At 41.3% G+C, this 72,089-nt stretch overlaps 1 protein-coding gene across 13 annotated transcripts; it reads right to left on the bottom strand.

Moving 5' to 3' along the window:
- Nucleotides 1–14,692: 14,692 nt before the first annotated feature.
- Nucleotides 14,693–61,430, bottom strand: Nkx2-1 (NK2 homeobox 1). 13 transcript variants are annotated; one of them, XR_012446184.1, is made up of 4 exons: nt 53,702–54,444; nt 18,936–21,498; nt 18,760–18,840; nt 14,693–18,462 (listed from the first exon to the last, which is right to left on the bottom strand). XR_012446184.1 is itself a non-coding variant. In XM_020154173.2 (4 exons), exons 2-4 carry the CDS (start codon nt 60,091–60,093, stop codon nt 57,777–57,779), a joined length of 1,275 nt encoding a protein of 424 aa, XP_020009762.1. In that variant the 5' UTR covers nt 60,094–60,098; nt 60,610–61,430; the 3' UTR covers nt 56,909–57,776. The 13 variants fall into 13 exon arrangements, 3 of the variants coding, with proteins under 3 accessions (XP_020009762.1, XP_020009763.1, XP_073924241.1); XR_012446187.1 differs by having other exon boundaries at nt 14,693–14,889; XM_020154173.2 differs by lacking the exons at nt 14,693–18,462; nt 18,760–18,840; nt 18,936–21,498; nt 53,702–54,444 and adding exons at nt 56,909–58,525; nt 59,469–59,854; nt 59,954–60,098; nt 60,610–61,430.
- Between the last annotated feature and the right edge of the window lie 10,659 nt (nt 61,431–72,089).

Here is a 72,089-nt window from a genome sequence, read left to right as displayed (position 1 = left end):
AATGTATTTTCTTTTAACTCTTTATAAAAGGAGCATAGAAATCAAATCTAAACTGAGTATAATATATTTAATGATATGTACAAACACAACATTGATTAATTACCTCAAATGCTTTCAATGGTATACCATTTATTTTGTTTCAGTCATGTGTTAAATTTTAGTATTTCATATTTAAATTCTTATTTCTTGGTCCGAGAGTCTTGGTGAAGCTGGCCTACGTCACAACCTCATTTCTTGAAGAACTCTCTTTTTATTGGTATATATGACACTTGCAAAAAAAGGAAGAAAAGAAAAGAAAATCCAGCCTTTGCTGCTTCCAGATCTGGGCACGACAGTGTCTCTCTGAAGAGAAAAGCATGAATTAGGTTATCAACACCCAACTGTCAGCTACAGGGTGTACATTGTACATTGTAAATAAGGTGCTCTGAGGACAAGACCAGAACTCTTGCAGGCCTGGAAATGATAGTCTTTTCCCTTTCGTGACAATATTAATAGATCATTGCTGTAGGAACCTATCAAAGAATAAAAGTGATGTCGTCTAGCTTCATCTTTCCAAATATAAAAATGATCATATATGGGTGTAACTCTTGCAGGCCTGGAAATGATAGTCTTTTCCCTTTCATGACAATATTAATAGATCATTGCTGTAGGAACCTATCAAAGAGTAAAAGTGATGTCATCTAGCTTCATCTTTCCAAATATAAAAACGATCATATATGGGTGTAACTCTTGCAGGCCTGGAAATGATAGTCTTTTCCCTTTCATGACAATATTAATAGATCATTGCTGTAGGAACCTATCAAAGAATAAAAGTGATGTCGTCTAGCTTCATCTTTCCAAATATAAAAATGATCATATATGGGTGTGTGTGTGTGTGTGTGTGAATTTACCTAACTGGAAGATAGTACTCTAATTGGCAAAGATGCAACACAGGAAATAGGGTCTTTCCTTTCAACCCTGTCCCTGACCAGGTTCTAAAACCTGCCTTTGCCTCCATTTTTCTCCTTCTTATTTTGTATTTTCATAATTGAAAAATAGTTCTAAATATGGTGCTATGGATCTTAAATCTAAAGTCCTCAGGAGCTTTAATTTTAAAAAAAATTGAGAATGAATTCATGAAGAAATAATACAAGCACAATCAACAGATCCCCGTTGTTTTGATCAAGCTCAGAAGGGAAAAAAAAAAAAACTGGTTTGAAGAAGAGTGTTCAATTCTACCCATATTTATACCTTATTTGTAACTGAACACTTTGTGCTGCATTCCTCTGAAACCAGGGGACAAGAAAACGTGCCTCTTGTTCTCACCAGGAAACATGAAAGGGCTGTGCTTGAGACATGTGTTTGCTGGACTTTCATCCCTCCCTTCTACTCTGGAGTCGGTTATGAAAGTTATGTATTTTCACAGGTCAATAAAGGCAGCCACCTCTGTTTTCTGAGCTAGAGAACTTGCTCCCAATTGCCAGGGTTATTGTTTTATTCTCACTGTTTACAAACAGGGAGAAGCTCCCTTCAAAAGGCATTTCCCCTTCTTACCACAGGCTTCCCCACTATTTTAAGATGTAGATAAGTTCAGTATTCAGGTTCACTGTTTGACCCATTAAACTGGTATTGAGGTATAATTTGTGTGTTTTCCCAGTACTGTTGCACATAGAATGGGGTTCATTTCCACACGTTTGAATAAATTTATCCAGTTCAGTGAACCTGTTGTGAAGCTCAGCAAAACTCAGTAGGTGGCTTTAAAGTCCTGTAATTAGCCCATTACAGAAAATCTGTACTTTAGATTTTTGCACATTGGTTAATAAGCATAACATGCTTCATATATAAATAACATTACATTAAAGGATGCAATAGAAAGGAATTAAAGGCCAGTGGAGTTAAACAAAATACTTGAAAGAGACCTCAAATTAGCATGTTTAATTCCAACTCACTGCACAGGAAAAGCCTCTTGCTCTTACTGTACCAGTTCCACACCAGCTCAGGACAATATGTACTGTGCCCAAGGTGACCAGCTCATTCCTTACACACCTTTTCTGTTTTCTGTCCACTGTGGCTTGGGCTGGGCTTATCTTCACTTCGCTTCCTTTCATTTTTGGTCATGAATAAGGGAGTGAGTTGATGAGGTAAGGGAAAAAAGCAAAGAAAAGAAAAGAAAGCAGACTTCAGCCTGCTGTGACTTCCAGGGATGATATTTGCTTGAGCATTTCCTTCATGATTCACTGGGTCGAGTAGGCTGCCAGACTCTTCCTCTCTGCTTACTTTTCTCACTCCAGTCTGCTCAGCAGTCACTTCAGAATGGAGTGTCACGTGAATGCCACATATGCAAGAACTTACCTTCAGAGCTTTAAACATTTTATTAGAACTTCAACTGTCAAACAACCCTGCGTAATACTGCCTCACTCTAGCCTATTTGGAAAAGTGTTTTTATCTGTCTGTGAAATCAAGTTACATTTCCATTTAAACGGCCCCCAAAATGGTGTATCAATAAAGTTAACCTGTTCCTGTGACTACAAATATGTACAACATGTAGAAGTTACATTATAGTTACATAACTAATAACAGAAAATAGTCAGGATATAACTCACTCTATGCTAGAATGTAAGCTTCATGAAGCCAGTAGCTGTGGCAATTCCTTCACCTAGAGCAATTCATTCACTCATCCATTAACTGTTTACTAAGCACCCATTACACAGTCAGTGCAGTAAACTTAGGGCCTATGTTGATAAATTTAACCGCCTTCCCAAATAAAAGAAATTGTTCAGTTGGTCAAATATCCACCTCAAAAATTTAACTTATCAAATGATCAATTTTCTGAATCACTAATTGTCATATTTATCAAATGTAATGACTTACAAAAATGTTTCTTTTAACTAATAATATTTGTGGCAATTTCTATGAAAGTTTTTTAGTTGAGCAGATTTCATTTGCTCTTTATAGCAGCATTTTGAAGAAAAGCTAAGGATAGTTTACTGTTCTCATAAGTAAACTTTCTTTTATTTTTAATTGACAAATAATACTTATATATATTTATGGGGTTGATACATGTTTTGATACATGTTCACATTTTGGAATGATTAACATCTTCATCACCTCACATACTTTTCTTTTTGCGGTTGAAACACTTAAAATCTAAACTTCAAGAAATTTTGAAATATACGATGCATATTATTTATTATAATCACTAAACTGCAATAGATCGCTAATGCTTAGTCCTCCTATCCAACTGAAACGTCACACATTTTGATTGATAGCCCCCCTTTTCTCATTTCTTCCACTGACCCTTCTGATAACCACCATTCTACTCTTTGCTGTTCCTGTGAGCTGGTTACATTTTATACTCATAAAATGTTTCAATGTATTTTTATTCAAACATTATAATTATTTTTCTTAGCAATATTCAGCCTTATACAGGTTTCTTCTTAAAGTCATTTTCAGTTTTGTCAGCTACTTAGCAATTACAGGATTGTTTTACCAATTTTAATTACAATTAGAAATTAAAATTTTAATTTCTAAGAGGACTTTTAAAAATGTTGCTTCATTAATTTCCTAGTTCATTTCTTATTCTGCCTGACTTTTAGCATTTTTAGGATTTTTAATCGTTACTTTAAGTGTTTTTTTTGTGCAAGTTTAGAGTTACTGGAATATATAAATCAATTTGAAGTTTTATTATTTACTTTATTCTGCCAATTCTTGTGAGCCTCCTCACTTGTGTTATGCATCTTTGACTATGTTTGCCCTTTCATTTAAAATCTTTTGGTATGTTACAACCAGAGAAAACGATCACAATTTCTCCTTACTGGAAATGTTTTATCTTCAGCTGCTAGTAATTTCTGTCACTTTCTGTTTTTTTCAAATTATATCCTATGATTAATATTCTTTTTATAGTTGCTTGATGGCTATGGTGAACTTAATTTTTGTGTCTAGCAATTAAAATTTTAAATTTCAGCATTACACAAGGGATGAGATTGCTCCAGTTGACCTAGAGATTCTCCCCATCTTTCTGAATGTCATTTAAAATGTCTCTCATCTTTGAACATTTTTATGTTCTTTCACCAATGCCTCAAATGGCCTATCAGCCCTCATTTCACATGATTAGTTCTTAGTATCCCAAATCTTTGCAGTTCATGTTAATTTAGTTGCTATGAATCTTTCTTTAGCAATTTCATACTTAAGGGAATGAATGTCAGAATTAGGGTTCTAGTCTTAAATAAAGCTTTGGTTACTGATTGTTAAACCCTTCCCTAAATATTAGATATATATTCTTAAAGGCAAAGCCATCCTATGACCCTTAGCTGTTAACAATTGAACATGCTTAAAATGGCATTCTGAAGACAAAATTAAAACCAATCAACTAAACTTCCCCAAATCACCAAAACCTAGAGAGATTTTAGTTGATATGATTTGTTGTATAATTTGTAAATAGAAAAATTATCCACTCAAGTAAATGGTAGCTTGCTAAATGTGGAAAAGTGTCACTTAGAAATCAAAATTATTCAGGAAGGTAATTTTTAATAACTTAGAACTAAAACAAAACAAAACAAAAACTCCACCAAAACAAAAAGCCCTCATGATGCTTATGAGTGGCAGACAGTTATTAATCCAGAAATCATATTTGATAGGTGAGAGGGAGCATCCTTGGGGAAGTGGCCTCATTAAGGAGACCAGGTCTGGAAGAGTACAGTTAACTAGGCATACCTGGTGGGCAGGAGCCTTCTAAGAAGAGGGTAAAACTTGAACAAAGCCCAGGCCGAATAATGCTTACATAGGAAACCATCTGCAGCTGTAGAATGAATGACTGATTAGTTGTTAGAGACCATGGACACTCTGTGCACTCCTTCACAAGATATTCCTCCTGGAAGCTATGGGGTGACCTCTACTTGTCCCAGGATAGTGTGCCCAGAAAGGCCTGCCCAGCTAATACCAACAAGGATACATTTGAGTGCCATCTCATCCACCCACAGTCCTGCTTCAAAATTTTCCTGCAAGTAGGTGTTGAATGAGTGAGTGCGAGAATCTCTCTGGCAGTGGCCACAGACACTGTCAACTATTACCAGTTCTCTAAACACAAGCATTCCTGGAGATTAATATTATTAATAGGTTTTTCTGTGAATAACCTTACAGAATGTCAGCCCTCCAAATGTTTCCCTAACTCTTGGGTTATTTTTTCAGAGTTTTCTTCTCTGATGAGGGACATGAGACTGTTTTTGGGTGCTGTCTACAATACAGAATCCAGGAACTCATCCAAACTCCACAACACTGTAGGGAATAGAATCTGGACACTTGCATTTTAACAACCCCTCCAGGTTATTTTGCACTCTAAAACTTGAGGATGGATGGTATAAATGCTAAATAAATAAAATTTGGAGGGTTTATCATCTGAGATTTGTCTGATTTGAGTGAATTGTTTACTTTTACTCTCTCATATTAGCAATTTCATCACTGTGAGGGATATGGCTGTTCTCCCCGCCCCCCTTTGTCATTTAAGCCTGTCAAGGAGAGGACCACTCCAGGAGTCAAGTATAGGGCTTCATGGGTCAGCAAGAATTCATGATGCGAACACCAGGGTTTCAAGAATTGGAGGCCTTGAGTGCAGAGTCACAGCTCCCAAGTAGGCTAGGGTATCATCTCTTTCATACCTGGCCCATCTCTCAGATGTACACCCATCTCCTGCTATACTGTGAGTGTGTGTGCAACCAGACATAAAGGGAAATGTCTGTGCCCCTGTTCTTTGTGGGCTATAAAACCCTTACCGCCCTGTCTCCCCCAGTTCTCTAACTGCCCCTCCCACACAGCCCACACCACACAGAATTAAGTAAAGGTAAGATTTTCTGGAAATTCGTTTTGGTTAAGAATGATATGTTTTGCTGGTTACCTTATAGCTCCTGGAATTTGATTTCTCTCTACCAGCAGTTCTATAAAGGTACACAATTCAATTATTGTATGGAAACCGCCTTGAGGACAGGAGGTGAGAAGAGGTGTAAGCTGGAGAGAAGGAAGAGTAAGAATTTAGAACTCCAATTCTGGATTTAAACAGATCTAAGTGCTCATTCTGCGCTTTCCTAGAATCATAATGTAATTTGGGAAAGCCATTCAACCTCTGAGCTCAGTTCTATCACTTATATGTGGTAAAATAATTGTTACCTATTATAGGATATTCTATCACATAGTTATGATATATGTGATAGAATAATGCTCTCTCCTCCAAGAGATTGTTGTGAGGATCAATAGAGACAACATAAAGTCCTCCATGCTACAAAACCCTCAAAAATATTAATTATCTTACTATTACTTGACTTTTTCTGCCAGATGATCATCCACAAAAGAGGCTAGATAGGGTCTGTTAGGGTTTATGTACCTACAAGAAGTCATAGAGACCCCAAGAGAAACCCCATGATGTTACCTGATACTGGACACTAACTTTTTTGCCTTAGGAGAAGGAGCACTGTTAGAACCTGGCTGTTTCTCAAGAAAACAGGGGCAACAGAGGAGAGTACAAGGGACTTCGAGGGCACCTTGAAACTTTCAGACTCCATAAACAACATGGAAAGCAAGTCTCATAAGCATTGGGAATGAGTTAACCAAATGCCCAAATTTATATTGTGGTTATTCAATGAAAAGGAAGTTTTTGGATGTTTAAAATATCAAGGGAAGGAGAAATCAAGTATAGAAAACTGTTCAGAAACAAGTTCAAAGCCATAAACACTGGTCCAAGTTGGAAGATCATTTGATGAGTCTTTTCTGCATACCTCCACAGCCTTCATTCTTAAATTGATCTGTTCTGATACCTTTCTAGAAATCCCACCTCCAGGGAAGTGGCCAGAAAGTCAAAAGTAAGAGAATTATCATTGTCCCCTTAGGACAAGGAGCTAGCAAGTCAGCCATTCAGGACATATGCAGGATTTTTTTCTTTATTTTTCACAGTCCTTCATAGTAACTTGTGGTTATTTGATAAACATTTTTGGAGAATTTCTTTTTTTGTGGTACTGGGGTTTAAACTCAGGGTCTCACACTTGTTAGATAGATGCTCTACCAGTTGAGCAGCTCTACCAACCCTGATAAACATTTTTAAAAATACTTTAATCACATGAATGCCTACACTGTACAAGGGAAGACAGTTCTTTCAGTGGCAGCATCTCTCAATAATACATGATTAAAATAATAGGCTGTGTTTTGTGATTGTGATGGGCTCTGACTTTGGTGTATACATGTGTGGGCATGATTTTTTTTCTTATATGACATTTCAACTTGCCACCTCATGGATGTGTTGAGAAGAAACAAATCGCTGAAGTGTGGTGAAGACATATACTCAGCTCTTCATTTACTCAGTCAGCTGTCATTGAGCACTCACTATATGATGTCCACTGCCATGTGGGGATCTTGGTCCTCATATTGCATAAAGACTAGTGATGGAAGTAGAAGTGTTTTCAGACCATTAGAATACAATGAAACATGTGTTTACAAAAGTGGGCCAATTCCTCAGAATCTAGAATAGTGCCTGAACATTCTGATAGCTACAGTTAAGAAGGGTCAAGTTGGGTGTGGTGGCACTTGCCTTTAATCCCAGCACTTGGGAGACTGAGGCAGGAGATCAAAGATAGCCTGGGCTGCATGTTAAACTGTGTCACAAAAGAAAGAGAAAAAAGTTTCTACCATCATCACAATTATCATCATCATCAAAATACTGGGCTGTCATGTACACACGGTTGTGTGCAGCAAAAGAATACCACATGCTAAAGGGCATCACACTCTTTATAGACATATAAACTTGCACATTCATTAGGATACTTTCCTGACAGGTGTGAAAGAAGCTACTCTTTATAATAAATGTCAGGGTACCATGTAGTTCTTGACAGCTCTGACACATTGTTCCATTTTTCTACCCCTTTAGCTACTTTTATCCCATGTACTCCTTAAAACAACCAAGTGAGGCAGGCATTATTATCCTCAATTTATAGAAGGGCAAACAGGTTTTTGTTTAAGGTCACAAAAGTCCATCCATATGATGTGTCATGATTGAGGGATGGTTAAAAAAGAGTTATTAAGTTATATTTTGAATACCTTTGCACAGTAAGTAGCTCTGCTGGTCACAAAAGATCCCAGCTGAGTTGCCAATAAATTTCTCTTTGATCCAGACAAATCCAAAACACCAGAAACTGCCTGCTATATGGAAACTTATGAGAATATTAGAAAAGCACAACACTGTGCTATACAGCATGGAATATTTACATTTCCTTGGTTGTTGGGAACATTTCAATAGGTCATTGGCCAACATAAAATTTGGTACAATTGTTTTTTTACAAAAAGAAAGGATTTTTAATGAATGCATATTTACCAATTTCCTCACCCAGTAAATGAGGTAAATTAATTTATTCAAGAAGTATTAATTGTTTGCTCACAATATGTAAGGCACTGGAATTTGTTCAGACATGGATCATACTCCCAGAAAACATATAGTCAAGCAGGGATGGTGAAATATACATAAACACAAGAGGTAGGAAGATGAATTACTCTTCTAGTTTTGAAGGGATTCCTTTCAACTGGGATAGTAGAGAAAGTTTTGTGGAGGGACGGAAATTTGACGTAGACCTTGAAAGAGAAGGAGTTGGATAGGCAGAAGTGGGAATGAGAAGACTCCCCAAGGGGCCAATCCCAGGTGAAGGCAGGAGGGAGGAGAGCAAGGACAGATGGGGAAAATGGGAAGGCATCCAGTTTGAATGAACTACAGTGAAGCCCTCTGTACTTTTTTGGGACAGGAAATGAAAGGTTCATTTCTGAAACGCACACAGAAAACAGAAGATCCCCAACATGTGTTTTCTACTCATTTTTTTGAACTGAGTAAAAAATATTCTACATAAGAATGTTGTCATAACATTTTATGGCAATGATATAAAACTTCCAATGGGCCTGAGAATAACAGGCAACATACAACAGATTTTCACTATTAGTGTCATCTCCTTTTTAAAAAATGAACTATTCTTAAATCCAAATGCTTACCTTTCAGGATGTGATGACAGTTTGTTTGATGATTACAAGGACCTGAACACCTTATGGACATTATCCAAGTGATCACTATGACTGGGGTATTATTTCTTAGTAATAGCAATATGAAAACAGTTGACATTTCTCTTTGTGTATTTTCATTTGTCAATATTTTTACCTATGCATTATTTATAAAGTATCTACATGTACCCTACAAAGATATGAATGAAAATTTGCCCTTAGCCTACATTCTTCCCTGTTAGAAAATTTGAAGAAGGAACACTTCAAAAAGGAAAAATTAGAAAACAAAATTCTTTCACTTCATGTATATCATTTTAAAAATTAAACTTACCCTTATACTCAACTTTCGGAGTCAACTCTAAGCCATTTCAAATATTGAAACTATGATTGTGACTTGTTACTTGCCCCTTTGGAAAAAAGCAATGAGGAATTAAAATGGAGTAGAAAACCTGCATGATTCTTCCTGGCTAGTGGTTATGCAATTTGCAAAAAATTGAGCAGAATCATCAGGCAAAGAACATAATGTATTGATTCAGCCCTTACCTTGGGCTTGTTCTGAGGGAGTACAGCTTACAAGCTTTGTTTAGGGAGCAATGAAGGATTGGCATTTTCTTGCTATGTGAGAACATCACTTTGTTCAGATTTGATTAACAATAACTAATTGGGGTATTTCCAATTTTATAGTAGCACAGGGCTTAGCAGAAGAGATACATCATTTGAGAATGGTATCTTCTGTATAGCATTTGGCAGAGGAAATTTTGGTATCAATGGTAAAAAGAAAATTATTTTAATAAAAAGTTTTGTGTACTTAGGTGTTAGGTTAAATGAAAACAGAGGTGGGCTGCTCTTTGTGTGAAAAAAATGGTCCAAAAAATATAAGTTTAAAGACCTAAAAATATTCTTGAGCTACAACAATTCCATAAGGAATTTTCTTAATTCTTGAAATTTAAGACATTATGTGGAGTATGTATAATTAGAATATGTAAGTGAAATGTGTGAAGGCCTAGAATAAAAAGAACGGACTTTAACGTGGAGAGAAGCATGTAAGGAACTGTCTAACATGGTTACATCTGCTAAGAGCACTGGGTACTGGTGGTTAGTGGGGGAAAGAAATTTCTTTTCAACTTGATTGTGCAGTTAATCTTTAAATTACCATATATTATCTTGAAATTATTTTAAATTTAAAAAATAATATTTTAAGACATTAAAATGTCCTAGTATTTATAGTTTTTGATTTTAAGATTATTTACTCTGTGCTTGCCTTGAATAAAATTTGGGAAGTTGTTGGATTACAAAGAAGTGAATAAATAAATACATGAATCTTGTTAGTGAACAATTGGGATGAGGTGGGCTAGGGGATTAAAACAAAGTCTTTCTTTGCTCTGACTTTTTTTACTCATGCCTTTTTTAAAATTTCACATTCTAAACCTCATAGTATCTCTCTGCAGCTTCCATAATTTCAGTTTTACCCAATTCATCCACCTTATAATTATGAATACATGGACATAATTAACTGAATCACTTCAAGAGAGAGAAAAAAATACCCTACTTAAGGCTAATTAGATGAAACATGAAGGCCTGAAAGGACGCATTTCAATAAGGTGAAAAACTTTGGGTAAAAATTTAATGAAGTTTCCAATTGCATTTGACCACAGCAAATACTGATAAGCATTTCACTCCACACAGATTATTAAATTGTATTGATTTAGGATCCCAAACTCTAAACACTGCCATTGCCTCCAAAGCAGACCCGATTGCACTTACATGTCACATTCATAAAAAAACATGGTGCACTAATTGGGAGTCTCCCGCCATCTGCACACTTACTTCCAGGCGCACATGAAATGATCAATGGGAAAGCAGGGTCACTCCAGGCAGACTGTGAGTGAAATTAAAATAATAAAATGTCTAAACATTTAACTGCAAATAGGAAATCTTTATACCCACCCACACCCTATTCTGTAGCATAAAGCTAAGGCACAATTATTCATATACCTCAAGTAATTTGCAGGCTCAATACAAAATCTCATTTAAAATAAGAAATTGCTATTTCTGCACATTTATTCTACCAAATGCCAGCTAATTGCTGCAATGGCCATTATAAAGAATAATTTTCGCTTAGTGAAAAAAAAAAAGGAATGAAGAGAACATTTTCTGGTTTTGTTCCACTGCGAAGGCTCTATTCAGTGGATACTGAATGCACAGCGTTTCACTGCTACATTTATTATGCTGAGAGGTCAAGTATTACACAGCATCTTGTATTACGCTTTGCATGCTAAGTATTTCACTTCACAAATTGACCCTCCGGTGTACTTACTACATAATGCTTTAAAAACCCAGCTAAAACGCAGGACAATTAGCAATACTTTCACTCCCAGTTAACAATGGGAACACCAATGTAGGTGATTGCATTTACAGTGTAGCTTTCTTCACAAAACATTTTTGACACATTAAGGTACTTCGGAATTGTGCAGTACCAGTCCTCTCTTGTGAATGGCTTTCCAGCATTTGCAGAGAGAAACAGTTACTGTATGTTAGAGCTTAATTGAAAAGAATTCAGCCACGGCCTATGAAGCACCAATTAGGGTGATATTATATCATAAAAAGCTGTAATATCCATTTTCAGACTTGTGTATCAGCCAATACAAAGTCGGACACAATTAAAAAGGTATACAGCTTAAAGTCTTGAAACTGTTAAATTTAATTAGGAGTTCAGTATGAGAAAAAAAGTGGGTGAGTGGAGGGTGGTGGCAGAGAAAAGCAAGTTCTCTGTAGGGCTGGAAGACCAGCAGGCACGAGCAGTCTAGGACCACATAAGTTAGTCCTTCCTCAAACTACATGCAGTTAATGTAAGTGTGAGGTGTTTGCTTTGCCCATGACTGCTGTCTGAGGTCAGATGAATATTTATGCTAGTCAGAAAGTGCTGCTTTCCAGTAATTCTGGTGTCTTCTGACAGCTAGGAGAGAGAGAGACAGGGCAGAGTCTGCTCCAGATGGGGGAAGAGAGAGCATGGTACTGATGTTCTCTTGCCCACACAGTTCAAACACAATTAAAAGGGAGTTAATCACATGGCTTCTTATGAGGAAAGACACAGATAATTGTGAAATAAAATGGACGTGGCCAGATTGGCATAAGTGTCTTTGCAGGCTTGGCTCCGAACGATGTATTTAAATACTGGAACCTACATGAAATCCCACTTTGAGGTGACAGCCGGCAGGTAATTATCAGTAAAACAACATTATCAAAGTTCCTGTACATAGCATGTTTGACTGACTGGAGTGCTTCTCCTTACAAATCCCGCTAATATCCATTTCAATCTGCTTTAATATGTTCACAAGTTGGGGCTTATTTTGAATTCCACTGGGTAAATGAGGACAGCACACTTTGAATTTGCATACTATACACATTCCTTTCATTTATGGAGGGTTTCTAGTGTATTCTTTAAAAGAAAACTAACCCAGAATCCAGAAAAAAATTGCCTTCACTCTAATTGGAATGAAAATAGAAATAAGCTCATTTATCTATTTTATTTATTCCATTTGAAGTTGTACAACAGATCTATAAAAATGATCTTTATTATATTTGAGGAAGAAAAAAGTTATTTTAATATTTTATCAGTGATAATGCAATTTTCTAAGGGGATTTTTTAGAAAGCCTGTGTTTGAAAAATACAGGCAGAAAAGTCCTCTGATTTAAGAAGGTCTCTTCTTCATGATCTCTTCTTTTTCAACCAACTCTTCATGGTCTTTAAAACATCAACAAACAGAAAAAAGATTCTAGGATGCTCCATTTTCAAATACACCATCAGCACCTGATAATTCAGAAGACACTCTTGTCACTTTAGAGCAGTATCCAATAGGGTTCCCAAGTCTTTAATTAAATTAGGACTTTAATAAAATAGTGATAAAGGCCAGGGATGGTGACGAATGCCTGTAATCCTACCACCGAGGAGGCTGAGGCAAGAGGATCTTGAGTTGGAGGTGGGGGGGGCGGGGGGGGAAGGGGAGGTGATACCCATAAGGTACCTTGGAAATCTGCAGTAAGTTTGCAATAAATTGCAAAGGCTATTTTTGTTTTATTGGTTGAACATGTAACAAGAGGAGTATTTGCACTAGGAGAGTCTGCCTTTGAAAACTGGGTCAGTTAGTGGACCCTAAGGTAGTAGTGGCATGAAGATGTTTTCTCTTTTAACGAAAATGGAGCCAAAATGATGAATGTGATTAACATAAGAGGGATTTCAAGGGATATGAATGTGAAGAGTTTTAGATAATGCTCAAGCAATTGCATATGAATTATATACAGAGCAATCTAGATTCTAGTCCTTTCCATCCAATCCCTTTCTATTATGATCCCTCTTCCTAAATGAACGAGATGGAAGAGGATATGTTTGCAGGTTTTAATGAGAATTCAGTAGCTTCTTGCATTAAGATTCTTCCTAGGCGACAAGAGATTTTCAAATGTTTTCCTAAGTTCTTGTTCTGACTAATGGTATTTCTGGAATTTCTTACCCTACGAGGGGGCCCGAGAGAATTAATTAACCTGTGTGGTTTGTAACTGATTTGATGATGTAAATTGCTGCTGAGGTATCAAAGATCTATTTTTATTCTTTTCTGCAGGAGAAATGTCTCTTCCTCTATTAACTGGTTCTATCAAAAGATACCACATGGCTTCGAGATCAGTATCCCTCTTTTGCCTCCATTGTAGTGTTTTATATTTTTTGTGCCTAGAGCTCACTTATACCCTACAGATGAAGAATAATAAAATTTTAATTCACTATAAATACCCAGAAGTCATATATTTCTATGCAGCCTTGGACCAGTAGGAAGTGTAAATGGGCAAGTAGACCAGGTGCAAAAAAGGGCTAGGAGATACTGCGGTAAACCAGCCTATGCAGTCACTCAGCTCCAGAAATGTTGGTAATGTCGAAATGTGATTTTAGACTTGTAAGATCTAATTTTTTTTTCAAGAGAAATCAGAAGTGTGTGTGTGTGTGTGTGTGAAAGAGAGAGAGAGAAGAGAGACAGAGAGAGAGAGAGAGAGAGAGAGAGAGAGAGAGAGATTCCTGATTTTTAAAACACTGTGATCAAAATAAAACACATCTGTTGCCTAGGTTTGGACCATGGCATGCTAGTTTACAATCCCTGATCGCTGATAAAAATCATCATCTGAGCTAAGCGTGATGGTACACACCTGTAAGCCTGGCATTCAGGAGATAAAGGCAGGAGGATGGTGAGTTTAAGGTCAATTTGGGCTACATAGCAAGACCCTGTTTCAAAAAAGAAAGAAAGATAGGAAGGAAGGAAGAAATCTTCAAATGTGTTGTAAGTTTCTTTCCTTATGTTAATAGGCTTACCTATGTGAAGTGATTTGCATGTTTCTAGGTGTTAACACTAGCTTTTAAACTACAGCACTGGGCCTTGGTGAGCAGGCCGAGCAGATATTTCTTCTTGTACACACATCTTCTTAACCTGAAATTCAACCATATAACCAGACAAAATACACACGAGGTAGCTTCACTGTTGCGAGAATTTGCAGATAGTGTTAGTGATCTTGGTTAATATTTACTGATCTGTAACTTGGCTCCTGACTTTGGATGCATGTTTTCATTCATATTATCTTACTTTACTCTCACAACAGTCTTCTCAGTGGGAATAAGGTAGGTGATACTTCTTAACAAATCACTCTACAAACTCCGTGACTTAACACAACCAAAGTTTATTTCTTGTAAATTCTCTATGTCCATTGTGGGTTATCAGGGTGGCTCTGGCTCTGCTCATCATTGTCACTCACAAATCGAGGCTGAGAGATGTTTCATCTCATCAAGTGCTTCTGCGATTACCCAGGCAGGAAAAGAGGATGGGGTGATCACATAGTGACCCTTAAAGTTTCTGTCTGGGAAAAAACAGACAACTTCAGTTTGCACTCAAAAAAGTTTACTTTTTAAAGAAATGCCTGAAACTATTATTTTAAGTAGAAGGAGAAGAGTTAGGAGGGAAATGCTTTAGCAAACATCAGAAGATATCATTGAGACTCAAAAACCCAGTCAGGTATTTGCAGAGGAATGGACAAGCAAATCAGTGGAAGAGGACACAGAACCTAAAATGGAGCTCGATATATATACATAAGAATTTAATGTATCATAATGACAATTCAATTCAGTAGGAAAGGTGGATTTTTTTTTTCCTTTTTGTAGCCCTGGGGATTGAACCCATGGCTTTGCGCATGTTAGATAAGCATTCTACCACTGAGCTACAGGCCCAGTCCTGTGGATTGTTTATAATGTTATAGAAAAATCAAGTTGAACTCACATACAAAAATAATTTAAGGAGGATTAAAAGCATATAAAAATTTTAAAAGTGGGATGACAAGTAGCTCAGTGGCAGAGCATGTGCAAGGTCCCAGGGTCAATTCCCAGCACAAGAAGAAAAAGAATAACATTCTTCAAGAATGTACATGTGTGAGCTAGGCACGGTGGCTCAGGCCTGTAATCCTTGCTACTCAGAAGGCACAGATCAGGAGGGTTGTGATTCGTGGCTAGCCTGGACAAAAAGTCCTTGGGACCCTATCTCAATAAAAAGCTGGATGTAGTGGTGCACGCATATCATCCCAGCTATGCAAGAAGCATAAATAAGAGGATTGGTGTCCAGGATGGCCTGAGCATAAAACCTTTCCTTAAAAACAAGGAAGGCAATGGTGCACAGTTCAAGTGATAGAGCACCTACCTGGCAAGCTCAAGGTCCTGACTTCAAACCTCAGTACCATCAGGAAAGAAAAAGAATGTGCACATATGGGGAAATTGCCAGAATTAAGACAATAAACCTATAAGCTATAAAAGAGAAGATATATATATACATTTTTGTTATATTGAGATATTTATATTTCAAATAATAAAAAAATAGACATGAGAAATTAGGAAAAACTATTGTAACACAGAATACTATATGAATCCTTCTAATATATTACTCAAAGTAAGAGAAAAACATAGTCAACTTGAAGAAGAGTAAGCAATGGCCTACAAATTTACAAAAAGACATTTAAACTCACTAGTAGTTTAGGAAAAAGAAAACATGGTATCAATGAAGTTTAGGCCCCTCAGTCTGGCAAAAATAAAAGATTAATAGCATCCATTTTGGTATGGATCAGGGGACTCCTTATTGCTGGTAGAAATAAGAATTGTTACAATAATTTTTGGAAAAAGTCTGCCAACATGTATTAAAATTAAATATTCACATCCTTTGATTTAGAATTCATACCGTGCATGTGTGTGTGTGTGTGTGTGTGTGTGTATTACTGGGATTTTTCAATTCAAGACCTCTTGCTTTCTAGGCAAGTTTTCTATCACTTGAGCCATACCCTCAGGTCTTTTGCTTTAACTGTTTTTTTTAGTTAGGGTCTTGCTTTTGCCTGGGGCCTATCTTGGACTGCAATCCTCCTACCTCTGCTGGGAGTACAGGCTTATGCCACCATGCCAGGCTAGAATGCATATTTTTGGAAATCCATGTGTAAAAATGAAAGTCCTAATACACAGAGACACATATCCAAGGCCAATCATAGCATTGTTCAATACATCAGAAAACTGAAAACAAAGTTAATCATGATACATCCACACCATAAAAGAGTAGAAAACAAAGTAGAACTATAGCAATTGCCTTGGAGGATTCTCCCGAGGTATTTTCTAGTGAAAACAAAAGATGTAGGGACTAGTTCCTCTAAAGGGACAAAAACAGTGTTTAACAGCAAGGTAGACTCAAGGAAACCACTGAACTTGGTTATAGCCTGGAAGTTTTAATAAGTAGTAGCTTTCCTGAGGCTATTGAGAGATTAATTTTTCTTTAATTATGGGCTTTGTTACCCCTGCAAACCATTTTCAGTCACAGTAAGGACCATCACTTAGTCCTTACTGTTGACTAGCTACAACCTAGCTGTTGAGATGGAGAGATTATTGATTGAATCTAGTGCCAGCCCTGCAGTGTATACTCAGTTACTTGAGCCAAGTCACTCTATAGCTCAGTGTTCTTATGTAGTCTTTGATATATGACAGAACCCTATTCTTTTGCTTACTAGCACTTATTTAAAAAAAAGTCTGGAACCATCTGCTTATCTGTATAATTATTTGTCTAGTTGCCTGTCTTTACTACAAAAGCATAGCTTCTATATGATTAGGGATAATATTCTGTAGATCCAACACCTACTATAATGGCTGGCACATACTCAAATTCAACAAAAATTCATTGATTTAATGAGTGACTAACTCATTAGAGAAAAATGAACTCAAGTATTCCGTCAATTCTAACAGTATATGATTCTCCAAATTCATGAGGCTTTGACTTTTTAAATTAGACCATAATTCTATCTCTTTGCCCAAATATCATCTAGTAGACTAAGTATCTAAGTAAGAGTAGCTCTATTCTGCACACTCTGAAAAAAAAAAAACTGTACTTATTCATCATAGCCCCGAATACCTGAGGGGGTCTGCAAGACACCATTTCACCTATAGCTCTGCTTCTTAGCAGAACTGCAATTCATTCAAGATAGATTTTTGTTGACTAGTCCAAATGATTTGTAATTTCCCTTTCTATTTTTACCTGGATCTTGAAATCCTAACAGTAATCAAAACATGGAAGGAGAAAGACTTAGAATTGTCCAGTCTGGTGATTTTCAAATTGTATTTTGGCAGTAGAATCCTACTTTTCAAAAAGAAATCTTATATAGAAGCTCAATGTTTCTATACTTACATAAATAGAGACATGTAGAAGAAAAGAGAAGTGATAAAAGGAAGAAAGAAGAGAGGGAGGGAGGGAGGAAAGAAGGATAATCTGTATAATCTTCAACAAATAATCTTATATACATCAGATTATCAGTATTCTTTTTAGAATGAAATTAACATTCATGCAGTTTTATTTCATGCAGTTTTATTTCAACAAATGACTTTTGAAAATATAAAATTTCATAAATACCACTTTCTAGTTACAAGAAACAGGAATAAAAATAATATTAACATTTATAATTACATATCAAGATTTTATTCATGTTTATTATGAACACACAAGTAAAACAAAAGAGGACATCATTGCACACTGTGAAATGAAACAAAGATCTCCTTGTCCAAATGCAGAGGGTGTAGATGTGTTTACTTACTGTAAAGCAAAAGTTATGTCTACCAAAAAGCAGCCACGCAATTATTGACCTGTAATTGGCACAATGATAAACTGCTCTGCAATTCTTGTTCTTCCCAATTAAGGTGTCTCTCTTGAACTGATTGAAAGCTGTTTGATAAGTATACTTTTTTCATGATGGTATGCTCAGTTGGGGGTCTGTTTATTAAACTGAAATTCTGTCATTAGCTTTGACTAGTGCCAGCTGCTGTATAAATTCTGTGTTGATGTAGACCTCCACTGGTATTCCAAATATTGCAGTTGAACCTCTGACTCCAAATTCTCAATCATTCATATGAATAATTTACATCTGATAAATGCAGAATAGAATGGACTCTCATTAGAAAATGCAGTACTGGGGCCACAACCCCACCTTGTGCTCCTCAGAACACTGAACCAAACAGGACTTTAGGCATAAAATTTTTTTTTCTAAGTCTCTTCACTTCTAATTTTTCCCTCAAACTGATCAGAAAAGGGGCAGTTAGGACACAGATGAAATGTTTTAGTTTTCCAATAAAGTTAAAGAGAATCCAAGCTCCTGCACATTTTAATGTTTATTTGAAGGTTCTAAATTCCAGATAAATTCCCAAGCATGAGGGGCTCATACCTGCCATATTGTTCTCCTTTCTAAACGGTTCAACTCTATCACAGAAGAGAAACTTTCTTGTTCATGTATCTTGTGTTATTTCTATGAAATACATAATTAAAAAATACAGTATAAAACAGCTAAAGGAAAGTTCCTTATAATGTTGAATTTGTAAAAAACAAACAAAAGATACCTACCTTGTGTTCAAGGTATGCCAAGTAGAACTTTTCCTAAATGTATTTGTTATGTTTCAGGAGCTATATCTTAAGCTATGATAAACTCAAAATCATGAAAAAAACCCAAAATACATTAAAATAAAGCATGCCATGATAATATAGTAAAGAGCCAAATGCTTTGGAGTTCAATTTAATGTTTCGTAGTTTCTTCATCTGTAAAATGAGGATAATAGTAGTATGAGATTCAGGGACTACTTCAAGCAGAATGTGAGACATACATGCATGTATGGAATTTAGTGTATATAGCACAGTGTCTTTGTTTTCTATTTTTGCATAACAAATGACCACATTCTTAGTGGCTTAAAGCATGAACCATTATCTCCATAGGCCAGGACATGGCTTAGACAGGTCTCCTGCTTCAGGTATTACAGGGCTACAGTTAAGGTATCTCCTAGGCTATGTTCTCATCAGGAGCTTGTCTGGGGAAGAAATCCCTTCCATGCTCACTCAAGTTCTTGTTAGAATTAATTTCCTTCTGGCTCTAAGACCAAGGCTCCAGGCTTCTTACTGGCTATTGGCTAGTTTGCTGGCTCACTTTATCTCTAGAGTGAATCTGCTAACAAGACATTCCTACATTATGTAACATGATCACAGAAGACATCCCATCACATTTTACCATATTCTATTAGTTAGAAGCAAGCCACTGGTCCTGCCCACAGTGCAGGGTAAGGACCAGCAGCAGAGATCAGTGGGGTCACCCTAGAACCTGTGTGACACATATAGGAAATGAACAACAGGTGAATGTGTGAGTGAATGAATAAATGAATGAGTGAAATTGGGTGTGACTGGTATAAGCCATAGGCAGAAAACATAGAAAAGTCTAAATACAGGATAAATAGAGACAGTAAGGTGCCCAGCTGATATCATCACACAAGTATCTAACCTTTTTGAAACAGTGTGTTGAAGAATTATGAGGTGAGGGCTTTGGGACCCAGGGAATGTCAGAGTAAGTACTCAGGGATGGTGGGGAATGGAATCCTAAAGGAAGAATAGGGCTTTTAGTCCCACTTTAAAATGATACTTTAAGCTCCAGTTGAAGCAAAAGGAGAAATTAGAAATGAAATAGAATGGTCAGATATAGTTGCATAAAGTTTTACATTTTAAGCAGTAGAAATAATAATAAAAACACAAAAAATTCCCCACAGAGTAATCATCTTCAAGCATATGAAAATGTATTCAAACATACATATGAACACCACCAAAACCCCAGTGAATAAAAGGGCAAAGAACATGAGGTGATTCACACACAGGAAATATAGACAGTAAAATATATTTTAAGATAGCTTAAACCTAATATAAAATGAGACAGAAGCCTTATAAACAAAAAAATTTAAGGATCAATCCATAATTTTTATTTTACTAGCTGATTACCCTAAGATGAGAGAGTAAACAGCAAAATAAACTATATTAGTATTATTCACCAAACAGCTGGCATAACTTGTAACTCACCCTGGGCAGATGGATGTTTGATGATAATTAACTCTCAGTTAGTCAGTGGTAAGAGAGCTACTATGAATGAATGTATCACCAGATAATCAAAAAAATTTCTTTTCAGATCACAGGTTCAAATTAACATGAAGCTAACACTAGAGAAAAAAAATCTATTTAGACTTCTTTCAAATTTACTTCTATTCCTGTGATGAGTAGAAACCAATAAGACAGATCAGATTCAGGAAGGAGAAGAAATCTAGGCAAATGGATTGGATACAGCACAGGAAGAGATTCTGCCCAAGAATGAAGCCATTGCTTCTATTTTCATGAATAGTCTTGAGATAACACCATGGCTTCTGCAACCTCCTTTGGGACTGTGTTGCCTGATGTGGTTCCTGGATCTGGCACAGGAGTGTTGGCACAGGTAGATGTTCTGCCTTTGCCTCACTCTTATGCCTGTACTGGGTAAACTGGATATTAGTTTTCATACCAATGATAATATGCCCAATATATTTATCCACACGTGTCATTACATACCTTCAAGGAGTAAGTATAACACGTTACGTGTCATGGACAGAAACGGAAAGGCCAAAAATCAAATGACTAATAGTAGTAATTATCATTAATGATTTTTTTTTATCTTCAGTGAGAATGAGGCAGATAAGAATGGGTTTGTTCCTAGAATCTAGACGGGCGCTTTTGTGGTATTGTGGAGGGTAGGCATTTGTGGACCAGCTGCAGCATACGGTGACAAGAGGAGGCTCAGTCAGAGGGGCACAGTACCTGCAGATGCTGATGACAGACGCACAGCAGATGGTGTCTAGGAGATCTAACAGCCACGGGCAGGACCTGTGGTTTCCAAACACAGCTCCAGGCTGACTAGCTATAAGAGATCTACTAAGCTCTTCAAACAAGTTCTACCCATCACCCTCCATGATTAAGGGAAGGATTGGTCTAGGGCCTGAACCATGGCTGGGGAAAAGGAAGGTGATATAGCAAAGGTGAGTCAAGACAGAAATGGGGAGAGAAGTTAGATAGCCAAGTAAGTTGTGGTTACAGTACCTTTCTGAGAGCTGCCACTTGTTGTCATGCTCTGGAAGAGAGGAGGAAATGAATTACAAAAGAGACCTTCAATGGAATGAGCAGATTACACATTTGTTCTTTACACTGGATCCAGGTGAAGGCTGGGTGTTCCAGCTGGTCTCCACTGGTCACTTCCCCTTCTCAGTCTGAGTAAACATGTACTTTGGTTCTACTCCTTTAAATGTGATTACCCTAGACTCTCTGGAGGGTCATCATGAGATCATTTTAATAATTCTTGTCTGTGCTTTGTCCTACATGCTTGCATCAGTATGTTTTCCTTAGACTGTGAAGTTTTAGAACATAAGGATCACATCAATGCAGTTCTCTTTGAACAGCGTACAACACTATAAACAGCTCAGCATCTAAAGGGTTAATGTTTTTAAGATGAAGAAGACAATACTACTCATAAAATGTAAAAAAGGAATAAGATTCATAAAGCCATTCTTTTTTTGTCATAATATTAATGGTACTTGAAAAGCTAAGTACTCTGTTGGTGAGAAACCAATACCACTTTCGATTCTTAATGTGAAACTAGCTTTCTTAATCCTCTTAAAATGTTTACCATTGCAATTCCATTTCTACAAGCCTAGTGTAGGGAAATAATCAACAATGTGAATAAAGATCTATGTGTAAACACATGAGTACCTATGTGCTTAACCATGGGAAAATGACCAAGTAAAACTTGAAACACATGTAAGATGGAATATTTAACAGTTACCAAAAAAAAAAAAATCATAGTTAAAAGCTTTAAGAGAAGAAGGAAAGGAAGGAAGGAAGGAAAGGAGGGAGGGAGGGAGGCAGATGAAAAAGAAAATTAGTGAGGGGAGTCCTAAATGATGGCAGAGAAGTAGCTTAGAAGAGATCAATGAGGAAACAGGATGTGTCAGATGGAACTAAGAAAAGGAAAAGTATTACTTTTTGAATACTCTGTGCAAGTGCAAGACATAGTATCTAGCCCCATTAATAATTGTTTTTAATAATTAATTATTGGAACAAGACTGTGAAGAGAAGAGAGCCTCTTTCTGCAATAAACAGGAACCTGACCATGCGGCTTAGTGAAGGAAACAGAAAGGGAGGGTATTTAGAGTAAAGTCAAATGAGTACATGAGATAACTCAGGTGTAGTTAGGAGCTTATGGCCTCTGCTGAGCAGTTGATATGACTGAAGATGAGAGGGAAGAATTTGTGAAACGGGGCTCGTTCTAGGCATTGTGGACACATTTGTGAAGAGGAGACAGACAAGACGTTATTCCATCTCCCCTAGTTTCTAAGCCTAAAAGTCATCTGGAATTACATGGGTAACTTTCTAAAACTATGGGTATGCAGCCCAAAGGGTACAAGCTGATGCACACATATCAGGTTGTAGATAAGAACAAGATGAGACAAAAGAGAGCGGAATTCCTTCCAACCATCTGTCAAGAACAGAAGGAATTAACAGGCCACATGCTTGTCTTGATCTTTTATATGGCCTTATTCATTTATCTCCTTGCACAGTGCTCCATAACAAGTGGGTTTTTTCTTCTAATGCCCACCTTGTTCCTTCTCTTGCTTGCATTTGCAACTTTATCTTTCTGCTTTCTATCTGCATCCCTTACTCTCATTCCGGCTGCTGCCCTCTTCTAGTCTGTCCTCCCCTTCAAAGCTCAAGCTCTCTCAGTTCATGCCCATGCACTCCTCAACCCCTACCATCTGCCATCTGTGCCTCCCTTCTACAATGGCTTTCACCAGTGTTGCCAGGGCTCTCCTTGTGAATAAAATTGGTTGCTGTTCTTCATTCTTTACCTTGGTCAACTTTTTGGCTACTTGAACCTCTGGGATTCAGTTTTAGATTTATATGTCTCGCTACTCAATGGCGTCTCACAGCTTCTTGAAGTCTCAAATTCAGTGTGCCCCAAGCTGAATTATCTTCCCCCGCAAACATACTCTTGTTCCATGTTATCTATTTCAGTAATGTACAAAGTTGTAAATGTGAACTGGCTAAAAAAATTACTCCGCGGATGCAAAGGTATAAATGGAAGAAAATGTTTAAAAATTCTTAGCAGATTCCATTCTGAGATAGATTTACAAGCAATAAATTCTTACTCCAGTTTAAAGAAGTTAAAACTGGAAGTCAAAAATATAAACTGTGGGTGTGCTTTGTACTGGAAAGATGACCCAGGACTTCAATTTTTGGACATAAACCTAAAGAGAAAAATTCCTTAGTCCTATATCAAAAGATTATCAAGATAAGGTACATGTATGCTTTTTTATTGAGGTAAAATATATATAACATATGACAACACACAACATATAACATTAGTCTTTTGAAGGTGTACAATTCAACGGTATTCAGGACACTCATGACATTGTGCCACCATCACTTCTCTAGTTTAAAAAGTTTGTCATCACCTTGGAATAACACTCTCTACTCTTTAAGAAATCACTTATTTATATCCTCTTCCTTGTCACCTGACAACCCCTAATCTGCTTTAAGTTGAAATATAATATTTAAGGCATGCAGTTAAAATTTTATGACTCTCCACTTTGACTTAATCTTTGGATTAATCTATTATCTGTTGGTCCAACTCAGGTTGGGTAAGTGAGCATTTAATATCATTACCATCCTCTGCTGTAGCCACTTACTTGGTTGTGTGTCTCCCACCTCCCAGCGCTGAGCACTTTGCAGGCAGGCTCACATTCAAGCTGTTCATCACCCAGTTTCAGCACCTGACATAATGCCTGGCACATAGTGTGCTCCATATTTGTGGGATTAACTCAAATTACCAAGAAGGTATACCTAATAAATAGGCCTAAATCTCTCTTCCAGCACTCTAGGCAGAAAATGAGACTTGTTTGGGAGGTGAATTTAGGCAGCAGAGTTAGTTTACTATGTGCCTGGCACTGCTCTAGGCTCTTACATTGTTTAATCCTCCTAACAACCCTACAAGATAAATATTATTATTAGTCCAGAAACTCTGTGGTAGGAAGCAGAGATGGCTAAATCCAATCCAAGTTGTATAGGAAACCAGAGGAAGGTACTGAGTCTAAGGGACATTTAGTGAAATAATTGAAAAGGACCATCATTTTACAACTTTAAGACTAGTTTAGAAAAGAGGAAGTGAGACATGCAAAATGGAGTTCTTTCTGGAATTTGCCCTCCTACATACACACAGCCAACACACGCAGACACACACATCTTTGGCTGTGTCTCACAAGTGCTTGGTTATAGTTGTGAAAGACTCTATTTGTTGATGTGGTCAGGCTCTGGCGGAGTTTGTATATCTTGGTTTTGAGATAGTTCCCTGGGAGGAAAGAGAAATTGCCTAGATTCCTGGGCTCCCAGAAACCATTTGTTCTAGTCGATGCTTCAGAGATCTAGGACCTCCTTACACATTTTTTTCCAGAATGGGGCAATTGTAGCATAAAGTAAGGGAAGGAAAATATGAGATAAGGATCCAGTGGACCTCCTGATTTATTAACTAAACATAATTTCACATTTGTGCTCAGTACTTCAGTATCAAGATGCCATTCTTTATCATTTCTGTTTCTATGAGGGCAGGAATTGGTGTACTATTTGTAGATTTCCTTGTCCCTGAATAACATTTTAATGTATGTTGATAAGTTACACATCATTAAATATCTATATAAACATTGTTGCACTAAAAAAAAAAAAGACTCTATTTGTATGCTTCTTTGCTCTGTTGAATACCATTGCATCCTGCAGGTACAACTGCACCTGTAGTCAGCTGGAATACTCCCCGTCCTGTTCTGCTCTAGGACAGATTTCTCTTCCCTTCCTTCCCACTGAACTCAGGGCCTCATTCAAGCATTATTTTGTTTTTGAGACAGGGTCTTACTAATTTTTCCTGGGCTGGCTTCCAGCTTGCTATTCTCTTACCTCTGCTTCCTAAGTAGCTGGAATTATAAGTACACCCAACTTACTCTCTCTGTTTTATTACTGAGTAAATGGATACATCCAACATTATTGCTTATGTTTTCTCTTCAACAAAATTGAGAAGAGGGCAGAACAGGTTCTGCTTGGAAGCAAGGGGGGAGGGGAGGGGGGAGACAGAGAGAGCGGAGGGTGGGGGTGAGAAATGGCCAAAACAATGTATGCACAAATGAATAAATGAATAAATAAAAAACCTATCACATCAAAGCTTCCTCTATGCACTGAAAGTTTCAAGCTATTATGTTAATAAATGTTTTAAGAAGACTTTGCTAATGTTTTCACAAAATAAACAGATCGGATATTTAATGAGTGTTAACCCCAAAATAAAAGTAAGAACCTTTAAATGAAATGTTTTTCACTGTTCCTCTCTGCTGTTTTCAATGTCATCCTAAATAAATAAAATATTCTACTTCCAATATTCCATTTTTAGACACAAAAATCTTTCAAGAAGCTATTTTCCAAAATATATGGAATTGGGTTTGTTTTTTAGTGTTTTTTCCTTTTTTCCAGCCCATATAATAACAATAACCCCATGTATATAGTTCTTAGTTTTGTTAAGTGAATAGATAACAAACACTTAAAAATCTAAATTAAAATATCTCTTGGGGCTGGAGATATATCTAAGTGATAGAGCACTTCCTAGCATGTGTGAGGTCCTGGGTTCAACCCCCACTACTGCAATATATATACTTACATATAAAATAAACTGACTTAATGTAATCTGTAATGTTCATGTCTTATTCCTGATCTTCATCACCATTACTACAAACATCTGAATTGGGCTTGAAGTTTAAAAATTACTTCTACATATAGCATCTAAGCTCTCAGTTGCCTTATTATTCCCATTTTATTGAAAAGGAAAGTGGAGATCACACAAGCTAAATGGTCTACAGCCATTTCAGGTACAGAGCCAAGAGTCAATCTCAAATCTGCCAACTCTGCATTATTTATTCTGCATTCCGCCAAATTGCTATTCCATTTCTTTAGTGGCCAGATATGAGTAGTGATGGCATCTGGCCTGACTTAGAAAATCTTAAATTAAGCCTTTGAGTAGTTACTTTTAACAAAGCTCTAAAAGACCAATCCAGGGAACACATTTAGTCTTCAAGGAATCCTCCTATCCATTTCACGTCTGCATGCTCTTTAAAATGTAGGTACCAAACCAACAGGACATATTGAAAAATCAAGATTGGCATTTAAATCCAAAGAGATTAGAAAAAAGACAGAGACAGAGAGAATGTAGATTTGAGGATTTTCTTTGTATTATGATTAGCGACATGTTAGCCAATGTCTCCCTCTGGTCACTAATGTTTTGAAATATATTTAAAAAATATGAACAAAAAGGCTCAGTTAAGAGAAAAGAAGCCTAAGTGGACATTAGTCTACTTTTGTTACTATGATGATATACCAAGGCTAGGTGGCTGTACAAAGAAAAGAGGCTTACTCCGCTCACAGTTCTGAGGTATGAAAGGCATGCACTGGCCTCATCTCAGACCTGATGGTACCGAGCACCACAATGGTGATCGCACTTTTGGAAAAGATCACATCTTGATACAGGAAGCCAGAGAGTAATTCAGGGCTTCAGAGGCTGGGCTTGTACTTATAACAACTTTCCCTCTATAGAACTAACTCAAGGTCCATAAGAACTACCTTGATCCCATCCAAGGTTGGGGCCTTCAATGACCCAATGACCTCTCACTAGGCCCCACTTCTTAAAGGTCCCACCACCTCTACTAGACTGCCATACTAAGGAACAGGCCTCCAACAGATGAACCCTTGGGGAACAAACCCATCCAAACCGTAGCAGGCAGTATCTCCAGAAGAGATTCAGATCATAGAGCTAGATTGAAATTCTGGATTTGGGGGTTTAAAATCTGTCAGGCAGCTTATTTCAAAGAATAAGCACATAAATACTAGGGAGAATGTCTGCAACGCCAGTCATGGAAGGCAGGAAAAAGAGGTATGTTGGAGGTGGGGTCATGCCTCAAGTGGCAGAACACCTGCCCAGCAAGCCTGAGGTCCTGAATTCAAACTCCAATGCTGGAAAAAAAAAAAAAAGATAATCTGAGGGTTAGGCATAGTGGTAAATGCCTGTAATCCTAGCTATGCCGGAGGCAGAACTAGGAAAATCTCAGTCCAAAGCCATCCCAGGCAAAAAGTGTGAGTCCCTCTCAAAAAATAGCTAAGTGCAAAAATGGGCTGGCTGGGGACATGACTCAGGTGGTGGAGCACTTACCTAGCAAATATGAGGCCCTAAGTTCAATCCCCAGTACTATAAAAACAACCACAGAAACAAATAAAAAGAGGTATGTTGGGTGCTCTTTAGCACTGCTCAGATAGGGTTGCCAGATTTAGAAAAAAAAAGTGCTATTTGAATTTACCACTAATGATAAGCAATTAATTTCTAGTGTAGCATATTACACACAGTATTTGAGACATATTTATGCTAAAAAGTGATGTTTATCTGAAATTAAACTTAATAGGGCATCATGTATTTTATCTGGCCACTCTACCCTAAGGTCTAAGCTATAAGGAGCCCTGAGCCAGGCTCAGGGGATAATTGTTTGGGGACAGGCTTGATAACTCAAGAACTGAGGTACAAAGAGCAAATCTGAATTAAGTCCTTGGTTGTATTCATCTTTTTCCATGTGTTTCATCATCTGCTTGGGCCTTTTGTTTTTGATTGAAAGTCTCTATAAACTATGCCTGAATACCACCGCGTTAATCACAAGCCTCCTGAAGTATTTTCATAATGAGTTTAACAAATGCCCATATACTTAGGATTTAAAGTAAGAACTACTCACTACAATATTTTGTTAAAATTACAAAGGGAGTACAAATTAAGCCATCATTTTGTTAAGGTGTACAAGTCTTATTTAATTTCCCTGTGTTCTTACATGTGTGTTTCTATAACTGTGGTGTCAAGACTTTCACTGATAAAGTATTCCAATTAACTGCCAAAAGAAATACATTTAAGGAGCTACAAGTGATGTACATTTGGGCTAAATACCTATAATCAGAGTTGTTTCTCACCTGAGTCCCTCTTCCTAGTATGTAACAAGTGGCCCTGATTGCTGGCAATAACTTGCTTAACAGGCTCCTATTTATGTGGTAATCCCGTAAAAATACAATAATGACTCACTAGTACTTCCAAAAAGAAACTGACACTAGATGTAGGGTAGATAAGTGATATGGTCACTTTATCACCTCTGAAAGTCTCATTCCTAAATCACTGAGATTTTTTAGACCCTTTACAGGACTGATTTGAGATCGGGTAAGAGCCTAAATGACATATGTGGGAGGTGGGGAAGGAGTGAGGAGCAGTGAAAGAAACTGGGGGGTTACAACTTGCCAAGAGCTTCCTGGGTAACTAGGACTTATCCCATGGATATAGTCTTAGGAACAAAAATGACTAAACTAGCTGAAAAGGCTAGACGGTAGTAGCAGTGAAGCGATTTCATGCAGAGATACACAGGGAGGTAAAGCGCCCCTCATCCACTAACAATCTTTCATGTCCTTGTGTGACTTGTGCGATGATTATCATTCTTCACCAGTCCTCTCACACTAACATGTATAATCATGAAATCCTTAATATTTTTCCTCATAGGTTATTCTCTATTACCTTCTTATAAAATGTCCTAATTTCAGTTCATGGAAGTGATGAGAGAATTCTCAAGATCTAATTTTATCCCAATACTTCTCCCCAAATCACTTTAATGTGGTGTTCTGGGAAGCTTAGGGAACACATCCTTGTTAAAGAGAAGTAGCACTTTTGTGGCAAGGCAGCCAACTTCTCTTATTTATAACTTTAGCATAAGAACTTCACTTAAAGCTTAGAAGAACTTTTCATATTGTTCAATTTCGTTCCTTACCATAACTCAAGGTATGGGCAAGTCATGCTTTTACTACCATGTCTTCATGGGATACCCAAAGTGGCCACTCTGAATAACCTTGCCAATAGGAAGCTTGAAGAAAGAAACCTCCTAAAATTGTTCCCATGTCTTGACATGTGTCCTGTTATATTCCATCTCTGAAAACTTTGTAGAGAATTATATTCTCCCTCCTAGCTCTGTTCAAACCATTTCCATGAGATAGTGGGTTTATGGATGAGGTAACAAACATCCTGTGCTCCCTAAGGAGGCCTCTTTCTCCTTTTAAGAGCCTTCTCCTCCAGTCCTACCTAATATTCTTTCTCTCAAGTAACAGTAGCCAAGCACTTCCAAACATCTCAGAAAATACAGTTCGTGGAGGAAGAATTTTTTATTTTTAAATTTAAAATTATTTAATATGTTTTTGATAGATAATACATTCACATGGTTCAAAAATTAAAATGACATAGAGGTATATATTGAAAAGCTGTATTTCACCTCTTTTCTCATTTACCCCCCCAAATTTCTGAAGCCCCCCCCAATAGGTTAGCACTTGCACTGGTTTCTTTTGGGGGGTCTTCCAATGTTTTTATGTGACGTCATGCATCACTTAACAATGGGAATACTGAGAAATGTGTCATTAGGCGATTGCATCACTGTGTGAACACATGAAGTGTACTTACACAGAGCTAGGTGGTGCAGTTCAATGATTTGACATGTCCCCTTGATGCAATCAAGAGATGAGGTACACAGATGTACAAGGCTGCTGGGGTAAGATGGCACACTGTTTTACAGTGGACTTTTTAAAAATCAGGGCTACACTCTAAAACAATGTAAAAGTATAGTGAAGTAAATACGTAAACTAGAACAGTCACTTACCATTATAACCAAGTATTACACGCTGCAATTCTACACAAATGGCAGTACGGTAGATTTGTTTACACCAGCATCGCCACAAAATGTGAGTACGGCATGCGTGACAAATTACAGCAGCTAGGATGTCACTAAGCTATAGCAATGTTTCTGCTCCACTGTAATCTCTGGGACCCTCATTGTGGATGTGTCCATTGCTGATTGAATTGTGACTATTTAGCAAATGACAGCATAAACAAATAAATGTTAATACCTATTGGTCCCTAGATATAGTACACAGAAGGCAATGTGCACTATATGAACTCTGTACCTTGCTTTTATTCTTACTATTCAGCCCAGGATGTCCTCTAACCAACTCTAACCCAGACTGACTTGGAGCTCATGATCTTTCTGTCTTCCAAGTACTGGGATTACAGGCATGCACCACCACACATGACTCAAGGTTTCTTAATATTTACCATGATAAATAATGTTGCAGTGAGTAACTTCCCTTTTGTACAAGCACAGGTATAGCTGTAGGATAAATTTCCAGAACTGAGACTTCATCAAATCTTGATTAACTATCTCTGTTTTAACACTTATCAAAGAGTGACCTTTATTTGGTTTGTGCAGTCTGACTGCCTCCACAATATTTTATGAATTTCTGGAGGGCACCAACTGTGCTTCATTTATCTTTGCTTCTACAATCCCTGCGAACAACTGAATGCAAACAACTTCCTAGTATAACTATAACCTTGAAAGCCCTCAACTTAAAGGCTGAGATCCAGGTACAGATTGAGGCACTCCTGAATTTCTATTCAACATGAAAATGAGACTTAAAGATAAAAGTGCTAAATAAGGAGTGACAGTTTCAAGGATGAGGCTGTCTTTTCAAATTCAGGGACTGGGTCAATGTCAGGTAAATTTCTGTGTTAATCACACACAGAGAGGCTGAATGGCAAAATGGAAAGGAAGCCTAGATGAAGAAGAAGCCATGGGTGACTGAGAATAGCCCTTCCTCACAGGCCAGGACAAGGAAGGGAAGAAAGAAATATACCCTCAGAGTACGACCTGTGCTCCTGGCTTGGCTCTGCAGCTCCCACAATCATCAGGAAAGCTGTTAGCCAAACATTTAGGGAAAAGTCAGACCTGGTCCTAAGCTGATGGCAGCCCTGCTTCTCCAGCTCTTTCCTTTCCCATCCCCTGTTCTAGGCCCTCATCCAAGTAGGCAGGATTCAGGAGTGTTTTCTCTCAACAGGGTCATGACTAACTATGGCAGCTGCTACTGAGCTACCTTAGCCAGGTTTGAAGAAATGGAGTTGCAGGGAGATGGTCCACAAACAGAACTCACCTAAGCCCTTGTCAGAATCCCCATCTCTCAAAAACTGTCAGAGAATCGGCACAACTTCTTTGGTTATATCATTAATGTGGCAATATCATTTGAAAATTGTAAACATTTTTATCTAGGGATTCCACTGCAAGGAATTAGTTTCCTAAGTACACAAAATGTTTGCTGAAGCATTTGAAAAGCAAATATTAAACAAAAATAACTTAATATCCATTGGTGTGGTAATGATGTCATTGGGCATTCCATCTTATGTAATATATTTTGCAGCTGACATACATTGCTAAATGAATAAAAGCAAGCTTAGAATAGTAAGTATATTGTATGATTTTATTTGTTATTTAAAAGAAAATATGCTTGCATATGAATGAAAATATCTGCTAAAGATGTGAAAGGCTACTAATGGCCACCATTGAGAAACTGGATTGAGGGGAAAAGTGGGACTTTTAAAATTTTTATACACTTTTTATATTGCTTTTATAATTACAACCAGGCTATCTTTTCTTAGGTTCCTTTGGTGTATAAGTTATATAGGGTTTGGAGGTCATTGTTGACTCAGAATAACAATCACTTTAAAAACCCTTAAAATGGGGTTCGTTATGGTTGAGTAAATAGCTGTGGCTGACCTTAATTGAGGTTCAAAGAACCGACTTCAGCTTTGGAAATACACTCAAAACCCAACTCATGCAGAAAACTTAGCAAACTTTCCTGTGATTACAAAACCAGTGTGTGGAGTCTTAGACTGCAGACGAGACTGTTAATAATTTTAGCACGGCCTTTCAGTACTCACAAACTTCCACTTGTCACTTACCTGGACACATCTTTTAAAGGATGCTTTTTAGTTCTTATGTTGCGTTTCCTGCAAGCTCCACTATGTGATTTACTTACAAATCATGAAGAAAATTATTATATTCTACAAGGTCAGAGAGAAGTGAAGAAGAAAAGATGATCCCATATTATGCAAGTGTCCTGTTGCTAAAGAAGGGAGTGCTCAGGGCAGGCTTGCACAAAGTGGTAGATTCTGATTTAGATTTTCACATCCTGATAATTGGAGCCATTCATTTAGCCTCTGTACCTGATCTTGAAGAAAGAGAACCTGAGACAAAAAGCGAGAAGACAAGAAAATGTCAAGGCAAGAAAAAACATGTGGCAGACACGATTGGCAACAGAGTCTGGTACATTCTCTAGAGCAAGACTTTAATCAGGAAGCTCAGATACTGTAGACTATCACTTGGAACATCAATTTCCAGGTCACCTACCTTTTCCAAGACTCCCTGTTGCTAAGATGATGATGTCTTTGGTTATAATTTAGCAAAATTTTCCAGTGTCAAAAAGTTTTAGCCTTTTTGCATTGCAGAAAAAAATGTTGTATACAGCATTTATTTAATTGCCTTGTTTAATTATTCCTCTTCTGTCTGGAATACTATTTTATGTTTACAAGTATAAAGAAAGAAAATCCACTTTTTTGGATAAAGATGACAGGTCTATATTATAAGCTAATTGATAGATATATCAATCAAATTGATAATTCAGCTTATTGTAATTAAAACTATGTATGGAATGAACCAAGCCTGAAATTCATAACTATTCTTAAGAGATTTTTCAAAGTATACTTTTGAGGTTAACTCTGCCATCTTAGACAGCTTCTACTTTACAGCTCAGTACTAATACACAATAATCAGTAGACTAAGGCAAAGGGGGATTAAAAGATCACCAAGTAAAAAGAAACAACAGAAATTAAGAAAAAAAGCTGTGATTTAACAATAATGAGACCTTTGTTTTGCATAGTTCATAGCTCTAAAAACTTCATCTCCTACAATTATAAAAAAGTTCCTGCTTCAAAATGAATAGGTTCCAAGCCTCTTTGGTAATTTAATTCCAAATATACATGTTGCTGTAATTTTGGGTTTTAAGACACTGGTCCCAATATTTAGATTTTGGTTCCTAGAAATAAATTATCTTAACAACTAATGTGAAATCCAAATGCACATTAGCTCCGATGATTGAACTGGCTTATGGGTGAAAGTACATATTTTTACACAACTCTCCAGATAACTTGCATAAACCAAAGCCCACAGGATTGAAGATACCTCTTCAAATTCATCTTAGTATAGACTGTTTTCTTCTTTGAACCACTAATCAACTTTGTTATGTACAGTTTCTATAATACAAGTCTATTTGTGCCAATGTCTTAACATCATAGTATCCTCTCATCAGAATATTGGTTAGGTTCCCCAGTGTGAATCACTTACTCACATGCTCTCTTGATTATTCACGTTTTTGAGATTTGTGAAATGTGGCAGATAAACAGGTTTATGCTGTGTGCAACTTGGAGGGCAGCCAATGTCTGCCTGCACCGTGTATTTACTCTCCCTCCTCAACTCGCTCTCCCATACAGAGAAGCTGTATTTTAAGACTAAAATCAGTGTAGAATGCAATCCAGTAATGTCACTGCAGAAAGCAGCAGGGGCTCATCCACTCATTTCCAGTGATTCTGCAGTGAAGAAAGTGAATCAATGATTCACCCAATGGACAAGGAAACGTCACAGTGAGCATTTAGAAAAATCAAATGCAGGAAAGGAACATTCTCTAACGGTGTGCTCTGATGTTAGAAAGCAAAACCTCCTGCCAGAAAAATCAGGAATTTCATTAAAGAGTTCTGGCTGTACCTGCAGTAAGCAATGGTATGCTCCCTCTCTCCCTGCTTCCCCTGTTTCATTGCTTTTGTGTTGTACTTCTAAAATAAATATCAATAAATCATTGCAGTTAGATACTCTAATATAGACAGAAATGTACTTGACTCCCTACAGTCATTACAATTGGAGGGGACTCTGATTAGGATGCTTTACTTAATTAAGTGATATCATCTAAAGAGAGTTCTTCCCTCCATTTTCTGTTTAACAGTCTTATAAAACACCAACAGAGGAAATTCATTCTGTTGTTTGCTTTCCTTATTGTAAATGGTTTCTTCTCATTCATATTTTAGAGAAGATGTCGTGTTAATGAAATGGCTAATAAGCCAGACATTGAGGTTCAGCTGCACAGTCTTGTTCAAATCAGCTCAAACTATATGGACTAGAAATGTTTTCTTTCCCAGTCTCAGACCTGTAATTTTTATTTATGTTTTTACAACATGTGTAAACTAAGATCAAGATGATTTAAATGTTTTCTAAAAAAAAAAGAATCACACTTCATCTAGTTTCTGTATGATTCAGCAGAGACCTTTAAAATCTGTTTCTTTGAGAAAATAGAAAAAATGGGCAAATAATAAGTAATCCTTATGCATTAAATGTTATTTGTGAGGCACTTTGATTTTACTGAAAGAAGTCATTAAATTTGGATTGCCAATACAAATATGATTATATATGTTTTCTAAATAAAATGTTATTATGTTGCAACTGAACTCATCCATTTATTGTTTGTTTACCTAATGCTCAAACACATGTTTTATTCATAAATGTCTGCGAGAAAAAAATTTTGCCTGATAATCACACCAAGCATATTTAACAAAAGCGATTTTCCTTTTATTAGTGAGCAAGTTTAAGCAGAATGATTTCAATTTTTTTCCATTTAGTTAATTCAGACTTGCAGGACCCTTAGCTTACAGCTTTTGTTTCTCTCCCGCTGCCTTTTGTGCCTCTAATGTATGCATGCCTATCCCTGGATGGGAAAATATCATTTCCTGAAACTCTTCCTTTTTCCTTCTTGGCTATTCTCTCAGTTGAATTTTAGTTTTGGTTCATTTTCACTAGTAAATACTATCAAGTCACTTTAAGTAGAAAATGGATAAACTGAAGCCAAGTAAATAGTTCATTTAATTATGTTGAAGATTTTAAACTCTGATTAGAGTGAATTTGAATTCTAAGTGTATTGCTTACTCTTTAAAAAAAAATAATGTTACATTTTTAAAGAAATTAAAACTTGTCTAGGATACTGAGTAGTTGAGAGTATGAAGATTTACCAGCATTGATGAAATTGGTTTCATTACCAAATAAAACATTTTAACAAAATGGTTGCATGTCAACAAATTAACAAGAAGTATACTGAATTTAGCAACAGTTCTAACTATTAAAAAGCAGCATTAAATGTAAAAACTCTCATTAATGAACTCAACCAGCTTACAGTAGATTGTTTTAGACACAATATGCAGCTAAAAGGATTTATTAATGTATAAAATTTAAATGCATACAGGTCTCAAAATATAAAACTGAATATTAGTGAATCACATGCAAGGGAGTTCTTACTAACTGCTAAGCTAGTAAAAGAACAATGTGTGATATAGTAAGAATCTGAATTGTTTTAATACCCAACCTGTATAACTTAGTCATTTATCAAACCACGTAACAGCAGTAATAATAATAAAATATAATTGCAAAGTGAATTAATGTTGTTTGGCTTAAGCACTTGTTTTAATAACATACCAACCTATATAAGACCACTATCTGAAAACATCTTAAAATTACAGTTTTCATTAATTTCTAAGCTCAAAGAAACCAAAGAAAAACAGTAAAATTATGTACCCCTGAATGTGTTACTCAAGGTGAATCCTAGACATTGCTTGTAATTCCTTTTGTTATTTTTGAAAGATGCTATTGATTAAAGACTAGCCTTACATTAGTTCTAAAGTTTGGAAATTTAGGTTTTGTCCTAATGTTGTAATTTAGATAATTTTTACAGCCAAGATCTTAGTTAGCCTAACTTCTGTTAAGCAAACTTCTTTATAGGTTTTCTTTAAGCTCTTCATTTTAAGTGCCTTTGTCCTGAAACTAAACATAAGACATTCCTGTCCCTTAAGGAAAATTTTGAGGAATTAAATAACAAGTAAATCTGACAGAGGTTTTCTTCCACTTCCCCCATATTTGTTTACTCCTATAAGAATAATTATTAAAAATAATTATTAAAAAAGAATTTTTTTCTTAAGGCTTTAAAATGAATGAGAATTGCTTCTAATGAAGTACAACTGAAGTTAGAGAAGCCCGCTGAATCATTATCTGGAGAAGAATGTGAGTCCTATTTCGCCTGAACCAATTATTTTTTATCGAATGACTGTTCTACTTAAATTGTTTGGTTTAAGAAATACTGATCTTAGAGATAAGCAGAGTTATTGAAACATGCATGTTAGACCATCATTATCCCAAGTCCTATAAATCAAACTGTATGCAACAGAGCCAAGTTTAGGCTGCTATTTATTGAAACTGCTTTTCATAGGAGCAGTTAGTATTTATAACTAATGCTCCAGTCCTGACAGGCAAATACATCCGTTTTTAAAAATTTAAACACAAACATTACCATGTCCCTGTGTGCCCTGTAGTAAGGAAAAAATCATATCCTGACATAGCCTTTGTTTGTATTTGTAAAATTACTGTTCTAAATAATTAGTCATCAAAGATGTTTGTCTCTGTAAAGCGGCAAAAGGTAAGTTTCCTAAAGAGAAACTAGTGAAGCAACACCGTCCTTGCAAGGAACTGGATCAAATCTGTGCAGAGGACAAAGAAAAAAGTTTAGTGCTAGAGAGAAGATGGTTCCTTGAAACTATTTTTTTCATACAAACATGAGTGTTGAAGAAAGAAAATATTTACTAATAAGCTTTTTTTGAGGGGAAAAGAGAGAAAAAAAATTTTGAGTGATGTGGGAGGAGAAAAATTATAGACCAGAACATGAAAAATAAACAAACAAACAAAAAAAAACAAAATAGTCAAAACCTGACTACATTTGTTTTCTTCTAAAGTGCATTACCTTTCACCAAGAGATGACTGCAGTCTGGAGACCAAACCACTCCCGTTGGTGAGCTGTACTTTATAAATAGAGGCCAGATCACCAACTACTTTGGATGACAAATCTCCTTATTAACACCACTAGTTCCATGACCAGTTTTGCCTCCCAAAAGGGTACCTGCTAGTCATTCACAAATTAGCTTATAAGAGAGAGCAAAACTTGACAATAACCTATTGTCGAGATGTGTATATTTTTACTACAAGGGAAACATATTTTTAACAAACTATCTGGTAAATGTTCTGAAGCACTTCAGTGGCCCAGAGAGAGCTCTAACTTCAGTGTGAAAGGATAAGGTAATTAGAATCTACCAAAACAAATTTTAAAAAGAGAAGAAGAAAAGAAAAGGAGGGTGCATGGAGGGAAAAAATATTGTTTATAATGAACAGACTGTGAACTTCATGAAAATATGACAAAAGCAATATTTTACCCTAGTAGAATAATTCCTGAGTATAATAAATACAACTAAAAGTAAACTTTTCTGGGTAGAACCAGACATTAAATGAATTGTAAAAACAAAATAGTGTCAAGCATTGCATATTCTTTTAAGGCATGTATGATGTAAATGTTAATGTAGGTAACTTAGTTTAGTATTCTATTCGTATGAAAATGGCTAGGATGTAATATTTGATCATTTGTAACCTATTAATTAGCCCAGGAAAAGCCCAGTTATCTTTTCCAAGTACAATAATCCTACATAAAGTATATGTCAAATTCATGATCTAAATTTTATCTTTAAAAATAAGATTTTTCTCATGTTCAAATATATATAAAGTAAAATGTCATTCAGATTATCCTAAAACACAAATGTGGATTTTTCAAGATCTTATTTTCATAACAGTGACTAAAAATTCATTAAAAGAAAGAGCAACTAAAATGCATTATATATTTTAATGAGTCAAATATTTATTCCCAGTCCATTTCGCAAGAAGACTGTGGGAAATTTGTATTATGAAGATCAGATGGTGCATGCTATAAGAAATGTTGCAAAGTTTCCTGTTGATTGGTTCTAATTAACTGTGATGCTCTTGTGTTCTCAGTTCTAGCCGTCACACATACACAATGCCTTTTATTTTGCTTTGAATGGATTTTTACTTAAAAACAGCTGATCTCAATATCCACATTTTGGCTTTCTTTATTTCTTAAAATTTTCCTGCAAAATTTTCTTTTCAATTTTAAAAGATAAGCTTGATAATATTTCTAAACCATTAAGTATGATCAGTTAAATTAACAGCATTCATGTTATCTTTCACATGTGTTCTGCATGTGTCATACTTCACATGTTATATTTCAATTCCTTTTTAAAAGTTATACATCCAAGCTACAGGGTGAGCTGGAAATTCTGAAAGGCAATTTTGAGCATGCTTCTAATTTTTATTTTCTTTAATCAGACTGCTAAACAGAATAGAGCTAAAAATATGAGACAAGGAGCAAGGGATGGGAAAGATTCTAGAATTAAAAGTATTAAATGAAATTTTTTGCACTCACCTTTCTCTGATGATTTAAGTCAAAGCAGCCCTGACAGAGAGAAGTCATGAATTTTCATCAACTTCATACATGTCATACATTTAAAAACATTTTGATTTGCCCTGGGACCCCTGCATGTCTCTGAAGCACAGTAACAGTGCTGTGATGTTTTGTAGGTTACAAACCCTATGAACTCCCAGAACTCCAGTAGATATATTACTAATGTAAACAGGCCTTTAAGTGGGGAGGGAACAGCATTAAATAACAGGAAGTTTCAAAAATACACAATTTAAAATAAAGGGGCTATTAATTAGAAGCAATATACTTTCTCAATTTTTTTTTTACGAAAGCCACAATTGTATCCACACGCTAGCTTTCTAAGAACATGTGATTATTTGACCTGATAGAATCATTTTGGACAGGAAAATCCATAACCTAAAAATTAGAGTTAAATTATTCATTTAGCCTAGTAGACCTTAAAGTGATTAACTGGTACTCTTTTTATTCATATGAGGATAAGACGTGATTTCGGTAAGGAGAAAGTTTACCACTACCAACTTCCTTACCCATGTCCAGAGGAAGGCTAAGTGCATTAAGCATGGAACAATCAAAACAGACTCTTACCCTAAATAACACATTTAAGGGTTATCTTCCAAATATTTCTGTCCCTTTTAAAATTCTGAAAAAGCATTCAGATGTAGTAAGAAATAAACCTTAGGAGAGATCAGTAAGTGCAAAAAAGTTACCAAACACAGAAGGATATAAATAAAGTGGCATTTCAAATATCTTATACTTTATGGTGAGGGAAACTGAGGCCCAAATGGGTAAAGTGACTTTCCTAAGGTCTTCAAAGACTAAGGTGCAAAACTGAACTACAGGCACGTCTCTTGGCTCCTGGTAGCACTCTCTCTGCAACTCTACTGTCTGTCCATACAGTAAAGAAATGTCCCTTTTCTGGTGCTTGTTAATCACACAATTAAGTAAAACAATGTGTACATATATATATATATATATATATATATATATATATATATATATATATAAAGTATTGCATGTCACACCAAATTAATCAGCCTTTTTACACAATGTGAAGTCATTTCCTTTTAAAAAAATGCTTCTCTGGAAAACATCTTTATTGCTTCATTCTTGCCAGGCTTTGAGAATTTACATCTATTTAATGAAAGAGATTTCTCTTTAGCACTCTTCCACCATGTAGCCAGGTGAAAACAACCACCACACAGTCTCACTGTCACTAGTTTGCCCCCACTTCTGGTCCATCCTCCACTCTGCTGACAGCATGCCCTTTCTAACTATGTTTTAAAAAATATTTTATGGCTGTCTATTTACTGCATAAGATAAAATCTGCACCTCTTAGTCTGGCACTCTAGGATCTTCAAAATATTTAGCTGTACTACCCCTTCAGTTTTATTTCTAACAGTCTCTTCACACTTTATGCTCTGGTAATGCAAACTAGGTATGATTCCCTAAACAAGACAGCTTTCCCATTGCCTCTGGGCCTTTGTGCATGCTGTTTCCTCTACCTAGAATGCCTGATAAACACTGCTCCTCCTTTAACAGTGAGCTCAAGCATCACCTTTTTCCTCCTGCCAAACAGAGATACTTCTTCCCCTGGGATCCCACTGCGCTTGCACAGACATCACTACTCCACTCATTGAATTGAGCTGTGATTGCCTGTCTACACACTTATCTTCTCGCAAGCATTGCCTCTGAGGTCAGAGATCTAGCTTTCCCTCTGTGCTTAGTGCTTTGCCTGGGGTAAGCACTCAGTGCATGTTTGCTGACTGAATAAGTGAATCAAAAAATAGACTAACAGTTATTTTTTTTAATCACAAAATCTTTAGGTTTTGAGGTAATACCCCTTTCTACATAATGGCTAAACTGGTTGCACAACAGAATATTTGAACCAACCCAATTTTGGTCTCTACTAACCATTTTCTCTAAGTACAATCTTAAAAAATCACTCTCTCATGATAGGGAATTGACCGTGACGCCAAGTTGTTGGTGAAATACCAACTCTTACCAACATATGAAGGAAGAGGAGAATTCTTGGGTAAACAATGGACTGCTATTTGTTCTGGACATCAGCAAAGAGCAGTGCCTTTTACTTCTCCATTTCTTATTAGGAATGCAAGTTGAGAGATCGCTTCCAATCCATGAAGACAAAAATGCACATTTGGATATAAACAGGGGATGGTTCCAGTAGCTTCATACCATGTGAGTGCTTTAAAAAAGAATTTTCAAATGGATTTGGGCTTAAGATTTAGCTATTTTGGGGTTCTATTGCCACTGACTTCTCCATCTTGATGAGCGAACACTGTCCAGATACAAATGTCCTCTAAGGAGCCTGCTCAGGTGAAGCCAGGGATGTCCTTGGTACTTAAGCATGTATTTTCCACTTAATACCTTCATATTCATTGATAAAAGGATTCACATTCAAAACTGAAAAGAATTTGCTACTATATTCTTTCCTTAACATATAAATAATCTTGAACCAGGCCCCCAAATCAATGAAGAGATGTTCCAAGAGCTGTTTGGGCTAACAGAAGGCCCATGGTATCCCAAGCCAGAGGCCACTTGTAACCTCATGATACCTCCACCCCACTCCATGTCATCGGTTCCATTGTACACCAGTGTTATAGCCCTACTCAGAGATGAGGCTTGCTTACCAAAGGACAGAAGTTAGGAGCACCATAAAGTATACATTGCTCCTGTGTGTGACCATTCATCATGGTCATCAGACCATTTTCCATGGAGCAACATATGTGGAATTTACATTAACAATCAGCACTAGCTTTTGAATTCTTTTCTGGTTGCTGAGACCACACTAGTCAGTTCCCATCTCTACCCCCTAAAGAATGATAGGATTTGTGACTTTAGAGTCCCCTTATCACTTTAGAAGATGGTCACCCTTTAGAATGGTAAAGGCCTTGTATGGTGGGTGAGCTACAGAAGGTTTATGTCTGAAATGTCATAAGGATTAACTTGAGTTTTTCAAGTTATTAATTTTTAAAACCCATTTTGTGTTGCACCTGGGATTTTATGGTTGTTTTAAACATCACCTCACACAGTTTTAGTTTTAAATCAAACTCACTTAGAATCTTGCAATTTTTAATTGACACAAAAAGAAGAAAAACACCAATAATACCCCCATCTTCATATTTTGCATATCAGAAAAGATTACAATGAAAGTTTTTACAAATCTAATCAGAAAATATTTATTAAGCAAATATTATGTATCAAGCACTGTACAAGGTAATAACTAACAGTAGATATACATAGGGAAAAAGAGAAAAAGTATATAGTTGCTTATAGCTCTAAATTTAAGAATATGAAAAGTGACTACCCATCAGATCATACAGGCTTAGAATTTCCTTCTTTCTCTTTGCTTTCTGTTCTCTTGAAAGAAAATCTTCCTTGGCGGGGAGTATTAGTCAAGATAGAACATATTCATCAGCATAAATTTCAACTTTATAACTTAATAAGGAAGGAAAAAATACATCAATGCCTTCAACTTGGGTGGGACCATTTGAAAGTTCTTCATAAATGTATAAAAGGACATGGGCTTTGGTTTTATTAAGGGTCTGAAATGAATCCATTACATTAAAATGACTCTTAGTAGCAAGAGCAAGTAATGATTTGTATTATATGTTAATAAAATGGGGGGTTAGGCATATTTGTACAATAAAGTCTTTTTTATTCACTTTTATAGACATTTCTGTCTCATTTCTGCCTAAATGAACTTGGAAGATTGTTCATCATTCAGTATTGTTTAAATTATAAAGCACAAGTCTGTCATCTGGATTTAAAATATTTTCCCCCTTTGGTAATGTAGATGACTAATGTCTATCTCCATTCTTTAAGAATATTCTAATGTGATAATATAATTTTGGAAAAAATTAAATTAGTTTTTTTTATGTCTCACAGCTAGAGACCCCTTTGGAATATCAGAAAATGTTATATTCTTCAAAAAATACATTTTGCTAGCCTTTCTGAACACTCATACTTCAATGAATTATACCTTGTTTTTTTTTTTTTTTTGATTCAGAAAGTGCTACAGTGCCTCTCATACAAGCAAGTCCCCTAGAGAAACCTTCATTGATGAAGTCCATGGAGTTTTTATGGTGCTTACTAGTGAAAGTTATGGCTTTACCTTTAGATTCCAAAACTACTTCTAAAAAAAAAAACAAAAAGTTTGAGAAAGGGCCTATTCTCCCAACAAAGGTGACCCAAGAAGTCTTATTTCACCCTTAGGATTATTTTATGCTACACTCTGAGACTTTGCAACCTCAAGAAGAGAACACAAATGTGAGACTGGTTTTTCTGGGAGGGATGGGGAAGACTGGGGTTTGAACTCAGGGCTTCGCACTTGCAAAACAAGTGCTCTACCACTAGAGTCACACCTCCAGGCCTATATTTTGTTTTCATAATGCCCTTGGATGCTGAATGCCTACATGTTTCCATTTGAGGTAGTAAAAAGCTATTTTTATATAATCCTAATTCTACATTTCTCAGAATGTTGATTATGGATTAAAATAATTTCTTTATTGAAGCAAATACTAAAAGTCAGAAAATGGCTCCACAGACAGTAAGTATTACTTCTCCAATAAGTATTACTTCTCCAGGTTTTATTGCCAGCTCTCAATTCCCCACCCCCAACCTAGCACTATCTGATAAGAGATACTGCTGATTTTTCCTTCCCATCTTAATGAGAATCTTAGTTGTATTTGTGGTAGTTTTCAAAACTGGGGCTATCAAGTAAGGCATTTACAACTTACTTTCCAAGCAAATTACTTGACAGTTACTTCTTATCATTCTCCTCCTTTCCCTTCCCAGGAGTGAATTCCTCAGTGATCTATTTTATACATGAAGTGGAAGATGAAGAAACAGGGCTGATTGGTGGACCTGCTCCCTGCCACTAAAGTTTTCCTGGTACCCTCTAGATGCTACGGCAGGATAACATGAGTGATTCACTCCTCTCCATGTCTCCTGGCAGCTAAATGGGAATACTGGAGAGCTGCCAGAAGGGTAGGTAGCCAACCTGCTTGCCCCTGATTGTGTCTGCCAGCTTTTTAATAACAGAAGTAGGGTCAAGTAAGTGAAATCACAAACCAAGGAGAGTATTCTGAGAATGTAAAGGCAGTTAATGTCCTTCCAAACCTCAGATGGCGGGCAACCCTTGGCAGAGTAATCTATGATTTGTGGCACCTGACCCTTTCACTGTGACTGTTATCTGTGTATTCACTAGAAACATATTTACAGAATCTCTCCATTAGCAAAGATGCCTTGTGTGTGATTACCCAATTGTCATAGTCACACTAGGGTTTTGATACAGTTCCTATTCACAAATGAAAGACTGCACTAAACTGCACACAGAACTGGTTTAAAGTAGGGATCTTCAATAAGTAGATCAAGACTTTGCCGGAAAGATCTCAAAGAGATTATTACCACAGCCTTATCCCCTCCCTCCCTTCCCCCATACTACATTCTACCTCCCTCATCCAAGCTCAAAAAAGAAACTCTCAATTTATTCCTTTGGATCCTTAAAAATTCTTGATAAAGTTAATAATAATGAGTAAAAATAATTATTTAAAAAGATGGGCCTATTTTTAAAAGACTCCAGAAAGTACCAGAAGAGAGCATTACTTTCATAAACTAGTTAGTATTGCTGTACATTCAGCAAAGTACTTTCTTCCCACTTACAATTTTTCAGTTACAAACACAGAGTAACTGTGCAAGCTGGCTTTCTCTCCTCATTCTGATGGAATCAAGTGCAAAGAAAAAAATTAAATATCCTCTCTGAAACAAGTGACCAGGAAAGCACTATTTAAAAAGTTTATCGGGTAGTTTTAAAAGTGTCTCCCTCTTCCCCTTCAAAAATAAATGGCATTTAATCCTTTTTGTGGGAAAAAAAAGTCCTATTGTTTACATTCTAGGTTAGCTGGCTCTTCACTATTAACTGAGAAAGGTGAAGCAGTTAATTTTTAGAAAGGAGCCCAAGTCAACTAGGAGCAAATAGCAAATCATGACTCAAAATAGCAACAACAATAGCTCAGTCATTGTCATGTCTCCCACGTGAAGAGATGTTCTAAGTAAACCAGAGTGATAGAGTCGCACCATATAAACAAATGAAGGCTATCGACTGGCCACCGATCCAGAACTACCACTAAGGTGACAGTAACCGTAGGTGACCCTCGGAACTGCACGGGGGTTAAATGGCCGAGATTCAAGAGACTTGGGCGACCTGCCCTCCTCAGCCTGACAGAAGATAATACTTTGAGGCCTGTGCTTTGGGCCTCTGATGCCTGGCTAGGAGAGCAAAGAGGCCTTTCTGGGGGCTCCGGGTCTGGCGGACAGCCAGTGCCAGAAAACCCGAGGCCAGTTGCCCGCCAGGCTGGTACCTGCACCGAGGAAGACCCATGAGACCACTCTGTGTTTCCTCTGCGTGCGCAACCGGGACGCAGGTCCTAAGCTAAGCCACACGGGAGCCATCCACAGCGCACGCGGAGGTCCGACTGACCACACCGCCTCTGCGATTCCCCTGTCGCGGGGCCGGTGCCCTACCCGCCGCAGGAGGACAGGCGCCCGACCAATGCCCATCTCCCCGAGCCCACGCAGGCATGGGCCCTGCAGCGCGCCGGGTGGGAAAGATCTGCGTGGGAGTCCAACCTGGGCACCCTGTAGGGGACTTGGCAGGGGGGCGCCCCCGCAGCTCAGAGTCCTCTCCATGCAGTTCGTCCTTGGTGACCGGAATTCAAACCAGGCGAAGATGCTCAGGGCATTAGCCAGTAACAGGGGAATAAAAAAAGAGTAATTTAGATGGGGGAGGGGGCGGGCAAGAGGGTAGAAGGAAACCATGCAAGAAAAGAAATCTCTATCACTATCCAATCCAAGGTAGAAATTCTGAGGTTTTATTCCTGGAGATTTCACTTTAAAAGCTGAAAAAAATTTTACTGCACTGCTTTTAATTGAAGTAAACAAAGTGCAACAAATCCTAACTCAAATATGATTGCAGTGAGATTAGGGTCTAATTGCTTAGGGTTCAGGTGGAATCTGCGGACTAAATCCTACAGGGCCAATCTGAATTTCACAATCATTCTGTCAAAAGGAGAGCGATGAGAGCCCACACGCTTCCTAACAAGTCATTTTTAACAGTTACAAGCTTCGCACAAAGACCACACAGGGCGTCTAAGAGATGCAAATCTAATCCCTGGTCATTCTACAGGCCTTCAACAAAGATGTGCTAAACCCTAATAGAAAAGAAATCAGTTCTCTGTCACCAGCCCCCGGTAAAATCTATTAGAGAATGGACAGAGCCGTATCTACAGCAGTTGCAGCAAAGGTTAAGGACAAGTACAAATAAGAGGGACCCAGTTTTATTTTCCGTGTGAAATATCGGGAGAAGCTAACCCCAAGTGAGTGACGGGATTCGATCCGTGGCTTCGCATTCATTTGAACGCTAGAAAAAATTAAACACACACATTAAGACTTTTGAAGACTCCGTTTCTGAATTTAGGAGAGATGAAACAAATTCGCCCTAAACATGGAAATCTTTGCCTTCGAAATTATCAGGGGATCTGAACCGGGGAGGGAAGGCGAGAGCGCGGGTCTTGGAAAAAGGATGCATCGCGGCCTCGCGCTTGGGGAGGGGACCCGGGCGTCAGGAGGTGGCCAGGAGGACGGGGCGCAACACCGCGGGCTTGTTCCCAGGAAAGCCCCGACGGCGGAGTGGTGGCCCGCGGGGACTCGGCTCGGGGCGCTGGTGGCCTACACCGCCGAGGCTGGGCGCGGGGAGCGGCGGGCGGGCACGCTGGGCTGCGTTCCTCCCGCCCTGCCCAGCCTGCTAGGGTCGCCATCCCTTTCCGCGACCTCGGCCGCCCGCCCTGTGGCCGGTGCAGGGGGAGCCGGTGCCTCGCGAACCCGGGGGCTACTCAAAGGTGCATCTCTGGGCACCCACCAAACGAGGGCCTTAGGCGTCAGTGTCACGCTGAGTACTAAAAGGTTGTGATGCAGCTGCAATATCACAGCTTGTGCATCCGTGAAAACGACAAGGGCCCCGAGGCCCCAGACTCTGCAGTGAAGTCCCTAAACTGGCTAGGGTGTGGTGGGCCCTCTCTTCCCCACGCAGTGCAAATCTCCCGTGGCTGGGTGGACCTGGCCTCCTCCCGCGCTGCAGTCGCGGGACTCCGAGGCGAGCGCCCCGCAGAGCCCAGCTGGCTCGGAGAGGTTTATTTGTGTGTGTGGGGGTGGGGGGGTGGGGGGGTGGGGGGGAGGTGGGGACGGAGGTTGCCTCTGGCGAAGACACTCGGCCCAGCCCTGTCGCTGGTAAGGATCGCGGCCTCACAACCTGCGTTTCATTTTGGGACTCCACTGTTCAGGACTGGAAGGTGAGGGCTTCTGGCTGGGATCTGCTTTTAGTCCCAGCTGAATCTGCCCACCACGTTCCTAGGAGCTGAAGCTCCTTCCACAGCGATGCCTCCTTCGAGGTTAAACCCGGGCAGTCCAATGGCCAAAGTCTGAAAAGCTGAGAGGCTCCCCTTTTACCAAAGTCGCTTCAAAAGAAAATTGTGTTGTCCGCTTTTATAGAAGTTTCCAGAAGCTACTTTATTTCTCACTTTGTGACTGTGCCCTCTGGCTCCAGCTTCCCTCGAATTTGTGCCTCTCCGCGTGCACAGCCAGGAGCCAAGAGCCATCCAGGCGGGAATATCAAGCTGGAGTTTGGAAGGCGAACTCCAGCCCTTGCACCTTCAGAGTCGTTTAATTTGCTCTGGCAAGACGGTCCCCGTTCTTAATGGGACCTGCTAGAAAGAACAGTATTTTCTAGATGTGGTCTCCAGCTCAGAGGCAGACTAGTACACTCACATCTGCTTCTCTTCATTGGGTTCTGTGCCTGGCCAGCCTAGGCGTGGGCCTTATGTGGGGACTGTATTCCTTCCTCCCTATATACTGGCATTGATTGAATTTCTCCAGACTGAAGCTTCTCTTTGCTTCTACGATTTTTCTTTCCAGTCCTCTGATAGGCTGACCTTGACCATTCTTTAGTCTCTTACTTCCCAAATTGGCTTCCCATATGGACCTCACTGGCTTTCATTCTTTACAGTTTATCCCATCCACTTTATCTACTTTCCTTTTAGAACCATTAAGAAAATGATACTGAATTGCTTACAAAGTTAAAACTGCAACTATGAGGCTGGAATTGGACAGGAAAGCAAGTAAAACAGGCATTGATGTGAAGAAATGGAAAAACGAGGGAGTAAGGAAACAAGAAGATAATAAAGCTACATCGGGCTATAAATATAAGAATTAAGATGCTACTGCAGGTGATCTTTAGTTCCTAATGGGGGGATCTCCTCTGTCTGCATTGGGGGGCAGGATAAGAAGCCTCCTGAAGAAGGTGGGTTGCAGATTCTTTTCTGTGACTGGAATTGCTTCTGAAGACTTGGGTGAGCAATCCTGAGACTGTGTATCTTTGGTCCAGGAGGATGTAGAGGGATAAGCATACATCAATCACCACTTCTAGAACTAGTCATGTGGTCACAGTATCTCCATGGAGCTACTGGGCAGCCAAACCTCCTGGCCCAGGAGTCTGCTTTGGCTCTCTGCTGCTCTAGGGTGCCACATTCCTGTGCACCACTCTCTCCACCCAGCCAAACTTGTCTATAGCAGTGTCTTGTGACAGAGCAGATTGAGTCTCACTGGTCCCAAAGTCACCCTAACTTCCTGCCAGTTGCAGGAGCTTTGTCCTAGCAGTTTGCAAAACTAGGGAGCCTGGGGACTTCCTAATGTGGAAAGCCTAATCTGCACCTCCATCCCTCCTATCAGGGTGGAGAATGCTTCTAGATACTAGCTTATCCATGGAATAAGTTCTGGAGGAAAAAAAATAGAGGGTTTAGTGGGTGACGGAGATGGAGGAAGGATGTCTTTAGATCCTATGCTCTCTATTATTTGGTGCTCGCTAAAGAGAATGCTGGGGAGGAGGGAGCTAGAATAGTTTTGCAGAAAACGAAGCAAGCAAGGCTGGTAGCTCTGCAGAATACACCCACAGGCTCCCAAACACACATATACTCCATCTATTGGTCCTCCTGAGATCTTGCCAGAAGCAAAAACACTTTGCAAGAGCATCTAAGACCATAAGGCCTGCCTAAGAGGCACCAACTTGAGGTTAATAATAGAAATGAAATCAACATTTAAGCACACACTGTTATTAGACTGAGTTTCAGCCCACTAGAAAGTTCCTTAGACATTGGTATTTGGGCAGAGACTGAACTGCTTTTTTTCTTAAGAAAACTCATCAGGGAGACAGTAATAGCTTGCTGAATTTGGTTTTGGTTTTCTTTAAAGCTTGTACTTTAAGTCTTTTTGCAAAAAGGAAAAAAATCCCTACAGATTAAACTTTGCTTCATTATGATGTCTGTTTATTCTGGGGTCAAAATTCAAGGGATGTTCTATTCCACCGCACACGGGACGTAGGTCTTGTGTGTGTGTGTGTGTGTGTGTGTGTGTGTGTGTGTGTGTGTGTGTGTGTGTTGTCGGCAGGCGGCGCGCAGCCGAGACTGTTCCAGGTGGAGGACCGGCGGGGTGGGGTCGAAGGGAGACTGAGTGGGGGACCAAGTGTGGCTGTGGGCTGGGCGTCTGGGAGCCGCTGCAGGTGGGCGGGGTGAAGGCTCAGGCTGGCGTTAGGGGGAGAGTGCAGGCAGGAAGGGGGAGGCTGTGGACAGCTGCTTTCCTTGGTCCTGGAAACCAAAAGTTTCCACGACGAAGGACTCCTAAACGGCTCGAGATTTCAAGTATCTACACTTTTCGTTGAGACCCCTAACCAGGAACCACCAGGCCACGAAGGGCCCCCACGTCTTTAGCAATGTAGCTGCGATTCCCGCAACGTTGTTCCCTGGACTGGCTTCCAGGCTCTGTGCCTCTGCCCCGCAGCCTCCCTGCCAGTCCCCCACATCAGGTAAGGGGCGATCCCGCAAACTTTAGCTCTAGGCAACACCTGGCGGCCACTCCTCTTAAAAAACAAAATCGAATTCTTTCAAGTCTTTATCCAGTGTATTCTTCCTACATGAAGAGCCGAGAGGAGTAGAAGCACAATCAATGTGGTATCTCTGTCACCTTTCTGGCCGTTTTTCTCTCCCCAACAATGGAGTCCCAAGTTTTAAGCAATTAAGTTATATATTCAACTGGAATATTCCATTTAAAATAAATCGGGACTAAAGACACATAAGGTCTGAACTAGAAGAAAATATTTAGTGCTTGCCTACAGATTCTGTCACCCATCATCTGCTCGGAATGCGCTCCGTATCTTTCAGCGTGTCCGGCTCTTATGATTGCAAATGGCCCTGTTTTCAAATGGAAATAAGACTTGCAAACTGATTATGTGTATTGAATCAGAATCACTCGCTAGATCCTCTTGTTTAAAATGTATTGAAAAAAGGATGATGGCTGCAGACCTCTGTAACCAGCTCCCTCTCTTCTCAGGAAGGTCGATCTATTTTGCAACTTTTTGCCATTTGAGCGTGTTTCAGCCAGGTAATTACATTAGCATTGTGTTGCTGGCCTAAAGCTCAGACATGGTACACACACTACTTCCCAGCCATCTCCACCAGCATTACCTCTTAAACACCACACATAAATACATCCCACACTCACCCACTCCACCCCAACACTTTTGGGGGGGTGTTGGAGTTTGAACTCAGGGCTTCACATGCAAAGCAGGTGCCCTATGACTTGAGCCACATCTCCAGTCCCTCCACCCCAACACTGGCCCAGGTATAACCAGCACCTGTTCATCACCACAACCATCAACAGAATCCCATACACTGATACCAGCTGCAGATGCTCCTTTCCCCACTTCTCTTTTCCAGTCCCCTAGCCTCTCTACGTTTTTTCCAAGGGCAGACCACGTACCACAAACCCCAAACTTTCAGAGACACACAACAGAATCTAAGCATTTAACCATGTCAAGATTTTTTTTTAATGTAAAGGTGCTTGCATTCTACCATAGATCTGAGGTTTTCTCTTTACCTCCATCCAGTGCCAGATTGTAAACTATGGATGGGTGAAGTTGTTGGTTTTTTGTTTTGTTAAATATTTCCAAAAGATTCTCCCTTTTGATTTCAGTATGAAACCAATGGACTATGCGAATGTGTGGAGAGATGTTTGAGCTTTACCTGTTGGTGAGATGTAGAAATGATACAATGTAGCACTTCCAAGGTTTGCTGCATCCAGTGTCTGGGAGTAGTGCTACCAGGAAGCAGTAATTAACATTCCAGTTAATACTGCCGGCTCATGGTGGTAATGATCTTCCTACAACTTCTGCCCTGGTTAGCGACAGGGATATGTGCTTTTGCATGGCTCAGAGTCAGACCTTGCATTTTTGTCTGAAGTCAGAAGGGCTGGAAGAAGCTATCACTAACAAGCCCTCCCTTCCCACTTATGCCCCAACCAGTCCTGCAGACCTCAAGGCACCGTGGAGTGCCCAGGCCTGGAGAGAGGTTTAATCCCCTTCGGCTTCAGAGTTTCCTCTGAAAAAGCTTGTCGCTGCAATTCTGTTTAGAGACCTGATTCTCAGGAAGCTCTGCCAGGACTTTAACTTTCGCAGTTTGCTCTACACGTAGGCACAGTCAGTTCAATTCGTTAAATTTAGTCGGGTCTCCCGAGTCAGGGCAGAGCTAACAGCCAGCTCAGAGGAACCAGCCCTCCGTCCTTTTCGTGTTATTACGGTAATTCCCAGGTTTACATCTGCGCGCGCACCCTAAGCGGCGTTTGTGCCCGGGAGATCAGGTAAGTCAGTAGCACGCGGGCCAAATAAACCCGGTTTCCTAGAGCTTCGGGCACCTTAGAGCTGCAGCTTTGGGAGGGAGATGTGCAAGGCAAGGTAGAAGCCGTCCTGTTCAGGGTAATTTTCCTACAACGGTTCCAAGGCACAGCAACAAGGGAAAGGTAGCCAAAGACACATGGTTTGACATCTCTGACAGCATAGAAATGAAATTATCAACAGACACTTAAACCCCCACTCCCAAATGCAATATTTAATACTTCACCAACGCCTGTTCTTACTGATAACTGCAATCTAACAACCAAAGACAAGATTTCCTCAAAAGTGCAAATTGGAGGTGGAGGGGAGTTTATCTGTTTTCTTGTGGTGGAACAACACTTAGACCTGCCCTCTTATTTCCAGTACTGTGTGAAGGCCGAGATAGAGAGGACGTTGGCTATAAATGAGGAGCAGCCACATTTCCTTTTCATGTTTTGTTTTTGTCAGCTGAGCAGTAGCATTCATGCTAACAGTGTCTATTAATGGATAATGTAAGTTCAGCAAGGGACAAAATTTTTGTTATAGGTTGTTACAAAAAGTGCCATCCATAGACACATCTCATCCACCAAGTTGTTCAATTTCTTTAAGAACAAATTTTAATATTTCCCCAAACACAATTAGCTCTCCAAATTTCACATGGCAATAAATAAATATTTCAATTTAAAGTGGGCAAAACTAAATAACTTTTGGTTTATTTGATTTTTAAAGGAAACTCCAGATTAATGTGACATCTTAATTGAGGTAATGAATCCATTCAACTTCTTTGCACCTGAGAGGTTCTGTAACATCCAATTCTATATTTGAGTTTTTATTTTAGAGTATTTCAACACAAATATGTATAGGATAGATATACATGTGTATGTATATACTTTTATATATGAATACACAGACATCTGCATTCAACCATTTATACCCCCAGACAGAGTGGGCAGAGTCAGATGTGAATATTATGTTGGAAGAAAAAGTTTACCAAGTCCTAATGCCTGCAACATTTATGTTTATGGGTTTGGATTTTTTTTTATCTTTCAGGCAGAGCACTACAGTGATCAATGTATATGGCAGTGTCCTGCAAATAACAAAAAAATCAAAACAGGAAAATGTACTAAAATTTCTTTCACCCTTTCCAGAACTTTGGTACAACTCATAATAACAAAGGTAATAAATGTTTAGGCTGCAGAGATGAAACAGGAAATATTATCTACAGACCCAGGGGATAAGACACCCAGGGGACAGACACCCAGGACTGTACCTAGATACTGTCCAACTTGGGCATTAGGTCACCATCAGAAAGAAATGCAGCCAACCACTTCAACTATGGTTTCAGATGGGGTAAAAGATGCTGGCAAGTTACTAAGCCTGATCTTCCTTCATTCCTTGAAGACTCATGAAAGAAAGTTCAGAAACACAACACTTAGGGTGGGAGAGAGGTTCATGCAGTCTGTGGCCCACCCCTTCAATAAAGCATGCACTTCACTCCCAACCACACCAGTTCCACTCAAGCCACAAGCTTGCTGGAGAGGTTATCTAGAGATGGATCGCTCCTTCTGGGAGCCACCCACTGAAGAGACACAAGAAAACTTCCTGTGCTCCAAGTTAAGGCAGGCTCCCAAGTTGGGTTCTATAGAGTGTGGCCTAAAGAACACAACTGCACAAGGAAGCACACACTAGCCAGGAGAGCAGAGAGGGCTAGAGCAAGGCAGTGTCCAGTATTTCCTAAGGGCAGCCTCACCCAACCCCATACCCATAGGTCACTTCCTTCCATTTTAAAAGAAAGCCGAGTTTGAAACAAACAAGCCAGCAAAACACCTAAGATTCGTATCATCTCAGATTCACATTTCCCAATGGGTTTCCTAGTGCTCCACAAATAAAACCGCCTGCTCACTCTGCTTCACTAACATAATTGGGGGTGGGGGCGGGGAGAAGGGAGCTATGCCTAGAGAGACTTGGAAACATCCGATCAGAATTCAAGGCAGCTTCTCACAACTCTCTTGTTTATAGAAAATGAATGTCTGCCTGGCTTGCTTTAGCTCAGAAAAGGGGTCAGTCTTTATCAGCACGGTTCACACAGATCCTGGATTTTTTTTCCCTTATCTTAAATTGACCCGCTTTTAAGATAAAGACATAATAGAGAAAGCATTGACCTTACCTGGTCCCTAATGAGTTGGAAGTCAGAAAACCTCGCTCTCATTTCCTCTTATCTTGGATCGCCTGAGAAGAGACTCGGGCTACCTTTTGTGCACTTGCGCCTTGAGATAGCCCCGCACCGACGCCCAGACGCCGGGAACGCGCGCGCTGGACTGGACTGCGGCCTCTAAAATCTGAGAATTCTTCCTGAGGGCTCAAAATCAAAGACTACAGATGCCAGATCCAAATATTGTCACTGGAACGCCCTAGCCCAGGCCCAGGAAGATTTCACATCTCTTGGAGGGCTCCCCAGCAAGCCTTTTCCTATGAAAGGCCAAGCTAGGCACTGGGAAGAGGGCTGTCTCCTGCAAGGCCCTGCGACTGGAGCGCGGGGGCCTCGCCTGCCCCCAGGGGCAGTTCTCGCCTAATGGGCCCCAGTGGGCTTGGATTTTTCTCGTGGGTCTCACTTCCCACTCGGCCAGCCCCTATCCGGAGCCGCTGTCCCGGCTGCTGAGCCAAATTCCTTCACCCGCCCCCAGGCCTGTAGGATCCCAGCTTCTGTCCCTGTTGGTGGCCGCAGCAACCCGGGATCCTTTCCTCCCCTGATCAGGGCATCTCTGTCCTGCTTTTCTTGCTTCTCCTAAGCTCGACCTGATCCACCGCCCGCCAGCCGAGAGGGCTTCTTTCCTCGTCTCCGGGCCCCACCGCCTGGTTCCCAGGCTGTGGCGGGGGTGGGGAGCCGCTTTGGGATGCTAAACATCAAACAAGCCAAGCCTGGGGTTTCAGGCCCCGAAGCCACTAGAGCGGCTCTCCAGGGCTCTCGAGAAAGTCCTCGTGTTTACATGGCGAGGTGGGGGTGGGGTAGGGGAGAGAAGGAAAGCTGGGGATGCTGTGTGCAAAATCTTCCCCCACTTCCTGAGCCATTGGGCCTAGGGTAGGGTGGGTACCTGGGCGGGGTGGGGGGGGGAGAAAGCAAAGTTTCTCCGGGACCTCTGGAGAAATGGTTCTCCCCCCTCAGGTAGAGAAGTTTTCGCTCCCCCAGCACCCAGACGCCCAGGGCATCCCCAAAATACTGGTTTCTCCTTCCGGGAGGCCAAAACTGACCTGGGCCCGAGGTATTGGAGACCTAAGATAAGGAACTCCAGGAGAGGACTATGGTCTGCTTCCCAGAGGCTGGCAGGCTATATATGGGTGCAGGATGTCCCCACCATGCGGAACCTTCCTGGTCTGAGCCCAGCGACACACCTGTTTCTCTAGTCTGCGTTCTAGGGCTGCTTCCTGCAGACAACAATTAATTCCCCTAGCCGAGTGCGGGAACGGGTGGAACCCGAGTGATTGATTGCAAGAAGCTGCCGCGTCTCTGTTTGTCGCGGTCCCATCCGCAAACCCGACTGAATACACCTCTTCCCGGGCCAAGTAAACAGACTTCAAACTAAGCAGGCAGGGTGAAGAATGTATTTGATAGAACTCCATCTAGTGTAAGGGTGATAAGGCCGAGAGTGCTGCAGCCTTATTGTGACTCCCAGTGGCCACTCTCGGCTAGAATGCAGGCGAGGGCAGCGGCCGGCCCGCCCTACCCTTTCAGGCTGATGCCTGGCGGTGGGTTGGTTGAACTAAGTTTCCATCTCACTGAAGCCAAACAGAAGCTGCAGTACCCACCTCCCCTGCCTAGCTCTGGCCTGCGCTGGGTGCCTTGGTCATCTACACTCCTTGTCCCTTAACCACTCACTGCTGCTGGTTCCAACGCAAACATTCAAACTTTCCTGCTTTGTTTTCCAAAATGCAATGCTTACTAAGATTCCCCCACCCAACCAGCGCATTCACTAGACCCAATCAACCCCCTTTTTGGAATATCCAAGTAAATCTCTTCTGGATGTTTAGAACTGTATCACAGCCACACTGGGGTTTCTGAGGGAGAAAGCCCATCCTAGCCCCCAGTTCTCAGGCACCACAGGGTAGGAGTCCCCTGAAAGTTAATTAAAAAAAAAATTGCTGGGTTTCAGACAGGGGCTTTTGTCAGTCTACTTCCCTTTCATGCTCCTGGGGGTGGATGTGCAGGGGCAGAGTGTGGGGAGTGTCTGAAGAGACAGTTGGGAACAGAATGAAATGGTAAAAAGGAAAGAGTGAGCAAGATGGGCAAGAGAGGAAAAAGAAAGTTTAAAATCTAGGTGAGAATAAGCACATGTCAAATATGAATCAATCGCCATTAACAAACATTTCTAGGCCTAGAAGAAAGTGCTGGGAGGGGCACCTTTCTAAAGCCCACTGGGCTGCCTTTCCTTTGAAGGTTTACCAAGTATGGCAGGAAAGGCAACAGTCTATCCAAGGGATTATAATTTTTCTTTCTTTTTGCAATCACTTCTTTCACCACCACCACCACCATCACCTACCTGAATTTAATGCTAACCCCAACACATATATCTGAGAGCAGAGATGAAGAAATCAGAGATCAGGTACAAGGAGTTTAAAGTACTTTTGTTGTTTGGCTGGGAAGCTGGAACAAGAGAAAATTTCTTGTTGCAAACATCTAGGAGCCCACAAATGGAAATGGCAGGAACAAAGAGTAAAACCCTACTCCCAAAGTCCAGCCTGGGTTGCCCTCAGGCTGGCCACCCAGCCCTAAATTGAAGACAGAGTGGGCACAAGAAACCAAGAAGTGTGGTGGAAGATGTTAGAGAAGGGGATGCTGCTGATCTTGGAGCAGGGATTGCTATTTTAGAGCAGCAATAAAACATGAACTTCACTTTCAAAATTAGGAGCCCATCAAACTGTCAAGGAGCTTGCCTACAAATTAGAAATATAAGTTTCACCTTCAAATCTGCAGAAACAATCAGTTGACTAAAAATGAAAGCTTATTCAGGGTTATTTCAAATGGACGTCCTGGCCCACTGTTTTAAAACCATGGCTCAGCTGTATAAGACCAGCTTTTTTGAGGTTTCTAAAAACAGAAGCCTGGCACTAAGAAACAAGTCCTTTGGGTTTTTTTTTTTTTCTTTCTCTCTCCCTCTCCCTCCTGGTAGTAGTTTGGCTTTTCTCTTTTGTATGTTGGAGTCCCAGGACTGCTCAAGGTTTGATTCTCTCAAGCTCAAAGCAGAGCAAAACTCTCTCCTCCTGTGGACCCCATCAAGGCAAAGATGATTCCTCCCAACCAAAAAAAAAAAAAAGCCACATAAAGCTAAATCAAAAACTAACAAAAAAAGAAAAGAAAGGTTTTTAATCAGAAAAAGGATCTCTTTAATTTGTATAATTTATTAGAAGCTTCTTAGGAACTATATTTAAGCCAAATATCTACATAAGTTACAACAGAAAAAGACAGACGCTGCAAATACCAAACTGCCAAATAATATACACAGATTTGTCAATGCCCATAAAAAATGTAAGGGGCAGGGGACGGGAACTGGGTTTCTTTTTACAACAAAATGTACAGATTACTAAAAACTAGGCATTTAGTCCAACTTTTGACAGCGTTTTACAGCTACAAGTTCACATCAAACATAAAACAATTTTCTGAGGGGATGTCCTGGGCAGAACCTATAGGGCCAGAGGGCTCCAGGGAGGGGGCATTTTCTTTTTGTCAGTGACAAGTGGGTTATGTCGAAGAAGAATCTTTACTCTCCTTGGCTCCTGTCCTCCCTTCTTAAAAAAATCATGGTATTTACAAGCGAGTTCACTTTGCTGGCAGAGTGCACCCAGAGTGAAGTTTGAGATGTTTAGAGTCCAGAACCATGACAGCATAAGCCCTCTCCCAAACCATAGCCCGACCCAGAGTAAAAACCCATTTGAATCACCGAAAAGACACCCCCAAATCTGTTCTTTTATGACCTCGGTTTAAAGATTCCGTGAGGAATTGAATTTGCTTGGATGTTTTTATTTTCTTTTTCTTTTTTTTAAAAAAATCCACAAATTTTAGATAAGAAAAAAAAAAAAGGATAGACGTCCAGCAGTTTGGCCTTTGTGTATTTTTCCTTGGTCTAAATGAGGACAGGTTCTTAAGAAAAATCGAAGCGCGTGGAGCAGCGGGTGGATGGTGGTCTGTATGGCGGGTAAAGGGGAAGCGGTGAGGCAGTGCGCTGGGCTAGGGCCGGCACCGCGTTCTCTCACCAGGTCCGACCATATAGCAAGGTGGAGCAGGACATGGTGCCATAGTCCGATCCCGAGGAGTTCAGGTGGGAGAGGCTGGAGACCTGGCCCTGCAGAGCTGCGGGGCTGGCGGCGTGGTGCGCCAGGTCCGGGGACTGGCCTGCGCTGCCAGGCTGGTGGCCAGGGTGTGCGCCCAAGCCCGCGCCACTGCTACCCACCGAGATAGCCGCTGCTGCCGCCTGGGCGGCCTGCGCCTGCTGCTGCGCCTGCTGCTGCGCGTGGCCTTGTAGGCTAGCTGCGCCCGGCGCGGGGGCGCCCGCCTGGCAAGGTTTGCCGTCTTTCACCAGGACCGGCACCGCCACGCGGCGTGGCGACTGTTGCTGAGCCTGTTGCTGTTGCGGGCATCCGGCGCCCCCGCCCCCCCCGCCGCCGCCGCCGCCGCTGTCCTGCTGCAGTTGCTGCTGTGCCGCCTTGTCCTTGGCCTGGCGTTTCATTTTGTAGCGGTGGTTCTGGAACCAAATCTTGACCTGCGTGGGTGTCAGGTGGATCATGCTGGCCAGGTGCTCGCGCTCCGGCGCGGACAGGTACTTCTGTTGCTTGAAGCGTCGCTCCAGCTCATACACCTGCGCCTGGGAGAAGAGCACCCGGCGCTTCCTGCGCGGCGCGCTGGGCAGCGGGGCCATGTTCTTGCTCACGTCCCCCAGCGAGCCCAGGCCGCCCATGCCGCTCATGTTCATGCCGCTCGCCGGGCCCATGAAGCGGGAGACTGTAAGCGACAAACGCACAGCGTCGGCCAGAGCCGGGCCAGGCCAACCCTGCCTTCCGCGCCCCTGGCCCGCCCCGGCCCATCCCCGACGGGACCCTCCTCATCTAGGCCGCCTAGTGCTCTGCCCCAGAGGCCCAGTTGTTGGGGATCACTAGCGCCTGCCCCAGGCTGTGCGGTCCAAGAATGTCGGGGAGAACAAACCCGCTTCAACCTTGCCTACCCTCCCTGAGTTGAAGTACCCCTTTAGACCCAAAAAGTGTAGTAGGGCAAAGGCCGCTCCTGCTCCTTTGGTGCCCAAGCCGGGTTGGAGGTGCAGGGTTAGCTGGCCACGGGAGACAAACTGAACTCAGGCCGGGAACTGGGGTCCGACGATAGACCCTAACTTTGGAAGGTTAGGAGAAGAGGGTGTTCACTTCTGAAAGCTCCAGCCCCCAGAAGCTACGCCTCTTGCTTCTTTTCTGTCGGCCACAATGCGGGCACCTGGTCTGGCCATTTAGAGCTCCCTCTGGAGCTGCGCACCCTCCCACCTGCCCAGACTCCGCTAGAGAGCGGGCCTGGCCAGGCCAAGCGCTTGAATGCGTCCCGGCAGGGCGGCCTTCCTCCCGGCCGGGCCTGGCCTCTCCACGCCCTGATCGCCCTTGCTCCCTCAGCTCGGGGGTCACCTCCCTTGGCCCTCGGAGCAGAGCTGCCAGTTGGCCGCGCCTGGAGATGCTGAGTATCAGCACCTGTCCGCAGGACCCCGGCGCTACCAAGTGCGTATTCTTGGAAACCCAGCCCAGCAAGGGAAGAATCTCCAGCTCGGGCACCGAAGTCCCCGACGCCGCTGCCCTGGTGCCCACCCCAATGCCCACGGTGCAGCCGGCGGGCGCCGCGCCTTTCCCGCTGCACTTGCCGCGCGTCCTGTGCTCAGCCCGCGGCCCCGCAGTGGGGCGGCCTCACTTACTGGCCGGGAAGCGCGGGTCTGGGTTGGCGCCGTACCATCCGGGGCCCGAAGCGCTGTTTCGCATGGTGTCCTGGTAGGGCGGCAGCTCGCTCATGTTGCCCAGGTTGCCGTTGCAGTAGCCCCCCACAGCGGAGTGTGAGAGCTGGGGCACCCCCGCCGCCGTCATGTGGTAGGCGGCGGTGACGGCGCCGTGGTGCCCCACGGCGTGCTGCTGCATGGCCGCGGCCGGCGGTGCCGCCTGGCCCTGCCTGTACGCCGCCAGCGGAGCCCCGAGGCCGCCGCCCTCCATGCCCACTTTCTTGTAGCTTTCCTCCAGGGGACTCAAGATGTCAGACACTGAGAACGGAGTCGTGTGCTTTGGACTCATCGACATGATTCGGCGGCGGCTGGAGGAGGAAGGAAGAGGAGGAAAAAAAAGGGAGAGGGGGAAGGCGAAGCCTCGCTACTTTTTTTTTTTCTTCCTTTGCCAAATATTCTGGTGTTACCTTAACGCCGTTCTTGTTGGATGTACACGTAACGGAGTGGACCGAGTCCGCCTTAATTGGCTTGAGTGGAGGCTCGGGGGCTGCCTCGCGTTTGTTTTAGCCCGGCGCCAGGTTTTAGGCAGCCACCAGAGGCGGGGCATAAGCGCTAAAGCAACAAGACAATAGAAGCCTACATCTTGCCCGAGATAATTAGCTTACATGCTGATGACAAGGTAAACACCTTTAAGTTTCACTTGTCAGGATTTTTAGGTCTCAAAGAGGGAGAGGGAAAGGGAGAGGGAGGGAGGGAGAGAGAGAGAGAGAAAGAGAGAGAGAGAGAGAGAGAGAGAGAGAGAGAGAGAGAGAGAGGAGAGGAGACCCAAAGCATTACTTTCCCCCTCCCCTGGACACCCCCACCCCCATTTTTGTGGGGTGCCGGCTACGCGCGGGGAGGAGGCGGGGAGGGGAAGGAGGGGGGAATCGAGAGCAGGGAGGGCAAGAGGTGGGGTGGAGAGTAGCCCGGGAGGGATGGTGAGGAGGAAGGAAGGTGAATGCTGCTTTGCAACCAACTTGAGGAGTTACAAAGTGGAACCACTTTCCAATTTGGTCGGGGTTCCCTGGGCAGAGACAGGTCCTTAGGAAGAGGGGGCCAAGGGATGGGGTGTGGGGGGGTTCACCTGAGCCTGCTGGGGCTGCTCCTCCCTCCCGCCGCGGCCTCCCAGCCCCGCGCCTTCCCACTGCCTCCGGACCACATCGGGCTTCGCTGCGCCGAGCCCCAATCGCCACCAAATGAGCCAACGAGTCTGGGGACGAACCCTGGGGCCGCACTGTTGGTCTACGTGTCTGTCAGTCTGTCTGCCTCTTCTGCCGCCGTCAGAGGGACACCTCTGCTCCCCGCCCCCTTACCCGAGAGAATCCTAGCGGGCGGAGGGGTAGCTGACTAAGGGAAGGACTGCCGCGGGGAGGCTGTCGCGGATCCCCGCGCACCGCCCCCCAGCTCCTGGCTTCTCAGCGGGCCAGGTCCCCCCCGCAGCACACCCCCCACACCCCTAAGCTCCCTTTCCCCACCCCCTTCTCCAGCGGAGGCAAGCACACCACTGGCCTTCTGAGCTGGGAGAATGGGGGGGGGGTGCTGTGTGCAGAGCTAACGTGAGAGTCTATCACTGGAGTTATCCCATGTCGAACAAACCTGGTGTCCCTGACACTTGCCCATTGCCTGGACATGCGGGGTTCTGGGGCTTCGGCTGACTTTTCAAGGAGGTCACAGCCCCAGCACCCGAGCCCAGAGCCCCGCTTTTTTCCCCTCTGGTGCTTCAGGGAGGGCGCCGGCAGGGTGCCCGCCCGTCCTGGCCTGGCGGAACTGATCATGAACCTAGCGGGGACCGGCTGGCCGGGAGGGGGCGAATACCCAGGCGCTGGCAGCCCAGCAGGCGGGAGGCTGGGCAAAGGCTCGCCTCCTCCCGGAGCTCAGCCATGCAAAAGTGCACTTGCTTCCCCGGGAATAACCAAATATCTTTGTTTAAAGTGGCGGCGTAAATGGCCAGTCGCTTTGTGGCCACGCTGGATATTAGTAGATGAGGATCATTCTGCTTCAATTGGGCGCCTCTCATCCGGCGAGCAAGAAACTGCTTAGGAGGAAGTGGGTTTCCTGTCTGCGCGTTCCCAGGCTTCAAGTGTGAGCCCCACGCCTTGAGGGTCCTTGGGCGCCTGGCAAGGGGGAGCTGTGGGCTGCCTCCAACGGGGCTGGGGGCTCCAGCCGCGTTGCTGTGGCCAGGCCGGGACCCGCAGCCGAGTGGGCTACCCAGCCGAGCCCTGCATGGTGCAGATTTTAAGACCGACTTGGAATTTTCCCCTTAAATTTTGAACGTTTTCGTTGTTGTTTGTTTTTGTTTTGCTTTCTCTTTGGATGTTTTAGATTCCTCGCCGCGCTAGAGGCTGGGAGGGCGGAGCGCTTCCTGGCCCGGCAGGTGCCTCTAACACACTACAGCGGCCAGTCAAGGAGGCTTCCCGATTTTGGTTTTTGTTTTCACATTTTCTTGCTCCTCCTTGTTGTGAGGGAGCTCCCGATAATGAACCTGCAGTTTTGAACTACTTAATTCAGCAGGGTAGTCTCCTTTTTCATTAATAGCAATTATAGAATGGAAAGTTGTTTCGCTTATTTCTCTTTAAGATTTCAATGTTCTCCTTGAAGAGTGCTTTGTACTGGCTCAATACAAAACCAGCATATACTATATCCTAACATTCGCTTTCCTAGCTACCTACCTCTGTTGTTAGGGGAGAGAAAACTCAGGGCACCCCAGAGTCTCCCACCTGGGCCCTCATTTTCGCGCGGCTTTGGCGCAGGCAACCCTGCGTTGGCAGGCTTGTGTTGCTAAAGACAGGCGCGAGGGCTCTTTGCCCTTCTTTCCCAGGGTCTTCTCTGGGGGGCGCTCTCAAGACGAACTCAGACCCCATGAACTGTGCCTTGATCCAAGGGGTATTTAGGGAGTAGGGAGGGGAGGTGACCCTGGGCTCTGGAAAGAGCAGGCAAAGCTGAATGCGGAACCATGTCTGGAGGCTCTATCCAGACCAGCCTGTGCCCCCAGTGGGGTCTTATTGCGAAGGCGGTTGGGTCCCCCAGTCACTGGCCTTCTCTCCACACACCCCACCCTTTCCATTATTTCATACTTGTTAGTAGGCTAAGAAATACCAACTGTAGAATGTCGTTTGTCTCTCCCAGTCCCAATGCCGTTCAGAAATGGAAATAATTCTTCACAAGGTTTTTATGATACTTAAGTAAGATTGGGCACATCAAAATGCTTTCAAAGCCTTGAAAAATTTTACGCTTTTTCCAGACTCGAGATTTCAGTAGTTATTATCATGAATATGCTTTCCCCATCTTTAGGGCCCGGGACCTGAGTGAACAGTTTGGTGAATCTTCCACAACGGCTTGAGTGATGCCACCTTGGTTTTGGTCCTAGACACACGTGACTGGCAGCTCCCTAGCCTCGCGTTCCGAGTGTGAACAATCCGGGTCGCAGCTCTGGACGAGGACTCCCAGAACTCAGAACCATCTAGCAGAGGTGGGGAGGAGCGCTGAGCCGGAGGCAGAGTTCCAGGGGGGTGGGACAGGCCACATAGCTCCTGCTTCACTCTTCCCTCAAAACTAGGATGTGCCTCAACTTCCCCCCCGCAGGTGCGCTTCTCCGCGCGCGCACCTGCACAAGCTCCTGTCTACACATAGCCTGGACCTCTGCAAAGCCTCTCCTACCTCTAGCCCCTTCACAAACACCCACTGCTAGGCGTTCTTTTCCAGGCATACTGCATTGGGAAGAATAAGCCCTAAGACTCGCCTGTGGGAAAAAGGCGAGCTCAACCAAGCAAAGGCCTAGAGAGTTTCTCCTCTGGCCCCAACACCTCTTTCTAACCGAGGAGCGTCTTTTTTTTTCCTGCTGTCTTCCTGATTCATCTTGAATAGGGCCGACCTGGTTAAACCAGGGATTCTTTTCACGGCTGCAGGTTATACTTAATCATGTCTGCCTCTCATGTTCCTTGTGAATTCCTTTACCCTGAAACTAATTCGCTCCTCTGTGGAGCTGGCGCGGTGGCCAGTGGGCAGGGCAGAGGCCAGCGCGGGCCCTTTTGGATCTTGCGGTGACGCGCCCCCCATACCGCCACTTCCACTTCAGTTCCCATCACATAGTGCTTGGTTGGCTGCTCCTCCGCCTGGAATCCAGGAGTTGTGGAGGCGCAGGCCCAGCCCAGCCCTAGAGCTGGGATCGCCAGTAGCTTTCCCTCGCTAAATGTGGCCAAAGTGAAACGCCCTTCTTTCCCTCCAGTGTCACTTTTGAGAACAGAGCTCACATTAAAGGCTGTGTGAAGGCTTCAGGGTGTGTAACTCAGGTAGGACAGGTTGTTAAGAAGGGGGCGCCCTGTCTCACCGCCCCCGTAATCCTCTTGGATCTGCCTTTTCTAACCCCTCCTGGTTGTCAGTCGCAACTCCCTAGGGCACTAAATGCGTTTCCTGGTAGTGTCATTTTACTCCAATTTTTTATCGCAATTCATAGATCATTCAACAAATACCTATTGAACGTAGGCTGTATCAGGCACTGTGCTAGGTATGAAAATTCAGTCTTTAACAATGTAGATGCGTCTTCTCAGCACATATACTTTACATATTAGCAATTAATCACTGCAGTAATATTTAGTTACTTTAAGGCAAATTGTTTCTGCAGCATCCAATCACAATAGAGAGGGCTGTAACGAAGTTCTCCATGGGCGGGTTTCTGCACTATTTTCTAACCTTCCAGTGCAGCTTATCACGGAATGAGCATTTGAATGAAGTCGGAAGTCTTGAAGTTTGACCCTTGGTGTTCCCAGTTTCCAGCTGTTTTCCCATCATGCGCGACTAATGCTTTTGCCCTCCCCAAGGCAAGTTTTATCTATCCCTGAAGCCCCCAGTGCCTCGAGAAATGTTAAGGAAACAAAGCCTCTGATCATCTGTTTAGTGAGCTGCAAAAGTGGCCATAACTTGTCCTGTGGATGCTCTTGAGTTGTACTAGGGATTCAGATAACTCAGGATGAGATCATGCCCCTGGGTTCGTGAATCTTTAAAGTCTCTAGTAAACAGGAGTTATTACTTCTGAATCTGTATTTTGAGTTTACAGAAACTGTGAATCCCAAGCCTCTGACTCTCTATGAGAAGCATTTGCGCCCCTCCTCTACTCCCGCTGGTGTAGGCTCAGGGTCTGTGCTGTGCAACCGGGCCCGGGGAGCGGAAGGCAGGAAGGAAACCCAGCACTGGGGGTCGCTGCTTCCCAACCCCAAGATCCAAGGAATGCCTTTGAAAGATGCCTTCCTGGTTTAGGCTCCCCGGCATCCGCCCCACCTCCTTCTTTCTCAGGCACCAGAGCTGAAAGGAAGGTTAAAACTTGCAGCGGGGCAGCTTTCGCAGACGTGGTGCACTGAAAGCTTCCTCTCTGCTCTGCTTAACCCTCTAGGACCTTTGAGGGACATTTCTCAAGTCTTGGGTTCAGAGAGGGCAGGGATAGAATAGGGTGCATGCAGAGGGAATGGTGAGCGCAGGGAGTGCCTGATGACATCCAAGGCGGCTCCTGCAACCCCCTTTCCCACACCGTGGTGCTGTAAGGTCAAATGGGAGCCAGGGCGCCCCTAGGAAGACCAGACTCGGTCAGAAGCTAGTCACATCCTTCGGCCTTTGGAGTGCAAGAACCCGATTTTTCTGTCAGACCGAGATCTCCTAGAGGGTTGACTCTTGTGATCTTGAAACCTGCCTGTGTTCGTGTCACGCAGTTCAAACCTAGATTCAGCGTGTCCAGGTTATATTCAGTCCCTCTCTCCACTGACTCCAGGGTCGCCCCCTGGCGGGGAAAGAATTTGAGGCCGCAGCGGATTTGGGGGAGTGGGTTATAAAGCAAAAAGTGGGAACTCAGCACTAAAAGCACCCTTTGAAACGCGGGGAAGCCCAGAAGCATAAGGTGGGTGGGACGTGTGGGGCAGAGCCCAAGCTGCACAAAGAGCTGACTTTTTCTTTTTCCTCAGTTCTTTGTTATTGTTTAAATCGAGAGCCTCCAAGCCTGTGAAAAAGGGTTACGGTGGCGATTCTGAGTTCTGCGGATAGGAAGCCTCTATCCAAGAGTCTGGAGCATCTGAGGAGGCGGTCTCAGGTGAGTGCAGCTCTGAGAAAGTTTTGCAGTGTTCTTGGGTATTAAATGACAGATTTGAAGGCGAATCCTCGCGAGGGCGCGAAAGTTTCGCCCCAGGACCTGTGCAACTCATCTAGCGTTATTAGTACTGTTTTATGGTTCAAGGGATGGAACCCGGGGCCTCGCTAGGCAAAACGGCACCATACACCCTGCCCCTCTCATTCAACTGTGAGTGGTGGGAACCTGCAGCTCTTTCTGCCCTCTTTGCTCTGTCAAGCCACGCCTCCAACAGCGTGCGCCCTCGACCTGGGATATTTGCGTGTTCCGCGGAGTCGCCGCGCTGGGGTTCCCTTCTGCGTTCCTTTTCTCCTTTCCAACTTCTCCCTGGCTCCTCCCGTCCCTCCTTCCCAACGCTAGGCTCGGGAAAAGTTTCTGGCGGCTGCAGTATGATTCCCAAGCCGCCTCAGGGGATCTCTAAGGCTCAGGGTTTTCTGGAACGTTACGGAGGCGCGATTCCCCCTGGAAGCCCTGGGCTGGAAGCCTGAGAGTTGCAGACCGAGGCGATCCACTGCGCCCTCTCCCGCTCATCTGGAGAACTGTATCTTAGGCGAGTCCCATGGACAGGAAGTTGAGACTGGTTGTGGTTAACCTGCCACTCGGTTCACTCACCCTAACTGTTCACCCTATAATCTGGCCCATCTTGACTTCGCCTTACCAGGTCTCCAGCGCTCAAAAAAGCCCATGTGTAGAACAGGACCATAGGAGATGCTGTGATGCCTAAAGTCTCTATATAGTTAGGCCTTGTCTTACTATTTTGTTATGAGAATTTCCTCATAACAAATTGGACACGTATTTGGTGCTTGAGGAGCTTGCACTTTGTACATTTCCAAGTCTGGAGAAAGCAGCAGTTTGCTTGGCATCCTGAAACCAAGAGGGCTTTGCCTTGTGTTGAAGCATAAGGGCATAGCCCCCAGAAAACACTAGAGCAAGAAAATTGTTGGGACTTACTACATTTGAGTGTATACTTTCCAGTCCTTCAATCTCTGGCACCAACTCACCCAGGCAGCCTTTCCCCTCAGTTCTTCCCCTACTCTCTTTGAACTCTTGCCAAGACAGAGTCTTCTCCATCTTCTCCACCATGCCTCTCCCAATATCCCCAAATTACTCTGCTTTTGTTCTTTTTCCATTAGCCAGAATATTGTTCCTCCCACCCTCATAACTAAGTCATACTCTTCTTTAAAACACCCCATAAGCTGGGCACTGGTGGCTCACGCCTGTAATTCTAGGTACTCAAGAGGCAGAGATCAGGAGGATTGCAGTTCAAAGCCAGCCCAGGGAAATAGTTCAGGAGACCCTATCTCAGAAAAAACCCATCACAAAAAAAAAAAAAGAAAGAAAGAAAGAAAGAAAGAAAACCAAAACCAAAACCAAAAAAACTAGAGCTGGTGGAGGGGCTTAAGTGGTAGAGTGTCTTCCTAGCAAGAGTGAGGCTCTGAGTTCAAACCCCAGATCCGCCAATGAATAAATAAATAAATGGCCTAATTGCCACCTTTCAATAACTGACACACAGTAGGAGTTCACTGTATGCTTGCAGAATAAAAGGATGAATCTCTTCTGTATTTCTGTTATGTTAATAAGATAAATGGCTCTAATTGATTTATCACTTGTGTCACATGTGTTTGTGTTCTTTTCAGAAAGACTGTAAGCTCCTTGATTTTAAGGAACATTTCAAAACACATAGGCATATTCCCAGAAATGTACCTAGCATTTGGTGTTATTATCCACCCCTTTTCAAAATTCCCTCAGTGGCTTCAGAGTCATGGTTCTCTTCTTCTGTCTTTTGAAATTTCTTCTTAGAATCCATGTTTGGACTTCCATCCTGTACTGTATACCTATGCCCAGAGTTCTTCAATTGCCAGCTATTGCTGATGGTTCCTAAACTCCTATCTCCAACCCACCTCTCTCCAAAGCTTCTGACCTTAACGTCCAGTTATTCTCATCATGTGAATGCCCATCAATCTCAACATATCCTAATCTGAATTTGTGAACACTGCCCCAGTGCTTGTTTCTTGTCCTGTGTTCTTTTTGTAGGTGAACAGCATAAAGCTATCACCAGCACACCCATTCCCACAATTCCACTCCCCAGTAAGCTCTTGCATTAGTCAGCTCAGGCTGCCATAACAAAATACTGCAGACTGAGTAGCTTACACAACAGATATTTAATTTTTTACAGCTCTGAAGACTGGAAAGTTCAAGATTAAGGTCCAGCAGGAATCATTTTCTGGTGAGGACTCTCTTTCTGGTTTGTAGATGGTCACCTTCGCCATGTGTTTTCACTTAGTAAAGAGTGAGATCTTTTTATGATACATATGCTCCAGAATTCAGGGGTTTTCAATGTGATAATATTGAGATTGGGCCTTTAAGAGCGTATAAGGCCATGAGGGCTTCTCTTTGGTTGTTAATAAGATTAAGGCCCTGTAAAAGAGATTTTGTGAGTCTTTACTCCCATTTCCTGCATGGGGAGCAGGAAATGTTTCTTCCAGTACCCCTCCCATTTCTTCCTACTTTATCCGATTACACTAAAATAAATCTGAGCGAGAGAGAGAGAGAGAGAGAGAGAGAGAGAGAAGGAAGAGGAGGAGGAGGAGGAAGGGAAGGAGGAGAAGGAGAAGAGACTTCGTGCATTTGGCTACATTGCCCACATTGCCCTTGTACTTTTCTTTCATGTCACCACATGTTAGCACCTTGATCTTGGACTTCACAGCCCTTAGAACTAACTGTGAGAAATAAAGTTCTCTTGTTTTTAAACCTTTTATAGTAACACAAATGGATTAAGACACCTACTAAAGATCCTATCTCCAAATGCAGTCATGCTGTGGGTTAGGGTTTCAACATGTGAATTTTAGGGGGACATAATTCAGCTCATAGTAGCGCTCAAGCCAGGTACTTTTCTTCTCCTCATGTAACTGTCATAAACTCACTTCATTTCCATCTTAAATGTCTCCTAAATCCAGCCCCACTTCCTCATAACCTGTTCTCTCTTTTCACTGTCTAAACCATGACCATCTATTGTCTGTCACCTCATCATTTAGTTCTTATTTCTGTCACCAGCCTTCTACCAGTCTAATCCACACACCTGTCCACAGGAAAGAGTTCAACCTGTTTTTTCAAACTAATTTCCCCTGTCTCCAGATCTAGCCCTTCAAGCCTATTCTCCAGCTGCTATAGATTTCTCATTTTTCTGCCTTTTGTACAGTTTATCAGAGTATGACCAGTGTGCATTAAATTGCACATTTACAGTATAAAATTAGGTAAGTTTTGCTTTATGCACACACCCATGAAAACATGGCCACAATTAATATAATGAAGAGATCTAACTTCCCAGAAGTTTCTCATGCTCCTTTGTAATCCCTTTATCTTGTTCTTCCCTGCACCAATTCCCACCACTAGGTCATTACTGGTCTGCTTTTTGGCATTATAGATTACTTATCGTTCTTAGAATTTTCCATAAATGGAATCAATCTGTATGATTCTTTTGTTAAGAATCTACCGCCTGAGCCACTTCCCCCAGCTATATGATTCTTTTGTGTGACTATTTCACTTAGAGTAATTATTTTGAGATTCATCAGTATTGTCACATATCACTGTTATTGCATACAAAAGTCATTCTTTTTATTGCTGACTAGTATTCCATTGTATGAATATACTAAAATGTGTTTATCTATTCATCTGAGAATGGATATTTGGGCTTTTCCAATTTGGGGCTATTAAAAATAAAGCTTGTATAAATGTTTATGTGAAGTCTTTATGAGGAACATATGGTTTCATTTGTCTCCTGTAAATTCCTAGGAGTGGAATCACTGGGTTGTAATATTACAAGCATGACTTACAAAGCATTCAATCTTTTGTCATTAAGTATGATATTAGCTGTAGGTTTTATGTAGATGACCTTTACCAGTTAGGGAAAGTTCCTTCTATTCTTAGTTTGCTAAGAAAGTTTATGTCAGGAATGGATGTTGGATTTTGTTCAATGCTTTTTCTGCAATTCTTGAGGTGACCATGATTGCTCATTTTTAGCCTGTTAATATAAGCAATTGCATTGCTTAATCTTTGAATGCTAAACCAATCTTGCATTTTTGGGTAAACTCTACTTGCTCATAATTTATTATTCATTTTATATTCGTTGCATTCAATCTGCCAAAAGTTTCTTCTCCCTTTCTTCCTTTTTATTTTGTGCAGGGGAGCGGGATCTCACTATGCTGCCTGGGCTGGTCTCAAACTCCTGTGTTCAGTGACCCTCCCTCTTCAGCCTCCCAAATAGCTGTGACTGCAGATGTGTGCTATCATGTCCAGGTTTCTAAAAGTTTCTTAAAACTTTTCACAGCTATGTTCACGATCATGAGAATATGAGTCTAAAATTTTATTGTAATGACTCTGTCTGGGTTTGGTGTCAGGGTAATGCTGGCTTTGTAGAATAAGGTAGAAACTGTCTCGACCTCTCAAATTTTCCTCAAAAGTTTGTGAAGAATTTGTATTTCTTCCTAAGATGTTTGGCAGGATTTATCAGTAAAGTTATCTGACTGGCAGTTTCATTTACAGAAAGATTAAATATATATATATATTGTATAATATATTATAAATTTTTATAATGTGATATAAAAATGTATTTAGATTGTATTTCTTTTTGAACAAAAATTTTTTTGGTTTTTTTATTTTTATTTTTTCATTTATTCACAAGTGCATACATTGTTTGGGTCATTTCTACACCCTTCCCCCCTCCTCTGCCCTTCCCCCTCCTCCCTGCCTCAGTTCCAGGCAGGTCCTGTTCTGCCCTTATCACTAATTTTGTTCATGAAATGACATAAGCATAATAAGGAAGACAAAGCGTTTTTGCTAGTTGAGTTAAGCATAGCTATACAGAGAGATTCCTACTATTGCTTTCATGTACCCATGTGTTACGACCCATGTTGATTCAACTCTAACTGATCTTTATATTGGTTCCTGATCCCCTGTTCACGAAAACTTGTAGTTTTAAGGTTTCTGTATTACTTCCTCTGGAGTGGGGACATCAAACGCTTTCATGTTTTGGGTTTTCTACCTATTCCTATATCTCATGTGTGTGCTCTCCCCTTGTCATGTGATCCAAGTCCAACCACATTGCTGCATTTGCCCTAGATCTAATGTCCGCATATTAGGCAGAACATATGATTTTCGGTCTTCTGAGCCTGGCTGACCTCACTAAGAATGATGTTCTCTACTTCCATCCATTTACCTGCAAATGATAAGATTTCATTCTTCTTCACGGCTGAGTAAAATTACATTGTGTACAAGTACCACATTTTCTTGATCCATTCATCAATAGTGAGGCATCTTGGCTGTTTCCATAACTTGGCTATTGTGAATAGTACTGCAATAAACATGGGTGTGCAGGTGCCTCTGGAGTAACCTGTGTTGCATTCCTTTGGGTATATCCCCAGGAGTGGGACTGCTGGATCAAATGGCAGGTCCAGAGTGGTTGTACCAGCTTGCATTCCTACCAGCAGTGGATTAGGGTTCTTTTTTCCCCACATCCTCGCCAACATCTGTTGCTGGTGGTGTTTTTGATGATGGCTATTCTAACAGAGGTGAGGTGGAATCTTAGTGTGGTTTTGATTTGCATTTCCTTTATGGCCAGAGATGGTGAGCATTTTTTTATGTGTTTTTTTGGCCATTTGAATTTCTTCTTTTGAAAAAGTTCTATTTAGTTTAGTTGCCCATTTCTTAATTGGTTCATTGATTTTAGAAGAGTTTAGTTTCTTAAGTTCCCTGTATATTTTGGCTATCAGTCCCTTGTCTGATGTATAGCAGGCAAATATTTTCTCCCACTCTGTGGGTGGTCTTTTCAGTTTAGAGACCATTTCTTTTGTTGTGCAGAAGCTTTTTAATTTTATGAAGTCCCATTTGTCCATCCTTTCTCTTAGTTGCTGGGCTGCTGGGGTTCTACTGAGGAAGTCTTTGCCTATATCTATTTGTTCCAGAGTTTTTCCTGTTCCTTTCTGTAGTAACTTCAGAGTTTCAGGTCTGATATTTAGGTCCTTGATCCATTTTGAGTTGATACTAGTACAGGGTGATAGACATGGATCTAGTTTCAGTTTCTTGCAGATGGGTAACCACTTTTCCCAGCAACATTTGTTGAAGAGGCTGTCTTTTCTCCATCGTATATTTTTGGCACCTTTGTCAAAAATGAGGTGGGTATAATTGTGTCAATTCATATCCGGGTCCTCTATTCTGTTCCACTGGTCTTCATGTCTGTTTTTGTGCCAGTACCATGCTGTTTTTATTGCTACTGCTTTGTGAAGTAGTTAGAAGTCAGGTATTGTGATACCTACAGCATTGCTCTTTTTTGCTGAGTATTGCCTTGGCTCTTCGCGGTCTCTTGTGTTTCCAAATGAACTTTAGGGTAGATTTTTCAATCTCTGCGATGAAAGTCATTGGGATTTTGATGGGAATTGCATTAAACATGTAGATTGCTT

Source organism: Castor canadensis, chromosome 3, assembly GCF_047511655.1.
Source record: "Castor canadensis chromosome 3, mCasCan1.hap1v2, whole genome shotgun sequence".
Taxonomy (NCBI): Eukaryota; Metazoa; Chordata; class Mammalia; order Rodentia; family Castoridae; genus Castor; species Castor canadensis.
This window is presented reverse-complemented; position numbering and strand designations above follow the sequence as displayed.

Coding starts and splice junctions, on each gene's coding strand:
- Nkx2-1 (XM_020154173.2), bottom strand. CDS start 60,093: ATGCCCCGCCTCTGGTGGCTGCCTAAAACCTGGCGCCGGGCTAAAACA. Junction 59,855..59,953: donor CCAACAAGAACGGCGTTAAG/GTAACACCAGAA, acceptor TTCCTCCTCCAG/CCGCCGCCGAATCATGTCGA. Junction 58,526..59,468: donor AGACCCGCGCTTCCCGGCCA/GTAAGTGAGGCC, acceptor TGTCGCTTACAG/TCTCCCGCTTCATGGGCCCG.